The 70,257-nt window shown below is 39.0% G+C and overlaps 6 protein-coding genes across 11 annotated transcripts; 2 read left to right on the forward strand and 4 right to left on the reverse strand.

Moving 5' to 3' along the window:
* Positions 1–331: 331 nt before the first annotated feature.
* enc3 (ectodermal-neural cortex 3) lies at positions 332–13,513 on the reverse strand. Its single transcript, XM_044129404.1, has 4 exons — positions 13,241–13,513; positions 10,710–11,744; positions 9,853–10,625; positions 332–1,550 (listed from the first exon to the last, which is right to left on the reverse strand). Exons 2-3 carry the CDS (start codon positions 11,730–11,732, stop codon positions 9,879–9,881), a joined length of 1,770 nt encoding a protein of 589 aa, XP_043985339.1. The 5' UTR covers positions 11,733–11,744; positions 13,241–13,513; the 3' UTR covers positions 332–1,550; positions 9,853–9,878.
* A 6,067-nt stretch (positions 13,514–19,580) lies between these two features.
* On the forward strand, positions 19,581–21,264 carry timm13 (translocase of inner mitochondrial membrane 13 homolog (yeast)). The gene is made up of 3 exons (XM_044129415.1): positions 19,581–19,827; positions 20,055–20,123; positions 20,903–21,264. The coding sequence occupies exons 1-3, from the start codon at positions 19,708–19,710 to the stop codon at positions 20,999–21,001; spliced, it is 288 nt and encodes a 95-aa protein (XP_043985350.1). The 5' UTR covers positions 19,581–19,707; the 3' UTR covers positions 21,002–21,264.
* Positions 21,265–22,816: 1,552 nt separating this feature from the next.
* tmprss9 (transmembrane serine protease 9) lies at positions 22,817–30,952 on the reverse strand. 4 transcript variants are annotated; one of them, XM_044129405.1, is made up of 17 exons: positions 30,611–30,952; positions 29,947–30,038; positions 29,347–29,548; positions 28,765–28,892; positions 28,617–28,684; positions 28,357–28,532; positions 28,237–28,281; positions 27,290–27,403; positions 27,024–27,189; positions 26,666–26,940; positions 26,251–26,393; positions 25,614–25,899; positions 25,416–25,529; positions 25,171–25,339; positions 24,818–25,083; positions 24,092–24,228; positions 22,817–23,259 (listed from the first exon to the last, which is right to left on the reverse strand). In XM_044129405.1, exons 3-17 carry the CDS (start codon positions 29,477–29,479, stop codon positions 23,098–23,100), a joined length of 2,382 nt encoding a protein of 793 aa, XP_043985340.1. In that variant the 5' UTR covers positions 29,480–29,548; positions 29,947–30,038; positions 30,611–30,952; the 3' UTR covers positions 22,817–23,097. The 4 variants fall into 4 exon arrangements, with proteins under 4 accessions (XP_043985340.1, XP_043985342.1, XP_043985341.1 ...); XM_044129407.1 differs by lacking the exon at positions 30,611–30,952 and adding an exon at positions 30,426–30,440; XM_044129406.1 differs by lacking the exon at positions 30,611–30,952 and having other exon boundaries at positions 29,649–29,959.
* A 1,303-nt stretch (positions 30,953–32,255) lies between these two features.
* Positions 32,256–34,008, reverse strand: lsm7 (LSM7 homolog, U6 small nuclear RNA and mRNA degradation associated). 2 transcript variants are annotated; one of them, XM_044129414.1, is made up of 4 exons: positions 33,922–34,008; positions 33,587–33,677; positions 33,433–33,504; positions 32,256–32,715 (listed from the first exon to the last, which is right to left on the reverse strand). In XM_044129414.1, exons 1-4 carry the CDS (start codon positions 33,925–33,927, stop codon positions 32,573–32,575), a joined length of 312 nt encoding a protein of 103 aa, XP_043985349.1. In that variant the 5' UTR covers positions 33,928–34,008; the 3' UTR covers positions 32,256–32,572. The 2 variants fall into 2 exon arrangements, with proteins under 2 accessions (XP_043985349.1, XP_043985348.1); XM_044129413.1 differs by having other exon boundaries at positions 33,803–33,940.
* Positions 34,009–34,518: 510 nt separating this feature from the next.
* On the forward strand, positions 34,519–38,023 carry LOC122838635 (kelch-like protein 23). Its single transcript, XM_044129410.1, has 3 exons — positions 34,519–35,536; positions 36,241–36,652; positions 36,772–38,023. The coding sequence occupies exons 1-3, from the start codon at positions 34,552–34,554 to the stop codon at positions 37,073–37,075; spliced, it is 1,701 nt and encodes a 566-aa protein (XP_043985345.1). The 5' UTR covers positions 34,519–34,551; the 3' UTR covers positions 37,076–38,023.
* LOC122838636 (ceramide synthase 2-like) lies at positions 37,689–54,921 on the reverse strand. 2 transcript variants are annotated; one of them, XM_044129412.1, is made up of 11 exons: positions 54,830–54,921; positions 53,323–53,499; positions 51,146–51,263; positions 46,070–46,188; positions 45,776–45,833; positions 45,624–45,674; positions 43,500–43,592; positions 43,153–43,281; positions 40,372–40,478; positions 39,377–39,533; positions 37,689–39,299 (listed from the first exon to the last, which is right to left on the reverse strand). In XM_044129412.1, the coding sequence occupies exons 1-11, from the start codon at positions 54,841–54,843 to the stop codon at positions 39,093–39,095; spliced, it is 1,230 nt and encodes a 409-aa protein (XP_043985347.1). In that variant the 5' UTR covers positions 54,844–54,921; the 3' UTR covers positions 37,689–39,092. The 2 variants fall into 2 exon arrangements, with proteins under 2 accessions (XP_043985347.1, XP_043985346.1); XM_044129411.1 differs by lacking the exon at positions 54,830–54,921 and adding an exon at positions 54,124–54,431.
* Positions 54,922–70,257: the final 15,336 nt, after the last annotated feature.

Below are 70,257 nucleotides of genomic sequence, written 5' to 3' on the forward strand. Positions count from 1 at the left end.
TAAACCAGCTTAGATATGAAGAAAAAGCACTTAAGGACAGTTGCTAAGCAATGCATTACATGGATCAAATCCATGGAGGAAAAAAACATAACTTCAGAATCTGAACATTTCATTATACTACCAGCATGGATTTCAATTCCAGGCCTCGAGGTTGGGCGGCCTGTAACTTTCAGATGCGACATCCTCATCTGGACCTTCCCAGATTATTTGAAGGTATAAATAATTATAGTGAATGTAAATTGCTATAAAAAGTATGTTCCAAAAATAGATTTTATACCAACTTGTTTAAATGTATGTATGAGTTTCAGGTGCATAAAGGAAAAACAGCAAATTGTTTTCAGCAAAATCAGGTTTATTGACCGGTTGTATCAGTGTACATATTGGTAGAACAGACAAATAGATACATTGGCGACTTGCACAGCGTGCGAATGTGGAAGAAGAAGAAGGAGACGTGAAAATGTGCTACAAAAAGGCTTCAATTACTCACACTACCCAAGCTGGGTTAAGACCCATATACAAAATTAAGACCACTGGGAGATTTCTTTGTGCAAATAAAAAAAGATATCTACATATTAATAATTACAAAACTAATGTACAAACTATACACACAAAAGACTTCTAAAAAATTTTACATAGAAATATTCTTTTAAAAAGATCTACAGAGCTAACTACAAAGGAGACACTTAGCTTTTATTCAAATGCAAAATATCACTAAAGTTAAAGATTTTGCTAAATTTATTTTCCATTTTTGAAGAGTCAAACACAATGCAACTCATGTAAATATTACATTCACAAAAACTAAAGAAAAGGACAATAGAGGAAGATGTAACCCTTTGAACAAGTAAAAAAACAAAAAAACAAAAAAAAAACCCTGAGACAAAAACAAAAAAGAACTGAAACAGATAAGTATCTCCTTCAACATTCTCTCCCGCGAGCTTGTTACTTTTTTCAGTTGCAGAGCAGAGTACAAAGTTAGCTCACCAAAATTGAGGGAAGCCCAAGTCCAAAGTCTAAAAATACAGAGAGGAAGAATATTTCTGTGCACAAAATAATACACTTTCACAAACGATTTGCTTCCTTCACCGCACGGCCGGCTGAGGGGAGGTCCAGTTCCGCCCCGCGGGCGAGGAAATAACACACACACCTGAGTAAACGTGTCAGGCGAAAGGGAGAAAGAGCTTCACTGTAAAACATCATGTCCATAAAACTGGAAAAGGACCAGAACGGGTCCGGTCCGGTCACAGTAGCTTATTTGTCCCAGGAGGAGGAAAGAGAAGGAGCAGAGATGACTGCGAGGTCCTCTGGAGTAATCATGGCAACCGCTCCCGCTCAGACTGCTTCCATGAGAAAGTTACACAAGAAGTCAGAGTAAACAGATCAGGTGGTGGTGGTGGTGGTGGTGGTGGGGGGGCGCAGACTCTCAGTCTCTGGGCTGTTTCCAGGCCTCTGCAGACGCATCAGAAGCTCCGACGAGAAGACACAAACCCCTTCTTCTCCTCTTTGGAGCCAGCAGAGTGACATATGCCTGCATACCAGACACCGCAGCGCATCTGGGGGAACAGAAAAGAGGGAGATTAATGTTTAGGTCCAGTGAACTCTGCTGTGGTTGAACGCTGGGCAAGGCGGAGTCTTCATCAGCTTATCACTGTGCCATTTTATCGGGTTTACCCACTAAGTGTTATTAATTCCTCACATTTAACCAGAGTTGTCCTGTTACGTGGGATTACGGTGCTCGGCCCGGTAATGTTCTCGAGGAATAAATACTTCAGGGTTTGAACAAAGAGAACCCGACTTTGAAAATAAGCTTCTCTTAATTCAAATAAGAAACTAATTCCAAAAAAACCCATCTGCTTTCTTCAGATAAAGGTTCAAACGGCAAATCGCCTTCTCAAAATCCCATTCTCCAAATTCCTGCACATGGAAGTAGCATTTTTCACGACAAACGCCATAATGAGTTCTTTTGAAACCCTCATCGCAGGCTTTCTGTGCAACCCCAGATAACTGCGTCTAATTTACCACGCCTGCTAACATGAAGGAATGTTTCCCCGGATATCTGGGGGGGGGTGGGATGGATTGCAGAGAAACTTCATCATGGTGTTTGCTTCTGATTTGCATGTTTCTGATGATAGCTCTGCTCTTTGCACTGCAAGTTACAGGCTTAAACATCAGTGCTCTGCAGCAGGCAGAGGGTTATTTTGGGAAGCTCTCATTCCCACAGCTGGCATTACAGAAAGCATCCATGTGCTACGCAGGACTGTTGGAGTTGTGAATAATCAGCCCGAGGCACAACAGTTGGATTCAGGTAAAAGCTGCTGGAACAGCAACAGGGTGCAAACAAGTCTGAGGCATACTTTCAGAGATGGAAGAAAAATAATCTGAACATTAAAATGCCTCAAAGCAGAAACCTGTTTGATTCTTCACGAAGGATGTGAACATTCAGTACAAACAGATGTTGCAATATTTTTGTTTTTACATAATGAAGTGCGCCATTATGCAGAAGACAGAGCAAGAATCTTGAGAGATTCGATTGGAGGAAACTAATCCGTTGGGATATTTTAAGGCAGCAAACACAAAAAAAAGGCGAGTGCTATCAGCATGCATCAGAGCTGATATTGGACAGGGAGAGTAGGTGGTGCAATACAGGGTCTGACTCACTGTGACACAGCTCCTACTCAGCCTGTACTCCTGTACCACTCCAGGCTAAACATGCAATCTCCGTTTGCTGCTTTGGATTTTACCCTAAACCCAAAACACTGAGTAAAAAGGTTGCTGATTTTATGGATTAAAATCAAAACGACTACAAAGCGTTGCAGACGTTACATTTGTGGAGATGGATGTGCATTTTCCCCTTAATCTGTGTGCAAACATAAATTTAAGCAAAGAGTCGTTCACTAGGCTGCAGCTCCATGTTTCCAATTTTAAATTCCCTTCTGACAGACGATACCTCTGTTCAGAGTGTAAATAAGTACGGACCACCCACAGGAGGAAGGCTACAAACCAGCACTCTGAATACTGTTCTTACATAACAGTTCACTGAGAAAAACCGAAAGTCAGCCAAGATTAGTGTCAGCAGAACAAAGCTTTGTAAAAACCGACATCTGAAATCTTTCACGAAATTCTAATTTATGCATCTCCAGTTCCTGGATGATATCCATTGATCAATCTGCCTTCCTGAAATTTCACTGGAGGTGGTGCCGAAGCAATATTCGCCACGAGGCAAACTGAAGCTTCTGGGAGACAAGGAAGTACTGCTGATTCCACAGAGCCGAGCAAAAGTAAAGCAACTGTACAAGAACAAAAACTTTATTTTTGCTCAGTAATGTAAAACAAAAACAGACAAAAAAGCTACTCCTTTTTCATGAGCGGTAGATGAACTTTTTCCTTCCACTCTGTTTTTCAGGCATATATCTAGCACTCTGTAGAGTCAACATCTTTGGCAAAGACCTTTTGTGTGTCGTCCTACTTTTGGATGCAAGCTGTAATCGACAAACTTACCAAATCCTCTCTGTTCCCACGTCAACAACAACAGATCCTGCCCTCACCAGCAAAATGCGTCACTCCGTCTCACACACACTTCCTCTAATGTTACATGTCAAGGTCGATAACATGCAGCCCTGAGCTGGATCGTTTACACACATCCCCTTTCACCCACATCTCAAGCTATTATTAATATTAAAATGATCACCAGCTGCCTGACTTTCTTTAGAGTCTCGTGTCTGCAGCTAAAACACGTTTTAAAGAAATGTTGATTTTGGACTTAAACTAAAATCATGAACTTGCTAAAACTGAATCGAGATTTTTACTTTTGTCCACCCCCCTTTTATTGTGGTTTCATGCCGCAGTCCATACCTGCGCCCACCAAAAGTCCGGTTAGCTGTAAAGTCCCAAAGCAAAGCCCAGTAACTCCTCCTTTAGCGGCCTGTTCTGGGTTTAATAATGACCACCAAGACGTCCATCCTGCAATGACCTACACATGACTAGACTTTGCTCCATCTCCATGAGTCTCATAGGGGTTTCTGCAGCGAACAGGAATGTCAAAGCTGCAACAAAGATGATCTCTGTGGGACTGGACGTGCTCCTCTGATTAATTACCAGACGGCCAGTCGCTCCATCCTGCCTCAGCTGGTTCTCTGAAGAGGCTGCTGGAACTGTATGACAGCTCGTCTCTTTTTAAGGCTGTAATCTAATTAGTCTGGGTGATTATTCAGCCATTTCAAACGTCGCCTTTCCTTTACCTTTTTGTTACCCTCGGCATGGAGAAAAGGCCAATAAAACCTCCATTAGGTTTATGCTAATGCGGCCGGCCGTGCCGAGGGGCTGTAATGTGGCGAACTGATTACTCGAGGGACCGCAGCAGAAGTGTGTATCCGAGCTGAGGTGGTAGAGGGAGTCGTTGTCGTACGCAGATGCCGCAATAAAAGCTCCTTTCAGCTCGTGTTCCTGGTGGCCCTCACAGCGAGGCATTAATAAAACATTAGTATTGAGTGACTGGGGGCCCCTGCGCTCCTCCTCCCCGATCCTGATGCGACCTTTCCATTTTACAGCAGCTGTCCGAGCCCGCCAACGAGTCCCACCGCGGCCCCCCGACCTCTGCAGGTGTACCCTGCCACAGAGAGCTGCCAACTTCAGGAGAGATCCGGCTAAAAGAGGTGTGTGTGTGTGTGTGCGTGTGCGTGTGTGTGTGTGCGTCTTTGGGGTCTGGTAGAAGGGAGTGATAGGGCTGGGAAAAAAAACTTTAAAATAGATAACAAGCATTTTGTGGACGTTTTGATTTAGTGGGAAAAGGAGGAGATTTGGAAGTACGACTCCATGAGTAGATCTCCAGTTACAACCCATCTGCGACCAACAGCTAACTAATAACCCTGAGGTGACAGTAAGAGAGAATACTATCGCTACCCAAACTTTAATTATTGCTGGCAAAGAAACTGGTTTAATTACAGGTAAGCCCTGGAGACTAAACCAGCTTTACTTGCTGGAAGGATAAAAATAAAACAAAAGCCTTTACCAAGCTCTTTTGAGGGAGTTTCTTGCTTCTGCAGTCCATTTCAACTCATCCCAAAGATTTCAGAGGTCAGAGAAAATTATTTTGACTCTCCGCATGCATAGCGTCCATTTGCTTCGACTGCAAAATGATCTAAACATTCTCCTTGATTCTTGTATTCCTTTTCTATAAATTACATGTTTAGTTATCCTGATCATGTTTTGAACCAGGCCTCTGATTGGCTAACCTACTGCCATTTGTAAAGATTATTCTTGTATTGATTGTAATGAATGAATTTGTGGTTAATGTAATACTTCGCTGGTCTGATGAAGAAACTTCATGGGGCACTAATGGTTGCCAGCTGCATTCCCACTACAAATGTGCAAAAAACATTTTCAATATTCTGCATGTCGATGAGACACAATTTTGTGATTGCTGTGTTTCCATTAAGTAAGAAAACACGTAAATAAGTCTGTACATTTAAGTCTTTACAAATCATGGAGGCGATGGATGTAAACACTAACATGAGCTATATTTAGAATTCAGCCACGGCTCTAGCACTCATCATCCATCTGCCATCAGAGGAGATGTTGACGTCTCATTCAGGTGGAGTTACAAGCACCTTATTCTTGGGAGCAGCTAAGTATGCGGCCATTTTGGGAAAAGGTGGCCAGTGATTTTACAGAAGCGCCATTCAAGTTTTGAATGACAAAACTTGAATGACAAACTCGGGTTTGGATAAAACTGTGCGACCTCTTGTGGCTACAAATAAACTTGTTGCTGCTGTAAACAAACTGGCGTTGCTCATGTGATGCAAAAAGAAAAAGTTTCCAAATACAAACATCTCGATATGGCTGAAAAACCACCACACTGTAGCATAAAAGTAACAGAAAAATGGGGAGTTTTTTCATTAAGCAAATTCATTTTTGGAATTCCAATTTGAGCAATTTTATTGTCAATGGGAACAAGGCTCTGTTGTGTTTGTTTTGTTAACCTTAATTTTAAATATACTATTTGGACTTCAAGCACATAAATCTGCATATTACACAACTTTCTATGCATCAAACTAGACATTCAATGGCGAATGAAGGTTAAGGGTGAAGAAGAGGTTGAGTTTTTTGCTGATGGGGATCGGAGCTGTTTACTCCTGTCTTGACCATAAAAACAAACCTCACTGTTTAAATGGTTACAAATACTTTTCCATCAGCAGCAGCTTCTGGCTCACTGCTCCAAGTCTGCGGTCTGCCACATCTAATGGAAAAGCACAAGGCAAAGAAATACAGTAGGAGGCGACCAAAAGGAGCAGGGGACGACAATCCAACCCGCATCACGCGTCCACATTAACAAATGTGGACTAACGGGAACGCAGACCACACCTACATTCCTGCTGAATTAGAACTGGGTCGGCTGGCGCTTTAAGCAACCAGCGATGTCAGCAATGTGCCGGCCCGTGTGAGCGAGTCTGAGGGTAGTAAGAGTGGAAAACAAGTGGTTTTTACTACTGTATAAAAACCAACAATACTACCAGTGAATACTTGAACAGCTGACTGGTGGTTTTCAGCTGCAGCAAACCTAAAAGGGAAGGGACACGCACACACACTCACACAAAATCACACACTTTGTTTTCTCTCTAACCCCAGTTGAACGTTGACAACCTCCAGAGAAATGTATTTTTAGGCAGGCGTTAGACTCAGCTGCCAGTCTCTGCAGAATATGCTTTATGCTCCTGCTGGTCTTATTCACACTTCACTTTTTCTCCTGCTTTGAGATGATTTTATGTTTTCCTTATATTCTAATGAGGTTCCTCCATCCCAGACAACCTTCTCAAGGTTATGACTTCAGGTTGGGTCACACCCACCTCAACTACTTGAGGTGGGTAGGACAATTGTATACAAGGAAGAGTAGCACTACTTCAACATATTCAGATCAAGTAGCTGTCCAAGAAAATATTTGAGTAAAAAAGTATTTGATGAAAAGGCTACTCAAATACTAACTGATCAGAATGTTAATTTAATATTTGAAAATTACATCATACAGACCAAAGTATAAATTTATATGGAACTTTTTGGTATTTTAAAGATCAAAATGAAAATAATTATAAGACCTTCAAACTAACAAAATCACGCAAAAGAATTTTTTTTTCCAAAATCAGTTTCTTTCACTAACAAAAACCAAAGAATATGTTTAGGCTAATTTTTGGTTAAATCAAGTTTCACTTGGTGAAGATCCTCATAGTGGGTAGAGTATCCAGAAATTTTATCATTTTTATTATGATGCTTCATAATAAAAATACTCAAGTAAAAGTAAAAAGTACAGCATAGTAAAAATACTCCTGAAAGTACATTTCTCCAAAAACGTACAAAAGTAAATGTAACTGAACACATGTAAGTAGTTACGACTCAACTCTGAAAACTCCTAACTGAGGTCTGAGAAGGCATTAACCCTCCATAGCAACACGCATATCACCTTTTCTCCTTCAGGCTCCAAAGTGTCAGGTAGAGAAAGACAGGACACGTGAAGAAAGAAGTTTGACTTGATGGGCCAGAAGCTGGAGGTTTTTTGTTTTTTTTTTAACTCCCCTCCTCCCGGCTTTGCTTTAATTAGGCATACATGTCGTCAGCAGCGGTGGGCTGGTTGGTGTAACTGAGAATTCACAAGGATGTGGCGCCTTGATCTTTTACAGTCAGGCTGTCTGTCTCCATCATGGCTCTACAAAAGGGAAAAACAAAAATCCCTCCACTACCATGGCTACAGCAGCCCATATACCAGCAGCTGCATACTGCTAAGCCCCCAGCTCCACCGTCTCCAGCTGTTTACTGTACACACCAGCCACGCCTAAGCTCTTTGCTCATTACTTGCTTCCTCCTAAAAATCCTCCAAAACTAGAGCCTGTTTTATAAGTCCAGATGAAAAAAAGGACTTATAAATCTCAAATGAACTTTTACTGAATTCGCTGTTGACTTTTAAAAATCTTTTTTTTTTGGAATCTGTGAGCTAATTTTCTAGTAATGTTTAGGAAAGATATGCATAAAATATGATATTTTCACAATTCATTGTTCTACAACACTATTTGAACTTTGTTCCATTCTAACTATTCAATGTTTACAACATTCAGCATTTGTGTGCCTTGACTTCCTATATTTAAAACAGTTTTACCCCTTAACTAATTTTCCCACAGAAAATGTCTTGTCTTGAAATTATTCAAACACTTTTTGCTTTTTGAAGGACAATTACGCTCTCCCACTTTGTAACAAACACAAGGAAATGTAATTCTCAAATCAGAAATCTTTGATGCATCATTAAGTTTTAATAAGCTGGAATGTTATATAATCTGGTGCACCTTCATTGGAGAGTGTTTTTGATGAGACTCAATTATGTTTTCTATACATCTGATACAGCAGTTGAATTTTTACTTATATTTAAACTTCTTTAGGAAGTCGCATTTTCATTTTACATTATTTTAATGTTTTAGTGATTTTAAAACACAGCATATCTTTTTTTTAGCTAATTTCCAATCCAGAAACTTATCATTACAGATTATTGAACTCAGAAGTTGTCACTTTTGAGTTTTCTGCCGTGTTTCGATTTGTCCTCTCTCCCTGGTGTTTTGGGAGATTTCTCTAAAAGCTCTTCCCTACTAGGGTATGTAGCAATGGCAACGTATTATATAAAGCTACTTCAAAAAGTTGGACAACAAAGCAATTAAATTAAGTGCAGGAGTCCCTGCGGTTGCATAACTAGCTGGATGAACTGTTTTTGTTTTGATTATTGATTGAATAAATGCTAAATTAAGCTAGCAAACCGGGTCACATGACATATAGCCCAAAACTTAAAACTTAAAATGGCCTAGCTCTAACATCATTCAGCCTTTCCTCTTCTCATTTCAGCAACTAGGCCCCTCCTTAAACTCTCTCTGCAAATACCGAAAGACATGTCAGGGGAAAATCTTTTATCAAGCACAAACGTGTGAAATTTCCCACCTGTCCTTTCCTGAGGCAGATTGAGCTGCTCAATTCCTAAAGCAGTCTGGTATGATATGAGTAAATTATATTTCCATATCCTGGAGACGGGGCACTGCCTCCTCCCTTGCCGTGTCCCTGAAGCTATAAAAAGCCCCCTGAACTGCTGTTTATCCTTCGAAGAGAACAGATTGCCCTGTCAACACATTCTAATCCTATAATTCAATGTATAAATAAGCAGACATCTGCAATATTTTTATGTGGATGAAGTGACAGCGACATACGATCTTACAAAAAAAAAGAAAAAAAAAAAAGAAGCTCTTTCTGAATGCATCCAGAGGGCACTTCAAATGACACATTGCCTCTTCCACCTGCTTTCAGTTACTGTCTAACAACAGCTTGTCCACCAGGCAACCCTGACCCCTGTGGATCAAGCTGCCTCACTTAACTCCCCCATCCACACAAGCACAGACCTCATCGGCCGACTCTACACCTCACTCCACTCTGTGACGGAGGCCTCAGCTTACAGTCCTGGCTTTGTAATTAGCAGTGCTGCTGACATTCTTTCTACCCCATAAACTCCAACATGTTTGTCCAACACCCGGCACTTAGATAATCTTTAACAGCCGTAACCCCTGGCAACCTGCAAAACAGTTTGCGGCTTTAAAGTGACTGCCTCGGGTTCAAAGTGGAACTCACCCAGGCACAGAATCTAACAAGGTGGCAGAAGCTGATTTATGCTCTTTACACTGCAGCTAAAGTTTGAAACCAACACCAATGTTTAATTTGCTTCCAAGGAGCCAAACCTTCTGTAGAAGACTGCAAGATAATATGACTCCTTAGAAGTTAGGTATAAAGAAATTCAGTATGACTAAAGACTTTTACACATTAATGGAAGCTGCAATTACTCACCTAGAAAAGTTGCAGAGCCTGTGTGTCTAAGACGGCAGGTACTTCCATGTGCTGACAAAGGCAGTAGGAATGAGTGAGTATGGCACACTGGTCACGCTGTCCCAGGAGTCTGATGATGGATCGTAGCAGTCTAGCGTCTTACACCTCTGAGCCCCAAAGTACCCTCCAACCACATACAGCCTGTTCCCTGATGCCACCGCGTGACAGCTGATCCGTTTGGCCGTGACATCACCGAACTTCGACCACTGATACGTCTCGCTGTTGAAGCGGTACGCAGAGCTGGCTGAGAACTCTGTGTCGCCTCCGATTACGACAACGTGGTTGCCGACGACGGCCGCTGCCGTGTACCGCCACAGCTGAGGACAGGCGGCGGGTACAGACCACCGGTTCTGGCAGGGGTCAAAGCACTGCACCTTGGGGTATTTGTCTCTGTTCACACTGGTGCCTCCGAAAGCAAAGAGTTTGTTTTTGGCACCGACAACCGCAGCATTGCTCACGCCTTCCCTCAGCGGGGCGACCAGGGTCCACTTGTTGCTCTGAGGGTCATACTGTTCGACTTGTTTTAGAGACACGGACGGAGACGCAGGGAAGGATCCCGCCAGCGACGTGTGTCCTCCCACTACGTACAGCACGTGGTCAAGCTCTGCAGAGCCGTGTCCAAATCTGGCCACCAGCATTGGCGCTGCTTTTGACCACTCATCGTGCAGCGTGTCGTAGACCCAGACATCCTTGGAGGCTCCATTTTCAGAGCCGCGGCCTCCAGTGACATAAACCTGGAGAACAAAGAGATATAACATAAATTCAAGCTGAAGACATGCTACAAAATGGATTTACTGTAGTTTAGATTACACACATACCTTACAACCAATGGCACAAGCACTGCACTCCTTCCTGGGGCTTGGGATATCTGTTTTGGGTGTGATCTCCTTGGTTTTGTTGTCAATCATGTAGACTTTGTCACACATGAATGTCTGTCCCCCAAGAAGCAGCAAGGCCTGGCTCACTTTTCTGGGCCGCGCACAGAACCCCGTCACAATGCCGTCGTTCTGGAGGATCCTCATCTTGCACCGCACTGCGTCTTCTACGATCTCCCGGCCCACCTTGTGGCACATCACCAACTCCTCCGAAGCGACATTCTTCAGCAGATAGGACTCTGGCAACAGGGCCAGGCGCACGCATCGCAGCAGATCAGGCAACTCACTGTGCCGCCGCTCCATGTCCGCCTTTACCCAGTCGATGACAGCCTCGTACACCAGGATCTCGTCCTCCACCTCCAGCTCCTCACTGAGGATCAGCTCCTGGACCTTATCTTTGGGCAGGCTGAGGAAGTCCTCTGTTCTGAAGAGAGTTGCAAAGTTTGCCAGGCACATTCTCCATGACAGCTCATACAGCCTCTGACACTGGTGGGCGTCTGAGAGAAGCATCATCCCGAGACAATTAGACGGATGGAGGTTCTTCTCTAGGAACTCTGCCGCTGCGTCCCGGATGTCGTGGAACTGAAGCATGTCCCCAGCTTCCAGCAACGACTCCGCGTTCTCCTCATTGATGATGACTCGGGCCGAGTAGGCGTAGTCAAGCAACAGCTCCAGTACTTCCGGATGGAGGGAGTCGTGAAAGTTGACGTCAGCATCCCGACTCTCCCTGAGCCCCCCGCTGAACATGGCCTCAAAGTAGCGGCTACAGGAGGCCAGGACCGCCCGGTGGCATGGGAAGGAGCGGTTGCCGGCTTTCAGCACGACGTCGGTGAAGACTCTTCGCTTGCGCAGCAGGTTGAGCTGAGTCAACAGGCTGTCGGCATGCGTCGTCTTGTGAAAAAGCTGGATGTTCATGGAGCCGGAGCTGGAGCGTGACTTCCGGTTTTCGTGGCTGCTTACAGACATCTTGACTTTGACCTGGCAATAAAAGACAGTAGAAAAAATGTCAATAAACTGCATCAAAGCGGCCAACTTACTTGGATTTTTATTGCATTTTTTGTTTGGCTTGTACTGAGGAAAACGTAAGATCCAAAGGAAGAAAATACAGAAAAATTGACAAATTGGTTGATGAACATGGATGGAATGACAAATGGAAAAAAAAAAGATAATTGGACAAATAAATATTTAGATAATAAGTGGATAGTCCTGGATGGATAGGCAAACTTGATATGTAAACAAACAATTATGAATTCAAAATTAGACAAAAAGAACAGATGGATGGAAAAAGAAATTGACAAATGAATGGGCAAACAAACAGAAGGCTGCACAAACAAATGGACCAATGCATACTAAATAGGTAATTAGATAATCTTATTTTTCCCTACACCAGAACACTTTCCAACTCCCTTTGATGTGACCATTACTTCCTTGCTATATGTATGAATAACCCTGGTAGATGATGAATGATCGTTCAAAAATAAAACCCTTGCATCAGCTGAACGGAAATGAACTTCAGACTGTAGAGAGAGATGAAAGGAGATGAGATAAGAAACACTCCCACTGCAAAACCAGTGTGTACACTGCATGCCACAGAGCTTTGCACTGTAAAATCAATAAAACATACATCGCAGTCAGAACTCAAAGACAAAAAAAAATATGAAACTATAAAATGACCTTCATTGATTCGTCTTTCAGTGTAATTACAGTAAGATAAAGAAGAAACACCTGGGCGTGCTATCCTGAGTCACATCTCAATGCCCCTATAAACAATTGAAGACCGAGTCATCAGATGAATTCCTGCATGCTTGTTCAGTTCCTCAGCAGGATCACATGCAAGATGGTGCCAAAGGCGAAGCTTTAAAGCCCACATTTGAAGTGACACCTCAAACCAGCTCCTTCGGCACCAAATTATATAACCGGACTAGAACAAATTAAACCAGAAACCTCTTCCAGATCATCTGAGGAGCCAGAATTACAGCTTCCGCTCAGAAATATTATTTTGAATAATATGCTACAGCTGAATCGTCGCACCTTTATTATGGTAATTACCTCCTAGAGAAAAAAAAAAACAGTCCAGGCTTCATAAAGGCTGCACTCTGCTTGAAAGCGACCGAATAAATATCTTCCGCTTAAAAGCTCCTTTTGTTTCAAAGTAGATAAATTTAAGTCGACTATTCACTCCGGCTGAAAAGGCAGGACTTCCGTGGAGGGACTCTGAGTGAAACCCAACTGGGTTTTTGTGCAGTAAATGGGAAACTCTGGTCAGCAGATCACCATGCGCTCAACTTTCCTCCTAAGTTAGCAGCAGTCCAAAAAACATCCAGGCTGCTGCTGCTTTACAGCCGACATCAAAGCGTCCCGAATTACAGCCTAAAGCCAATCCCCTTCTAAATACACACTCTTTTTAGGATAGAGGAACGCCAAATGAGCATAATTCTGTATTTAAGGTAAAGATTAAGCGTCTTGAAGCTTACCGTTGACACGAGCAGAAGGGCCGATCTAGATTTCTTTATCTCGGCTACAACTTCGTCTTCGATCTCTCTGAAGTTGCGCCGCAATTTAGACAAATCTCCTTTTTAAATTCACAACTGAATCCCACACTAAATGGCTAGAAGACGGTAAAGACGGACGGGCCATTTGTTTGTTCTAAAACTTGGAGTATGTCCGCGTAGGAACAACGTGAAAAGTTATGTAGCTCCTAGGACGACGGTTGAAGCCCGACAGGCAGCGAGTCTGAACCGAGAGAAAGAGCAGTGGTAGCAGTGGAACTCCTCCGACTCCGCCCACCTCGCTTCAGCTGACCAATCAGCTGCCGCCTCCACTGAAAAGCCTTTCTTTGTATTCATTCCTTATTGTCACAAAAGCGCCGCAATAAATCAGCAAAAAACACCTGTCATTGGGTGCTTAAGCTGACTTTAACAGTAACTTTCTGCTACATTTCACAAATGCCCTGCATCAAAACAGACTCACTCATACAGGAGGATGTCTACAGCTTTTGACATCAACTTTCCTGTTTTTCTGACATCTCAATCCTTAAAATCACTTTTCAAAGAACTTGTAACTAAATATGTATATTTTAAGTTTACCTAAAAACAGATAAACATAGCTCAATATCAAAATTATCTGATTAACATCAGATTATTTTTGCCATTATAATAAGTTATGTGTATTTTTATATAGTGTATGTAAATATATAGTTTCATATATGCAATGACTGAATGGTCTCAGAGTTCAAGTTTCTGTATCCTATTACTCTAAGTTCAAGGTATTTCAGCTATCCTTGCATCCTGATTCCTGACTTACATTTCTTATTAGGGTCACTCTTCAAATACATACTTAATATATTTGGGCAACTTTTTATTTCCCCTACACATAAAAACAGTCACAGTGTTTCAATGTTAGAAAGAGAAAGGTTTGACGGCCATACTTGTGTCAGAAACACAAGTTGCAGACACGTTCTTCACAATTTCACAGAAATTAAATAAAATGCTTGAAAAAAAGTCTAAAAGTCTTCTTTTAGGACATTTTGTGTTGTGTGTCAATAGTGAAATGTGTCACAACAAGTTTATGTTGTTTACCAATAATTTTTTGTTTCATGATTTGCTTTTTGTAAATTCCTGCATGCTTCCTTTGCCAAAGCTGCAACATTTTTACCCACTAAGGCTACAAAGCAAATAAAACACAAAGTGCTCAGAAAGAAACCAAGCACAATACTGTCTTTGAAATGCACTGAAATCCTGGCTTGCATTACAAAGTAATGAGTCTCTTGATCATACATGTGACACTTCAAAGACATCTAACTCACAGAAACGCTGACTGAATTATTCAGGTTTTTCCAGTTAGAAGCTAGATTGTTCTTTATTTACATTAAACCAAGTTTCAACACCTGAATGATACATCAAAGCTGCACACTCCCAAGAAAAAAATCCTAGTGATTGCTTAAAAATGGTTTTGAATGCAAAAACTGTTGTGGTCCCAGTGTAAAAGATGCAAAGTATTGTTAGACATAAAAGTTGAACTTGCCCCCTTATAGATTCCTTAATTTTTCTTCTTTTTTGTTATACTTGCATATTTCAAATCATCAAATGCTGAGCAAACAACCACCCTGGTTTCATTTTTTACATGAAAAATTCATTGCACCTCTGAGTCTAGTAACTTGGTGTGTTACCTTTGCTTGCAACAACTGCAAGTATTGGTGATGCCCATGAGCCTTATCCATTGATGTAGAGAAATGTTGACCGACTATTCTTTGAAGAAATGCTTTAATTCCAACACATTGGAGGGGTTTTTTTGACTATAGTGCATATCAATCAGATATGTCTCCTTACCTTTCAGAAAGTTAAACTTTTGTCTCATTCCAAGGAATGTTTCCCAAAAACATTTTGCATTTTATATGTTCACGCAATGTTTTGCTGGTTTCTTTGTCCCCTTTGAAATCCTCCGTAAGGGTGGCAAATACAGTTCCATGTGATTCTGTGTCCTAGATGTCTGTCATCTTGTGATTTTGCAAAAAAATTAATCTCAGATTACTTTTCGCATTTTTACTTAAGCGCTAAAAAGGACATTAGGATTGCGTGCACTCATCGGCTCAACTAACTCCACACAGGCCTAACCAACATTCTCAATGATCATATGATTGCAGGTTAAGCTTTTCTGAGGCGCCTCAAATTGCTTCTTTAGTGAAATTCCCAACATTTTCTGCAGGATATGAGTGCTTGTGAGGTTTTAAAAGAACTTTTTAAAGAATGTCCCTGCATTTCAGGCAGGCTCCCAGAAGAAAACGTTAACGCCTACTTGTAATCCATCAAATTCAGCCTGCACATACAAAGAAATCAAGAATCAACACTGAACAACAGAAGCTTGTGTTTATGTTGCAAAGTGCATTTCAAAATAAAAGGTGTGTCAGATTTCCCTGAATATTTTAGTGACAGATATCTTTAGGTATTTGAAAAATTAAAGCTATCTCTGTTGGACTATGCCTGAACTTGTCCACAAGTGTATTTAATGTCATGAGAGAAAAGCTGTATTTAGGTGCGCCAGTTCCTCTATTGTGCAACCTGCTGCTATGGTTTACTGAAGGAGCACAGTCATTAGCAGTACCTGTTTTTCACGTTTTGACAAGTCATTAATACACTTCAAAGCAAAAAATTATATTATTTGCTTATTTAATGAACATACATTTTGGGAGACCCTTTTTTTTTTTGCTCTAAGCTGAGTGACCCACAGCAGCAGGACCCCAACTTGCAGAGTAGATTCCACACTTCTCAGGTTTCCCCTTCCCGTCTACGAGCTCCTCGCTCCCTCTTACTGTCACTCAGCAGCTGCTTCTGAAACTTCAAAGCTTCTGCTGTTCCTCAGCTGTCACAGTTTGTGTGGATGAGAAGCATGTCTGTTTTTCAGTAATCTCCATTTTCATACTCTGCTTCTCAGTGTTTTCACAATGATAGCTTCCAATTTCAGTGCTAGTCATGTCAAATTATTATGCAGTCCTGCAAAAGTACTCATACCTTTGAGCTGTTCCACATTCTGCTGCATTACAACCACTACCCTCATTATTTTTAGTGTGATTTCATGAGACAAACACAAGGTAGTGCATAACTGAGAAATTAAACATATAGCTTGCATTTCTTTATGAATAAGATTCTTAAAAGTGAGACATCCGTTAGTATTTCGAACCTAATGCAGACTAGAGTAAGTAAAGTCAAATAATAAAATGTTAACTCTGGAGGAGCTAGTGGTCCACAGCTCTACAAATCTGCCATTTATGGAGAAGTGACCATAGAAAAACCATTATTGAAAGAAAGTCATAAGTCTTTTACTTTTTGCCACAAGTCAGTATAGGGGATCCAGCAAAAGAACTCCCATGTCAAATGGGATCAAAATTGAACTTTCAGAGTTTGGCAGAAAACTAACATCACATATCGGCTTGAATACACATCAGCTGTATAGTGTAACATGATGGCAGCCTGATCATGTTTCCACATTCTCTAGTGGAAACAAGAAAGCAGCAATGATGTGAAGAAGGATACAGCTAAATACGGGACAAAGCTGAAAACATTTGTTAGATGCTGAAAAATATTTCAGGCAGAGGTTAGAGATGCACTTTACTGCAAAAGAACATTCCCTAAAATAGAGTTAAATTAGAATAGTTAACTTTAATACATGTACATGGTTGTATTTGAGCAGACGAGTAAAAATTGAGACCTAAATCCAGCTATGAATCTGTGGCAAGACATGTTCAAGGATTCCAAAGCTTAAACTTTGTCTGAGTTTAAGCTATTTTGCAAACAGAAAAATGGGCAAATTTGTGGAAAGCTGATTGAAGCAGATCTCACAAGACTTAGTGCTGTAATTTACTTGTGAAGCTTTAATGCAGATGTAAGAAATGTATTTGTAAAAACCTTTAACAGAACACATCATTTATCTTCATAATTACGCCCTACTTTGTCATATTCAATCAGATAAAATCCTTACAAAATGTATTGCTGTTTCTGATTAAAGCAGGACGAAATAAAAAAAAAAATAAAAACACTGGGTATGAATCATTCTGCAAGCATTGCACTGCTTCACACTTGGAGGTCCCTACCGACAGTCAGGGTGTAACTTCAAAGCTCAGCATCAGTAACCACATACTCTTGTAATTTATATTTTCATAACCGTGGCCGCCTGGCCTCACTGGAGCCTTGTCTGAAAGCTGACTGGACCAAATGCTTTCATACACACAAGTGGGCCTGAAGGAGATTAAGATTTTAAAGAGATTAGAATAATGAACTCATGATTATAATCTTGGGTTAATTCATTTTGGTGCTCTATGACCCTCCCCCTCCACCAGCCAAACCCTTCTGAGGACTCTGTGCTTGTTCCTCTATACAAGCATTGTGTAACTGTTCATTAAATACTCAAAGGGAGGCCCGCCTGCTCATCAGACCCCCCACAATTATCCCCTAATACCCCTACGAGTCTTCACTTCACCACTGTCCGTTTGGAGAACAGTAACCGTTACTTTATTGTTGCCAAAGGGCTCACTGCGCCACATGTTTGTTCACTCAAGCCAGGTGGTCTTCCCACTGAGGTCAACGTCTGAAACATAAGGCGAGGAGACTTTATAGGGCTCGTCTTCCCTCCCAAGCTCTCAGCAATGAACAAATAAAAAGTTCAAATCATTAAAAAATGTTGAATATTTAGAGATTCTTTAATGAATTGTGGAAATATTGGTGTTTAACTGTTTGCCTTTATCCCAAATAAAAGATAAAGGGTTTCCTATGCTAAACCATAGGAATGTTTAAACTCAGTTTATAGATGTTTGCAATGGATTAAAGGTAGCATCCCTAAGCAGGCAATAAAAGATATCAATGTTTTGTGAACAATACAGCAGTATTTGTTGGTGCAACATTTAGAAAAATGCTCAACAGGATTTTATTTTGCTCTGATTTGGCTGTGTGGAGTGTGTCTCCACCTTGTGGTAAATGTCCAGTAACGCGTGTACTTGATGAGGGTTTGAGATTTGGATTAACTCATAACTACACATACAGAGAACTTTGTTAATCTCTGGACCTTCTGACTGTGCAGAACAAACAATAATCATTAAAAAACTGTTAGCACACAAATAAGTCCCACTTTAAGGCTTTACTGACAAAAGTATTGAGTTTTAGAATCATTAAAAGTCATCTTCAGCAATATGTCTCAAGGACTTCTGAACCATTTGCAATCTTTTCTTTGAAATTTAGCTGCTTTTTAATTGATTTTCAATATAGTACTTTACCATCTGTTACACTGAGAGGTGTGGTGTGGAAGGAAAGAAAAAAATCAGCAAACTTGGCTGTACAACAAACAAAGCTGGTTTATTAGGCCTCCAGCAACTGTGCTATGATGCTGGAGTCCGTCCCTGCTACAGCCAGCAGTCCACCTATATACTGGTTATCCCCACCTTCTCAATTTACCCCCAGCCAATCAAACTCCATCCATCATACTCCTTCCATAAAAGAGCTGGGTTTGAGGCGGGCCTCTTCCTTTGCAGGGTTCCAAGATGGCCACTGCAAGAAAAACACCCAAAAAGTAACAAATATTTCACAGACAAAGAATCATATCCACACATTCTAGAATTCAAACATTACAGAAAACCTTATTGTTTCTTAACACAATCTTTAAAGAATATTATAATGTTTTCTGATGTTTTAAGCAATAAAACATTCCTGAATTCAGCAGCATTAGCAGGGCTCAGGGGAACTTAACTGCATCCTGAGGAGGTAATTCAACCATTTGATTCATGTGTGTTAGACCATGGGACATGTCTAGAAGTTGCAGGACTTCAGCCCTCAAGGCCTGGATTTGAAGACCCCTGACCTAAAGCAGGCAGGGCAGTGTGCTTTATGGACCAGGGTATGGAAACACTGTTTTAACCAAGAAATAAATTCAGACTGACAGAATAGCTCATCAGCATAGCTGTTGAACTATTACTCAGTATTTTTGGGATATCCTCCAAGAGCTGTCCTGGACAGCGAGCCAAATGGCCGCTATCAAAAGGTGCAACCATTTGGGGTGACTCTGCTAGCTTCCTTTTCATTGCTTAAATATATATATATATATATATATATATATATATATATATATATATAAATATAAATATATATATATATATATATATATATATAAATTGAATATATATATTCAATTTATTTTTATTTTATTTTATTTTTTTAACAGCTGATGGGTATAAATAAGACAAATGTTGAATTACTAAAAGAGGAACGTTACTTTGAGTCTATTTACAGAACTTCATTTCCCATGATGCAAAGTACTTTTTTTGACGGAAATGACAAATAACGTCTTCCTTCTTTGTCAAGGGCACTGGAAACTGTATGAAACCTAGCAGCCGTAGTCTGCACGTGTAGCCGTAAACCAGCTTAATAAAGTATCTGTTTTGAACCGGACACTGGTGGAGATGGACGGGTTCGGGTCAGACTTTTCAGCAGGAGGGTCCGGCGGTAAAATAGACGCCGGGACCATCATGGAGCAAGTTAAGGTCCAAATCGCGGTGGCTAACGCTCAGGAGCTCCTGCAGGTAAACCAATGGATCTTTGATGCTAAGCTAACGAGATACAGTTAAGCTGTGTGTTACGTGTGATTGCCACTGCAAATATATTTTGATACAGCCGATAATTTGTCAGCTAGTATAGAAAGGAATGTTTTAAAATAATCACTGGTTTTAATATAGAATATAGGTTTGCTTGTGTTACCCACTCTGAATGCCTGTAAAGTGTTACAATGACCACTGTTTTTATGCTTCAGAGAATGACTGATAAATGCTTCAAGAAGTGTATAGGAAAGCCTGGAAGCTCATTGGACAATTCTGAACAGGTATGAGTTTTAGAGATGGCCAAAGTTGTTGTTTTTTAATTACACCACTCACCGACTCAGAAGTTTGTATAAACTTTTTGTATTATTATTTTTGTTTAGTTTAGATGATGTAGTTATGATCGCGATGTAACTGTGTAATATCTCCCCTGTGCGTTTGGTTATTTCTATATCTACTCTGCTTACGGTGCAAGCTAGCTAAGCTAATAGGGGGACCGCAAGAGCATAGAAATGATCTCAAAGCGTCAAATTTGTAGCTGATGTTTAAGGTTCATTCTTTAAACTATGCCTTATGAATATCACATTTTAATAAGTGTTTTTTAAATTAAACATTTAGAAGGATTTTAAAGAAGTTGCAATGTGATTATACATTACATAAAAGTAATCACATTTAATGTTGCTGCTTCCTGTGTCTTATTTTCAATGCACACTATAACAATAAGTTAATCCATTAATTGATTAATCACTGACTCCTGACATTACACTGAAACGTTCAATTTCACACATGACCGTCAGACAAAAGAAATCCGAGAAATATCCTCATCTGAACAATTGATTTGGTTCATAATAATGCAATAATTAAAAGTTTAGCTTTTTTTCTTTGTCATAACAACTAGTGCTGCACAGTATTTCAAATAGCAACCTTCATTGCAATATATATCTGTCAAAGGAATTCAACATTGATAACAATAAATCTTAGGGCTTTCTTTGCCCTTTAAAAACAGAACTTAAACATCTCTCTTACAAGATGCTGCACCTGTTTTGTTTTTTTTCCCTCTCAGAAATGCATCGCCATGTGCATGGACAGATATATGGATGCCTGGAACACTGTGTCCCGAACATACAACTCCCGGCTGCAGAGAGAACGAGCTCGAATGTGAAAAAACTTCAAAACACTCTACCTACTTCTCTTTGTTGGGTCGCTGCTGCTAGAATGAGGACCAGCACAGTGCAGCACTGGAGCAGGTGTACGTCGTCAGCAGCACAACACCCCCTCGTCTGTCACAGTCATAGACAGATGAGGCCTGTGGACTCTGACCCGTAACAGAATCTTTGTGGACATTTTTATTTTTACTTTTGAGGAAAAGTTTGCCAATACAGTTTAATTATTCCTGTCATATGTATTAAATGCAGTAACAGATGGTGCAAAGGCTGTTGTTTATCTGGGAAAATGATTGGACTGGACAGAAACACTTTACATGCTGACAAGGGTACATTGAAGGACAAACAGAAGAAAATGAAGGCACACAGGTGAAGCCCTCTAATCTAAACCCTGTTAAATCCCCTCCTAGAACTTATGTATTTACACTCTATAAATCACACATGCCACTCAATATCTATACATCTTTTTAATTGATTTCCCCTCTAGTTATACATTCGCCTGCAGCTACATCCTCAGACGCTCACAAATCTGGCTTAGGCTAAGTTGATTGACAGTTGATGTGTTAATGTTATTGGATAAAGCTTGCCAACTCCTTCAGTCTGCAGGTGGAGAGGATTTCACCTGAAATCCTGTCTCAGAATGCCATTGGGGCTCTGAGCTAAAACATAAACAAGCAAAACTTTTGACCTAATTATAATAAACATAATGTGGTCCTGTTGGCAACATTAACTGTAACTTTAAAGTCTCACAACTGACATTCACAGCCCTCCAGCCAGCCTATATCAAGCTACAGCTGAAGAACAAAACTGTTTTGTCTGACATGTCTCCTATGTGTTACTCTAGCTGCTGCCCTTCCACAGTGGTGGGCTTGTTTCAGCCGGGCTCTGCTTCACACAGTCAGGATACAGCACTGTTCTCAGCTCTGTGTGTGTAGCTGCTCAGGCATACAGGGAAGTACAACCCACCTGCATAGTTTGAGTGAGAGAAGCCTCTAAGCACCGACTGCAGAGGAATTGTGTGTAAAAAGAAATTATTTTAATTGGAAAAAAAGAAATAAAAAAATAAATCTGGTTAATCAGATATGCGTCTCATCAAGTATGCTTGAAAGAACACTACAAGTTTCATTTATAAAGCTCAAGTTAGTCTAAGTATTTTTTACACACACTTTCCCAAGAAAACCCATCTTGTCTTAAAAGTACGACACTGAATTTCTAAAGAAAAATAAATGAACCTATAAATGAACAATACACAGTTTATCAACAGCATTGAACACCAGCTGAATGTTTGTGCACCCCAGACCTCTGTAACAACCTCAGATAAATTTGCTAGCTTAGCTGGGATAGATGAGTAAAACGCCTGTAGCATCTTAATCTCACGGAAAACTTAAAAAAATCTAACCTTTTTCTTTTTTATATATATATATATATATATATATATGTAAATTACCTCTAAAGATGAGGTACGGATGCAATCATATTTAAGAAATGAGTAAGAACTATAATATTACTGCACATCCCATTGTTGCACAATCAGGTTGCAATCCAAATTTGGAGGCCATATAAAAAATTTTTTTGTGCTATACCTGAGACATTAGTATTGTGTAGAAAGGTGCAACTTTGCAGGAATTCAGAACATCCCAATAAATGTCAAGATGCAGGGATCTCCAGCATCACGCAGCACTGCAATAAGCAGATCCATGCTGATCAGTGGTTTTTAATGCTGAGGCTGGTCAGTGTACTCTCAGAAAGCCACATGGTATAAAAATAAAAGAAACAGCACCCTTGTATTCATACCTATCAGGAAAATAAATAAGTGTAATAAATAATTTTAATCATGCAACTGTTAGTAGTGAGGTACCCACAGCAGATGATTGCTTCATCAGTACATGTTGAATGATCCAGGTTAGGCTATTGCACAGTGTTGCAAACAGCACCCATGACACATAGGTCAGGGTTTTGTTAACTGAGGAAATGTTTATCTGCCTTTTGGTATGACTTTAGTTCTTGTACAGTATGGGAACGTGGAGAAGATGCATCAGTAAAATCCACTGTTTCCGCAGGTTTTTCCTCTACAGACAGTTTTTTTCCTCCCTCATCAGAAAGGTAGGTGTGTTGAAATCCATTTCCTGACAGAGGTCACCCGAGTATAAACCCCTGGAAAACCAGTTCGTCCACATCCGTGTCCCCAGCTGGTCACACCAGCGATAAACCACGGGCCAGAGTGATGGCGGCACGTCAACGGCCCACCAGAATCCCCCTGGAAACATCAAGAGTTTGGTTATTTAAACCAAAATACAAATGGCCTCATTTTTAGGTCTCTGGTAAATAAAAGGAGAACTTTGGGCTGTTTGTGGCACCTGACTGCAGTTTACAGGTAATACAATGAACATTTGGAAAAACTAGAGCTATATACATTTTTTTTTTATTATTTTAATTTTTTTTTTTTTTCAATTGAAAATATAGTGGAGTATATATACAAGAAGTATATATTTTCAGCAATCAGATTTTTAGCTTTTGTTCTAATTTTCAACTAAATATGTAATGTAATAAAACACCAAGTAATGAGACGTTTGGAGAAAAATTATTGAAGCCGTAAAGGAAACAGCATGGTCGGGTTACATACTGCTGAACTTCAAACCTATCAGTCTTTATGATCAACTTTTTGAGGTTTTTTTTTTTTTTTACAGAGCTGTATAATTCACATAACATAATTAAAAATGAAATTATGTGACCAGGTGCTTTGACTAAGGACAATCAAAGGACAATTAAACAAGGTTAGATGTGCCTAAGGAGATTCAAAAAAGCCAACTTTTACCACATTCTTCTTTCTTCTCTAATGTCTTGCGACTCCATTCTGCCATATTTGGGTTTCCAAAGTCCTAGAAACCTTTAAGGTATGAAGGGAGAGCTTCACTTTGCTCTCACTGAACTACTCAACCACTGTTTAAAAAAGGGCCCAACTTTCCAGAACCCCTGAGAGCTTCTTGTTACTGCCCAGAAACTGCCAAGAGTGGACCACCCAGAAGCTTGGCATAAAAACAGGCACCGATATATTTCTTTTTAAAATGATATCACACAGTGTTTCGTACCAGGCAGGTGTCCCGTCCTCCCTCCATGAATCCGGCACACATCATGCTGGGAGTCAGCACGTTGCCATATGACAGCTGACAGTCTTCCTGATCAATGATGTTCACGGCAGCTTTCTGCAGCAGGTTGGTCAGAGAGCCTGGGGGAAATAATTATCCTTACTGGATCAATATTATTAAAAAAATGGCACTAAAACTTCAATGTAGCAAATATAATGGTGTTTTGTAGAATATACCACTAATATTTAATAATAAAAATTAGAAAAAATATTCAAACCCTTCATCCAGTTCATCAAATGGAATATGAGTGAATTTATTTTCAGTTTTAATGATTATTGTGACAAAATTTCATATGCTTAGTAATACCTATTTAAGGTGAAATTACCTCTAACGTCATACATGATAACCACAATATTTATCGTAATATTTATAATTTGGACATACATAACCTTAAATTGTGCTAAAGTGCTTCAAACACTTAATCAGCAATGTTGCTAGACATTACTGATTATTTCAAACTCTTGAGGATAGTTTTTGGTGTCATTTTACCAGGTAAAATTTCAATGTGGGAATTACCTTTTCACATAGGGTCAGTTTGGCTTAGATTGTTTTTCTTTTCAGATAATAGTAAAAATAATAATTTTTATGGATATGCAGGAATTATTTTATTATAAAACTTGTTTGGTTATCAAAAACATGCAACATAAAAACGTTTTGTGTGACTCTCACCTCCTTCCTTCATGGATCCCCAGCCTGTGATGTAGCACTCCGAGTTCTCCAGGAAGAGATGCACCGGCGAGGGAAGACACACCAGCTGGATGGTGTAGGACACCGGGGCCTGGACTGCCAGCTCCACCAGAGCCACATCATGGTCCATGTTGGTGCCATTGAAAGCCGGGTGGATGATCACTCTCTGTATGGGAATAACCAACGCACCTAACCCAGACCGCAGCACAGACCCGAGGCTTACAGCCCACTCAGTGGGGCTAGAATCACTATGGATGAAAACCATAAAATAAAACTGTTAGTTGAGGCCTTTTATTATGATTAAAACATGTTTATTTTATTGGAGATATTTGCACCTGTTAAAACAGTGTGCAGCAGTCAGTAACCACTTCTTGTGAATGAGCGTGGTGCCACAGCGATGTTGTTTCTGGTACTGCAGACTGCCAGTCCACGGCCACTCTCCCCGCCGAGCCGTGACTCCACCTATGATCCGCTGAACGCCCAGGGCAGGACGAACACCACAGTCTGGAGCAAAGACACAGCTCAAGAACCAAGTTGTCAAAACCCAACATTCACTGTGTTTTACGCCCATAAACATTACCACAGTTTTTCTCGTCGGCTTCATTGGGGCAATCAGGGATTCTGTCACACTCCGGGTTGATTTTACTGATGCACAAACTGGAGCCACATTGGAAGTTCTCACTGCAGTTTGTGGCTGGAATACATAAAAGTATTAATGTCATGGGCATGGGATTATTTGTAATAAGAAATAAATTCCCAGTTTTGATGGCCACATTACCAGGTTGAGGGACTCCAGCAGGTTCATCTGTTGCCAGGCTCTGTGGCATTGGGAGGCTCCCAGAGGACTTACTGGTCAATGGGGCTTGTATTGTTGGAACAGGCTTTACTTGATCATTGACCAAAGCTGGATCTGTGTATTTTAGAATAAAGTTTCTGAGCTTGGTGACGCGGGCATAAACTCCAGGCCTGTTGACCTGGGCACAACCCACACCCCAGCTCACCACCCCAGCCAGAAAGAACCTCCCTGGTCCGCCCTCGCACACAAGGGGCCCTCCAGAGTCACCCTGCAGGTCAGACACATGGACATGGGTTTAACTGAAGAAATCCTGTCAGAAGTTTGTCTGGCTAAGCCACGAAATCTTAATTTGAAATTTCTGAATCTTATAATGTTTTCTTTACAGAGGCTAATGGCCATTGTTAGTTTCTGTAGTTATTAGCCACGGTGTTCTTATACAGGACAATTTCCTATAAGAAGTTGTCCTTATTAAGATAGCAGATAATCACAACAATAGTTTTGTGTGACCCATAGGATTTGTTTTAGGAATGAATCACCTTTGATCCCAGAGATCGTCAATAAATGCTGCAGGACAAAATTGGAAAATTAGAAACTCCACCTTATGTGAGTTTCCACTGACCTGACAGGAGTCCACCTTCCCCTGCAGGAATCCAGCACACATCATTTTGTGAGTAATGGCACCTCTGTACACTGACGACTGATTGCACGCCTTGGAGTCTATGATCTTAACCAACGCTTTCTGCAGCGTATTGGGAACATGTGCTGAACAACAGAAGAAGGACACAGTGCAAATCAATACATGACTTGGTAAAGTAATAAAGAATTTGCAAATAAGTTTCTATTTTTAATTAGTGTGCGCATGGGAAAAATAAATGCAGGCCAAAAATACAATACTTATTGAAGGAACACTGATGTCACAAGGCAATATTTAGGACAATATGTTGCTATAAACATAAGTCTAATATTAATGCTAGTTGCGTTCTGTTTTAAATTATAAATTTGATGGAATAAAGTGTTTGCATGCGCAAACTCACTGCTAAACTGCTGCAAAGCGCCCCACCCAGACACAATGCAGCTCTGACCGGGCTCAAAGATGTGGGAGGGAGGGGGAATGCAGACAGGCTGGATGTAGGAGTTGAAGGTGAGGGGCATCTCCAGCTCCAGGACAGTCACATCGTTGTTGCTGGTCATGGGGTCGTATTCAGGGTTGACAATTATCGACTTGATGTTAATCGTTTTCGACTCGGCCTCTATGCCGTTGGCCAGCTTGGCTCCAACCAGTGCTGTCCATTCACTGGGATTGCTGGCACTGAAATGAGAAAAAAATACAAGCCTTGGAATATGTTCGAGATGGATAAATATAAAATAAATAATCACACACAAGTAAAATACCCTTCAAAGCAGTGTGCTGCACTGACGATCCAGCGCTCGTTGATGATGGAGGCTCCACATGTGTGCCTCCAGTGGTACCTCAAGCTGACCTGCCAGGGCAGCTCGCCTTGGCGGGCGTCCTCACCACCAACTATTCGACTCCCCATTGCCGGGCGTAGGCCGCAGTCTGTTCAGGATCAACAGGAGGAGATCTGTATTTGTAATGCATGCTGCGTTTTCTGCAAACTGTGCCTGCTTACAAACACTTGTACTCGGAAGCTGCTTACCACAGCGAGCCTCATCGGATGCATCTGCACAGTCGGGGATGAAGTCACACGCTGGGTTTTTTTTGGTAATACATTCCCCGTTTTCACAGGTGTAAGCGTTTTCTGGACACCTTTCTGAAAATCCCAGATGCAAGAGAAGGAAATTAGATGAGAGTGGAAGAGAGTGACTTCGTAAGAGAGACAGACAATAAAATATTTTAAAAGGAATCCTGAAATCGTAAGAGAAGAAGCAGAAGTTAGATGTTGTCTGTTAAAGTATTAATTTCTCTTGATTTTTTTTACATTTTATTTTGTTACAACCACAAAACCAAATGTTTTTAATCATGGTTTAAAGGAGTAAATATTATGAATGGTTTTCCAAAATGAAAGCATATAAAAATGAGGAGTTCATTTGCATTCAGCCCTCCCAAGTCAATAGTTCATAGTACAGACTCATGCTGCAATTACAGCTGAAGGCTTTATGGGACTGGTGTACAAAAACATTCCACATCTACAGATGTAAATCTGAGCCCATTCTTTTCCCAGACTGTCAATTTAGTGCTACAGTTATGCCAGGCAATGAACATTACTCTGATTTAAACTTCTTCACAACTTTCCCACTAAGTTATCTTCTGTGTGCTCCGGTCTCCATTTTTCTGTCTGTTAACTGATGTAACTTTTCTGAGTTTTTCCTGCATCACTTCACTTTCCACGTCATAACTGTACACTATGTCCTTTATCAGCATAAAATCCTTCCAAAAATTATGAAGGTTTGTGGTTGTGTCCCATGACAAAATGTAAAAAGTTAAATTGGCAGGAGTGAAGGCTTATACAGGCACGGCAGACTTAATGTATTTTAAATCCAAATTTTTGGGTGAAACAAACAATTAAAAAATAAATTAAAATAGAATATTTCAAAAAATTCAGAGATTTTGAAGTCTAGAAAAACAAAAAATGTAATAACTCACCTATCATCTCATCTCCAATTACATAAAACGACTTCCCACTGGCTCCTGTTGGAAATGAAACATTTAGCTCTGATATCCCCTTTTCTCTCACTTGCTCATCATCATCATGATGATAGTTACCCAATAAGACAATAGTGCTGGACTGTCCAAACCCAGGCACCTCTAGTGGTTTCCCATGCAACGCCGAGCTGAGCCCTGCTCTCAGCAGGTCTCGAACAAAGTTATCTGAATACTGCTGTATTTTGGATACCCTGAAGAACAGTCTTAATGTTGCCATCACATCACCATGTATGCTACTGTAAAAGAGAGAAAAATAAGCACACTTCAGTGTGTTATCATATTAGACAGTTTCTCTTGGTTAAACTACCTCTTTTACTTACCCAAAAGCAATAATGCTGCAGTCATAATAATGTTTTGATATCGATGAGGCAGTGAAGATATCTTTAACCTGAAATAGCAAAATAAATTACAATGTTATCCTTCTGCATAAATGTTTCTGTTTTTACCATATGACATTTCAGCCCTCACTTTGGACTTTAAAGCTGAGGAAAGTATTATAGAGAAACCAGAGTTTCCATCCTCCAGATCAGGACTGTACTTGAGTCCCTTCAGCTCCACGGTCTCCAAGAAATCGTGCGGTTCCTCCAGCAGGTATGCTGTCAGCGAAAGAGGGGAAATATTAGCAATGAGTAGTTCACATCAGCTGATGCGCAATTCCACCAGGTGTTTCCAAATTACAGTTTGCCAGTAGTCAGAAGGAGCTGAATGGGGAAGTGGATAGTGAGGGGGGGGGCTCTGTGAGGCAGAAGCTTGGCTTGGAAAAGGTGGCGGGTTGTGAAAACAAGCATTTAGGGACCTCCTGAATGGCTGCCACTGGAGACTTAATGATTTCTCAAACATCCAAGAAAGAACCAAAGCAACTTTCCAGGTATGTTTTTGAAGAGGGAATAACATTATAACATGTAAAAAAAAAAGTCAATTTTACATAGTACCCTTAATGGGGAGTCCAATTTTTCTTATAACTGTATAACTGGTGTCAAAGGAACAAAAAAACAACAACAACAACTATGTTTTGTGATTAACATAACTATAAAAACTCTTGTGACTCACCAATAGCGAGGCCTGCAAAGATGCCAACGATAAGGAAAAGGATGATGCAGACTGCAACAATGCCTTTATGACAGCCGGTGTTGGAGGGTGAAGGTGACCACGACCCTCCACTGCCATCCTTACTGACGCCCATCTTGGACTCCCAGCTCCAGCCTCACTTTCAACTGTCTTCACAGTGAAGGATGCATAAAGTGAACCGAGCCTAAGGATAAAACAGAAACACAGTCAAATAAACCAGACTTGAAGAGATTTCCATAAGCAGCCAAGACACAGATGAGACAAAACGGAACTTTGTAACCTACATGTTTAATGCTGTTTAGCTGATGTTGCATTTCCCCCTGAACACACCATCCTCACAATAACACATGGTGTTAGTAGCATCATGCTAAGGGGATGCTTTAGACCAGTACAAAAGAAGAAGGAGGACAAAGTTGATGGGAATAAAAGAGGGGACTAAATACAAGGTAATCTTGGACAAAAACTTATAGGAGGCAGCAAAAGAGTCATGACTGGAGTGGAGGCCCACCTTCCAGCAGGATAATAACCCTTAACATGCAGCCAAAGCAACAATGAACCAGTTTAGATCAATGTTTCTCAAACCTGTTCTTTGGAGGTTTCCTTCCTGCAACACACCTGACTTAAATAAAGGATTGATTAGCAGGCTTCATCAGCACCGGATGCATGCCGAGGCTCTATAACATGAAAGACCGTGGGTTCAGAAACACTGGTTTAGATCAAAGCATATTCATAAGTTAGAATGGCCTACTCAAAGTCCAGACATTTATTTAAGAATATGTGAGTATTTACATTCTTCATTTAATCAGACCTAGCTTAAAAAAAATTCACAAGAATTTGTAAGGTATTGAAGGGAAAAAAATTTTTTTAAATCCCACCCAGTAGGAAAAGTATTTCAAATCAAAAACTAGAGAGCTTTATTTTGTTTGATAAAAAGGCCGGGTTTTAAATTGCAATGTGCATCTTTCAGATAAACAGAAAATAATCTGAAACATGAAGCTTAATTCTTATACATCTTTTTGAAACAGCTGATTGAAAAAACAGGAAAACTCTTGAGAACAAACCACTAAGAAGTGCAGGCAGAGGTCTGCGTAAAGAATACCACAGAGGCCATGATGTTCACCAATAAATGGACTAGATGTTCCCAAACCGTTTTTTGTTTTTTCTGAATGTCTTTCTACGCTCATTGACTGAATGAGGATCACCTTGAGCAATAACAAAAACAGCCAGGACTTTCTGCCGCACTCACCTCTTTCTTCTGTCATTACTCCGCTAGGCAAAGACAAAGATGACCCACAGTTCTCTCAGAAGCAGAGGCACAGATGGAGGACAAGGGGGAATTGGGCCTATCAGGTCTGCTATTTGTTGCCCCCAAGTTGGGGGTGGGTCAGGTCCTTATGCCTCAGGAAATTCACCGTTCCTGTTTACTCCAACAGGTTCAATTCAGCCTCAGAAATCCCCGCTCAGCTCTCTGTCCATCCGTCCTGATCCTGTTTGGTTCCACCCAGGTGTACACAGGGGTTCCTCCTGTCACCTATCACCTCCCATAGTTTGTTGGAAAATTTAAAACGCCCACTAATCCATCATTACAATCAAAACTGTGGTAAGTAACAAAAAGCAGGTATATAGTGTAGCTCCTTGCCTTCCTCCAACAGAACAGCTTGTGCTCTATTGACACAGCGACTGAGCAGCAGAGGAGGGGCGACGCCTGAAGGAATTTGGCCTTTTTATTCCACCATTTTTATTCATAGGTCCTAAAAACCCATAAGACTTCCAGAGGAATAGATTCTGCAAGTAGTACAAATGACATTCAAACAGAGGCTCCTCTTTAAGAAAAAAAAAACTCATCTTATCCACTAAGACATCAATACCAATGTTATCTTCAAAGGAACAATCCAAAAATAAGCATTGCTACCTAATACCTCGCCCCTCCTTGAAGTGATTCTGTCTTAAAGTGGCTAATACCACAAATGTGTCTTTGTGTGTGGACAAGCTTGAATGGCTTATCTTCAAACACAGAAACTCCCCTCTAAAGATCATCATTAAATTCTTCTGTTACTGCATGAAAAGGTGAACTCAGTGGTCTGTTGACAGGTCACTGAGCTCACTGCGACTGGGAACCACCACAGGTACATTTCAATAAATTAATTTTAGTAACGTAGATATAACAGGCTTGTATATTACACAGATCAATTACACATTTTCAATTTGCAAAAAGGATAACTGTAGCCCTCAAACACATGAAACAAGTTTCAAGTTAGGAGGAGAGACATAAAGAGTGGGTGTTTTAAGAGTGAAACCCACACAAACTTAAGTGTGAGATGGGATTCGGCTGTTGTGTTCCCCATGTCAAACTACTCCTTAATCAGAGACAGAGCAGAATGGTCTTTCCTGGACTAATGATTAAAATGAAATGACTACGGTTCAGTTTTCTAAAGTCCTCTTTCAGATTAAATTAAATTTGAGACAGGAAAACAAGGTTCCAAAGTCTATCAAGTCATCCACTGGGAAAAATTTATTTACTTTATGCTTCAGTGTACTAATGAATCCTAATAAACGTTGTCTATTGGGACTTGGCACCTGTCCCCACTGACTTTAAACCCATAGAGGTTAAGAGATGCAGATGAGCCAAAGGCAGCTATTAAAGAAACCATAGGTTCAATGTTACAGAGCACTGACCCAGTAATTAATGCAAGGGCACCAAAGACCAGGTTTCACATGCATGTACTTTAAGTAGACTAACATCTTATCTGTAACCTTTTATCCTTAAAATCAACAGTTACCACTTGAAATATATCCCTGTGTTTGAGATGCATGTGTACAAACAACTACTCATGCCAGAGCCTTGCTTTTCTGGTAAATATGTACAGAAAAAGTGACTTATAACAGCAAAATTAGATTTTCCACTTTATTTTCTTATCAAAAGCAAAGAATTATAAAAGATACTACAGATAAAATAAAATTGTCACGTTAACACTTCCCAGACTTTTGGGGTCTTTGCAAACAAAACTTTGCAACATTTCCACGCTACATAAAAAGTAGAGGTGAAGTGCATTTGATTCATTTTATGGTAGATTTTTAACTTAAGTCAACAGGTTTGTTTTATGAACTAGAACTGTCCTGTAATGGGTTTAAAAAAAAAAAGAAAAGAATGAAACCATGAACAAACAAAAAAGATCAAGTATGTGCCACTAAGTAGTAATCGAGAGAGTTAGCCATCCTGCTGTTGTATGAAGGGGTTTGGTATGGCCTCCATGCCATCCTGAGGACAGATCAGCACTACGGAGGTTCCTCTGCAGACCACCAGCCCCAGCTGCCGGGTGTCTTCTGTCAGCTTCAGCTGGTCATCTGGATCTACACACAGATTCACACAAAGTTCAAACTACAAGAATCAGATTGCAGTCAGACAAGTAGCTCTGTGTTCAACTTTGTATTAGAGTGTGCATTAAAAGACGTTTATGAGAAAGATCATACTTTAAAAGGTTTTTGGTCTTTTGAGGATATTCCTTTTCCATAGAAGTAAGCAAATGAAGACAAAAACTTTTTTTCTTTTTGCATAAGGAGATTTGATATAATTTACTTGTTTCTCCAGGAACAGTAATGGTCAATCCTGTCCAAAATAAGTTACATAAATCTAACTTGTAGACAAATATTTGCAGACCTGCATTTTTCTGCTTGTTATCTAAAAAATAAATTTTACTTTTAAATACGGACATGTTTCTGGTTAGGAACTTCGTTGCCCTCTTTATTTATAACCACAAATCACGTGCCTTACACCAAGATCTTCTGACAACACTTAACTATTTTCACAGCAAAACAGTCAAAGAAAAACACGCATCACATGGACTCTCATTTAGCAAAACCCAATATATGTGTATGCATAAAACTTTGAAAAAGGGAGCTCGTCCTTTTTACAATGGCTGTATATCAGCGACTTTCTTTTGCCCTGGATGCAGAACTGAATACAAAGTACCGTAATATTGGGCTGAGCAAGAGATGAAGTGCCAGCAGTCCACTGGTTATTTAAACTCCTCTCATCGCGCTTTACAGCCTTAAAACGTGTCCACTTACCTCGCATATACTCGATCGTGCCGTCCAGCACCAGGTTTAGCAGTGGATCAAACCCTTTCAGAACGCCGCTGGCTGAGAAACAAAGAGGTAACACTCAGTGTATTTAAAACATGACTGAATTCCTTTAGCTCATTTGCACATATAAGCTACCTACCCTCTCTTCCTCCTTGGAACTTCACACGAATTGTCTTGTCGATGTATTTAGACAAGTCGAAGATGCTTTCCTTCTTCTTCTTTTCTTTGTCCTGCAGAAACCAAAGTTTGGGTATGTTGTTTTTAAAACACAAAACCCTCACAGACGGAATTTAGCATGAGTTTAGCTTGCTAACAGAGGTAATCATAAATGTAAACAAAACAGCAGTATAATTACACTGGAAAACCCGTTCTTCATCTCAACACGCTTACAGGTTAGCAAAAAATCCAACAATGTTTTATAATTTGACAGAGTAAATAACTATTAGAAAGAAAGCAAACGAGCAACGAACTCACCGCCATGTTAGCTCCGTGACACGGAAGTTAAATCGTGACTCCAGAAAGGTCAGTTGATGACATCATGAGACGTGTGCACAAAGAAATAAATCCGTACTCATGTCTATGCGTGTATATTTTACATGTATTTTTAATGTAAAACGTTTACTTTATTTTTATATTTTTAACAGTAAACAAAATAGAACATGTTTCCTCAGACTTAAAAATTTTATTTTCCTAACAATAATTTTTACAATCAAATGTTAATATTTCGTGTTGTTCTCATTACGTTGGGCTATATTTATCACATTTGAGCAAAAACATACTTCCTCAATAAATAAAGGACACTTTAAACCAAACGTTACATATTTTTGTAGCAGGATATAATTTCGCTTAAACATTAAAAACATGTTTTAATGTTATAATTTATTGTGCAACTTCATTTAGGATATTACTAGGACAAACTTTAATCTTTTAGTGTAAAACACCTATATTGTATTTTTGTTTATTTTTTTATTCTACTGGTGGAGTGGAAGCTCTGCTCTTCCAGATCAGTCACAGGGCAGAGTCTATTTATAATCTTGACCTGAGAACCAGTTGGTGTGTTGGGCTGCGAAGTGGGACACAGACATTAGGCTTGGCTGTTTTGACATGGCCGGAAAAGGTGACAGTGAGCAGGAGTCTGAAAGCTGTAGGCTGAATCCTCTCCCTCAACCAGAAAACAAAACCGAGAAAGATGAATCTGCCCTCTGTGTTGAAGCCTCAGAGCCTGACACAATTCCTGACGCTACCTTGCAGGTGGAAGGAGAGAGCTTTTATGTCAGCCGACACCATCTGGCGCTCCAGAGCCCTTACTTCAGGGCTCTGTTTTTTGGCTATGGCGTGGAAAGCAACAAAAGGCATGTGGAGATCAAAGGGGTAGAGCTGCAGTACTTTAAGGTCTTGATGGAGTACAGCAACACACACAGACTAGATCTGAAGAGAGAAAATGTTCTGGGAATCCTGGAGACGGCAGACTTCTTGCAGCTGGAGCAACCCAGGCTGCTGTGCTGCAAGTTCCTTGAGCGTGAGCTGCATCTCACCAACTGCTTGGGAATGATGGCCTATGCCTGGCAGCTGGGCTGTACTCAGCTGTACATCGCAGCACGACAGGTGGCGCTCACACATTTCTCTGCAGTTTCATCCCAAGAAGACTTTCTGTGCCTTTCAAAGGAGACATTAGCAGACCTTCTTGCCAGCGATGACCTGGCCATCTTCAGAGATGATCAGGCCCTGGAGGCCACCATGCACTGGGTGTCATCTGACCCTAAACGAGAGGAACATTTCCTGGAGCTGATTGAGCTGGTGAGACCCGAGTCTCTCTCTTTACCTTTCCTTTCTAAGCTTTTGACCCAAATGAAAAGTTCTGACCCCAGAGCCAGACTCATCAGCAAGCTCAATGAATATTGTCCACCTTCTTGGTCAGTGGGAAGGTCAACGAGGAGAACCAGAGCCAGCGAGACTTTGTATATCCTGGGTGGACCTCATGATAAGGAAGAACAGGCTCTGTATCAGTTTCACCCTCAGAGTGGAAGATGGCAAAGCTGCTCACCTCTGCAGAGAAAGAACCTAACTCAGTACTCTGTCGCAGCAGTGGGTAATGTTTGTGTGATAAAATTATGACTGTTGTCACTTTGATGAGTATACTAAAATTAAGGCCTAATATTTATAAGATGTACAGTGTCTTCGATACCTATTAATGAATCTGTGCCCTTGTGTTTTTTTATCACACTGCAAACTTCAATAATAGGAATTATTAAGGCAACACAAGGTTGTGCATGATTATGAAGTGAAGGGATGATGATTGATGATTTACTTACACCAATCACGATTTGAAGATTCTACTTTAGCAACCTACCAGCTGCAATTCTTGTGAAGTATTGTAGTGTTTACATACTGAATACAATTATCGCCTATTCTTCTTTGCAAATAACTCCCATAAGTTACACTTAACCTTAAATGACACATGGCTGAACTCTGTTTACTCCTTGGATAATTTCAGAAGAGAATTGATTTGATTTTAGGTATTTGAGTAAAGGGAGTTCCATGCAAAAGCACGCTACAATTTGAAAGCCATTTTACATTTTCCTTTCACGTCATAATCATACACTTCTTGGTGTTGGTTAATTTGATCAAATCCCAATAAAGAAAGTTAAAATTTTTGGTTTTAAAGTGACAATAAATAAAAATATTCGAGGGACACTGTTAAGAAATTGTTTTAATTCCTTTACATGAAATATATAAAAGTAGACTATTCTTTTCTACTGGGATTTTTGTTGATGTATTTTCTAATTTTCTTAGGTGACAATGTGGTCGTCACAGGTGGCTACTTCAGAGACGTGCTGTGGTTCAGTGTGGACTGGGTCAGGATATACGAATGTGGGAACCAGCGCTGGCTGGATGGTCCAGCCATGCAGAAATCTAGACACAGTCACTGCTCCATTGGGCTGGATTCAGCTGTGTATGTGCTGGGCGGCAGCATGGATGAAGGCCTGGTGGCTGATGTAGAGAGGCTGGTCGTGGGGTCAGAGGAAGGCTGGCAGGGGGTGAACCCCATGGTCAGGGCAGTGGAGAGGGCGGCCACAGCTGCTCTGGGAATGTGTATTTATGTTGCATGTGGTCTAGATGAAAATGGGGATGTGTACGCAGGAATTCAGAGATATGTGACGAAGGAGGATCAGTGGGATGTAGTCTCCAATTCACCGTTTCCACGGTGAGTAAACATGACTCCTCAGATTATGTTTCTCACATTCCTAAATTGAAATGATTGAAGTAGAATTATATTTCAAACAGGAAAAAATGTTTTATTTTTATTTTTAAACTCTCTTTCAGGTATGACCTGGTTGCCACTGAGCTCAATGGTGCCCTCTACCTGTTTGGAGGCCAAGCCCTGCGTTTTGACATGGAGACTGATGAATGGACGATACTCAAAGAAGAGTGTTTGGAGAGAAAGTTTTTTTGTGGCTGTACCAACGTCAGTGGCCAGATCTATCTAGTCAGCGAGAGGAAAAGCAACAAAGCATTCCCAAACATGGTGCTGTTAGACCCGTACATAGACACTTGCATTCAGATAGACGATGCCGTACCCTGCCCTTTGCCCCTTAGAGGGTGTGTCACCATGAGGATGGTCATATGATTTAATCTCGTAAAATAAAATGATACATCTGAAGTCTTTATTTTGTAAAACTGACCTAAAAATTATTTATATAAGAACCTTACAAAAATATTCCTTCCTCTTTAACCTCTTTACAGTAGAGCACATTCTGACAACAGACTTCTATGCTTTTTATTGTAATTTTTTTGATAGACCAACATAAAACTGCAAATAGCTTGAAAGAAAATGATATATTGTTGTGAAAAGCTTTAAAATCTGATGTCTTGGGTGTGTATTTGTATTCACCCCCAGCCAATAATTGTTAAAACAAACGTCCACTGCAATTAAAGCTTGGGGTATTTTGGAGTATATACATACCAATATTTTATATTTTTTTGCAAAAATAGCTCAAGCTCACTTCGGTTGGAAGAATAATGTCTGTGAACAGTAATTTTTACGTCTTGCTGCAAGTTTCTACTTGGATTTGACTAGGATAACAGAATACGAATACATGCAACCCTTTTCATGATTTACTTGCAAGAAAAAGTTTGAAAATTCAGTTAAGTGGCAATGCAATGCTCTTTACTTTGGTAAAGCTAATATAACGAATAGCTTTTCTTCAAATTTGGACAAATAAAAGCATTGTCTGACTTATTAAATATGGATCATTTATTAAAGTTTTCAACAAGCCACTCAGTGAATAAAACATCCATGTGCACTCACTACAGAACAGTCAAGAGTAACCGCTTTATAAGTGTATTAAAAACAATAATTTAATAATATTCAATAAGATCTCAACGCATGTACACCATTCAGTGAATCAGCCCTTTTTATTTTAACCTCCCCTCTATAATATTTACACTGTACAACTTTCAGATACAGTAGAAAAGCAGCAGATGAGCCATGTGTGCACAGTGAAAGCCACAAGTCATTTTAGAGTTCCAGTGAACACCCATACAGAGGGTTAGTGAATGACAAAGTATATCAGTGTTTGTCTGCAGCAGTGGAGACACTGGCTTGTGCACTTCACTGCATAAATGCATGCTTGGTTCTATCTGTAAGTTCCTAATACCAAATGGAAACGCTTCTCTTCATTTGAGGCCTTATACTGAGCAGCAAGAGTCTCTGAGTCGACGCGCTTTTTATGATGTATGCAAGACATTTTGACCAGTCACATCACTCACAGATGAATGCTTGTCCAGTAAAATTAAAAGCACCAGTACAAAGACTTCATTCATATTTCTTGTGGCAAATTAGTGTAAAACCAGCAGCTTAAGCAACAAAGTAAAATGCCAGCTCAAACTACAGCAGCAAAGCCTAATGTTGCTTCCTTGACAATAAAAAAACAAGTATAGTTGAAGTAAACATCTTCAGAAGCAGTACAATTTTTGCAGTGTCATATTTTCACAAAAGAATCCCTCTTGACAAGTATATGCATTTTCTGAAACACCAGGGGGCGACATATGTCTAGTAAACAAATAGAAATACATAGAATTTAACCAAATATTACTAAAAATATTAACTTTAGAACTGCTATGAACCTTAGGTGGTTTCCAAAAAGCCCCTGTTCTATGCCCTGTATTTTATATTAAATATGTACAATAACTACAAAGATGTGAAGGAGGATTAAAATAAAAAACAATCCTTACATTTGTCCCATTTAAATATATACCTTAACAAACAACAATTATACTTCATATAAAACCTCCAGTGCTTCAAAAATAAGGAAGAAAAAGGGGTCTTTATCACCTTAAGATATTTACAAACAAGTTATTACAATAAAATGCAGAACATAAATACAAGATATGTACAAACTAAGGTAGATGTGAAATACATTTGACAGTTTCCTTGTTCTGACTGATTTATTAAGTGACTGATTATGTTTCCTATAAGTCTCAGACTGGTTGTAAATCTCTACCATGACTCATGAAAAGATGCTCTATTTTGTCACAAAAAAAAGAGTTGAGTCCTACCCTGATCTGAAACGGTTAATGATTTGTGTTGAAACAAAGCAAAAGATTGAGTTTCGCTCCAGCGAGCAGAATGGGGGGAAGGTCCACTATCTGGCTTTACGCAGCCTGCTGTTTAGATTCCTCTGGTTGGTCAGGTTATTTAGGACACAGTTGTTAGCCAGCAATGTCAGCTTGGAGTTGATGTTCTCCTTCCTTTGCTTGTAGTTGCGCTCACCCTCTTTTCCTTCTGGCTCCTCTTCTTCTTCATGTTCATCCACGTCACTTTCCTCATCGCTGCGTTCGTCTCGCTCCACCTGCATGGAAAATGTAATGGTCATCGACGTTTCTCCGCCCAGTACCTCCGTCACATTGCTGATTTAAAGGTACTCACCTTGCCAGTGAAGACAAACTTGTATAACATGCGCAGAATGAGGTAGGCCCAGAAGATGTGCAGACATTGCAGCACTAACAGCAGAACGTTGAAGAAATAATAACCGAAGAAAGGCTGGAAAAAGTCTCGAGACACCACCATGGTGGTGTGGACAATTCTGAAAAATCAGGCACAATGTGAAGAAACAGTCAGTGAGACCAAGTTTGACGTTTCACCACCTGAAATCTCACAATGTAAACCCAAAAATACAAATCTATTACATTTAGTTTTATTTTTTACTATGTCAATGACTAATAAATAAATATATGTATTTAAAATGTAACTTTTAAGTCTCTCATTTCACTTTCACTCACCATACCTATTTAAGTAATTTGTATTTTTTTCTGATCTGAAACTGAAAATTTGAGTATATTTATTTATACATAAAAATGTTTCATATTAGGTATTGATCATCTACAGTAGCTAAATTAGAAGATCTCTTATCTTTCCAATTTTGTAAAGTTGTTACCAAACATAATGTTTTTACCGTGCAGAAAAAGAATGTTATTACATACAACTTCCTAGACACTCTGATCAATTTTAAGCATACAGCATATTCCAAAAACAATGTTTTTGATACATTTATTTTATACAAAAAATTCTGAGTACTAAGTGCAGCTTTCAAGATTTTATTTGTGACTTCTACTTCTGGATATGGTATTTCTACACCCAGAAAATAGATTTACTTCGATTACAGGTTTGATTTAAATCATGTTCTAATGCATGATTATGCTTTTGGATTGAAAGATATACTCATGACTTTTTGAACAACTATCATCATTAAACTCATGTGATGGCTTGCAGAAGTGTTTGTTAATTAATTGCATTACCTCTGAACATTTTAACTCTACATGTGTTACAACATGTATTTAGTTCATGTTTTTTCCATGTCAGCTCCCATATTTTTGATGCCACAACTGACTTCACAGTAAAGAAAAAGTGACACGCAGTCTTACCTGCAAGGAAAAACCACAAGTCTTGTAACCAGGAAAACAACAGCAAATACAACAAACAGCGAATCACATGTCGTTGTCCACACCGCATAATGAAACATCTTGGCAGACTAGAAAAAAGAGAGCAGACAAATGTTTTTTTTTTTTGCTAATTAATACAAAAGTCCTCAACATAGTTGCAGCAAAGTCCAATTTCTATATTACTTCATTTTAAAAGAATTAATTACAAATAGGCTCAGGGCTTTTTAACAACCATATAGAACGAACCATGGAGCAAATAGAATTTGTTCACGATATTTGCACTGCAAACAAATTAACTAGAAGTTAGACACACACATTTTTTTAATCAGCTTGGTCTGTCTGTGATCTTCAAATTGTTCTTTTGCGCTCCATTGCTTAATATTGGAAAATAAACAAATACATGCTGACAAATTCAGCTTAATCTGCAGACCAAACCCCTGACAATTCAGGGCAGTGATTCAGATGGTTTGTTGAGAATTTTCAAAGATTCACCACATGGATGAAAGCTGAAAAGAAGTTCAGCATTCACCGCTGAGAGTTGTCAAGATACCCACGCTGATACTTTCCAACAATGTGGCCGCACTTCCTCTTGGCTCAGTTGTAGAAAATCTAATTCCTGACGGGAGGCGAGCCAATCGTGAATCTTTCAACAAAAGTGCCTTTTTCTGCTCAGTTCTTTTCAAATGCAGATGCGTGCACCTCCTTCAGTCTGACTACAAAACCAGCCAACTGAAACGAGGAAAGGGTGAACAAAAACAGAGCGGAGGACTGCTCAGGGTAAATCACTGGAGTTTAACAAATCAGTAGATACAAAAGTGCATAATCATAGAACTGAAGTTACTTAAGCAACAGCTAGGCATTTCTTCTCCTTTGACATACAAGCTTCGGATTGCATTCATCTATTCTGCCCACTTGTCTTGACTTAAGTTTTTATAGTTGCACTGGCTTAGAACGGAGAGGATGCAGCTGCAGGAACAAGACTGGTGCTCGCAGTCCTTCCCAGATATCAGGGGTTTTGACCAGTGCTACCATGCCAAAATGTTGCTATTTTCCAGAAGTTCAAATTAAAATTTCAATTACACAAGAAGAAATAGGACGATGTTTGATACTCCACCGGTCATTGACCATCAAAAAGAAATTTGGTTTAAAATGGAAGAAGTAGAGCTCGTGTCATGGTGGCTATGAAAAACTAGATATTTACCAAAACTGTATAAAAGACACATAACCTTTTTTTTTTTTTTTTTTTTTTTTTAATCACTGCCTAACAATGAATCTAAATGCTTTCTGTCAGGTAAGATTAATATGCTTATTTTCATTAGCTGTACTCTGGATTAATAAGAAAAAATACTTTTTCTTATTTTTAAAATTCAGGCGTTTATATACATTGCATAAATATTTGGTAACATTGCCGTTAAACCAAACGACTCAGTTTTACTCTAATCTTGACCCATTTCTCTAAAGCTGGTGTAAATTGGGTGGTAGGACAGCCAGATTTACAGTAAGACTGAGATAAAAAGTTATCATACTTAAGGAACTTTATAACTAATTTGTCAGTGTGCTTCAAGTCATGCTCCATTTGGAAAACTCATTTGTTCCTAACCTGGAATCATGTTTTGAGAAATTGCTTCAATGTTTCCACATAATGCAAACCACTTTGGGAAGTGCACCAGTCTCTCCTACAGCAAAACAGCAACACAACGCGTCACTATCACTCGAGTACTTCACTGTTGGATGACGTTCTCAGGTTTGCAAAATTTCCCCTTTTCATCCCAACTGGAACAAAGATCTTAAAAGTCAAGTTCATCCAACCTCAGAACGTGTATTCAAAAACTAAGATATCGTCCCTTATTACAGCAATTACAAACTATAATCTGACTTTTTATGTTGGTTTTGGAGTGCTGGGTTCTTCATCCCTAAGTGGATTTTCAGTCCATATGGGTATAGTATTTACGTCACTGTGGATATTTATAGCTTTTAACCAATAGCTGAATTGTTTTATGCAACGTAATCTTAGTATATGAATGTTTCTGATTTTTAAAGAAATTTATTTTAAAAAATATCTTGAAGGGTTTTCTCATTATTCTGACATTAGCAAATAGAAATAATTTTGGTAGACCTGTCTGAAGTAAAACAGGAAACGTTTAGTTTGATTTAATGTCAGAAAATAAGAAAAACACAATATATGTCTTTACAGTTACAGTTTATGTAGATGTGGAGTTTGAACTGCAAATCCTTTCAGGATCACTGATCCTATAATAATCCAATAATAATCCAATAATGCCCGAGGTAAAATAACTAGTTTTACACCTTTCGTCAGCTCAGATATTACAATGGCACCTGGATTATTTAGATGTTATCAGCGCAAGTGACTTTAAGGAAACCAGCCATTTGAAACCAAAGACAAAGTTTTGTTGGCAGTGGCAGGTTAAAACTCTTTCATCAAATCCCTACAAAAATACAAAAAAAAATAATGTATTTATTTATTTATTTACTTATTTTTAGGACTTTTTTGTTTGCAAAGTCTTTTCAGAAAGTCTTAAAACAACAAGGAAACTTTGACAAAAAGGACACAAGAAAACTTTCCTGTGATCTCTGTGAAGGTAATGAACTGCCAATCAAGTGGTTGTTTTGCATTTTATTTAAATGTTTTCTTTCCTTCTGCTCCACCTCAGACAAGTATCTGTGTTGAGATGTAGATAAAACTTGACTGTAGGCGCTAGTGAAAGGCTCGGCTACCGCTCTGAGCTGTGCGTGGCGTTTTACCTCCAGCAGGAAGTCGGATGAATCATGCACCAGCATCACTAGCGTGCCAACCCTCACGTAGTTGGCGGCGTAGGAGAAACCGATAAGAAATATGGTGGCGATGTGATGAACAACCTGCTCCTTGAAATCCTGAAACATGTGCACAGAAAATATTATAAATGAAAGTTCTAACAGACTCATCAATGTGAAGTTATTCACCCAGAAAAGTAGTCAATATGACAAACATTTCTACTAAACAAAAATAAAATAAAATTTTCAAGTGTTGAATTAGATGAGGAGGAACTGTGACACTAAAACAAAAAGCTAAATGTATGTGAGGTGGAAGTGCTTTTGGGTCAGGCTCTTACTTTTCGCTTGACGTCCACAGAAACACTGAGCAGCAGGGAGAAATAGAAACTCAGCTCCAAGATGTAATACCAGTAGTGAGCGTCCGCCACAGGCTGAAGAATGAGAGGAAGAGTGTCACAATGAGCAAACATTTACATTCACAGTGCCTTTCAGCTTTATCTGCGCAGGCAGAGGAACTTCATAGTGTGCAAAGGCATTCACACCCCTAAAAAATATGAATGTATTTCATCAGCATTTAATGTGTTAGACCAACAAAAAGTAGAACATATTTGTGAAGTGGAAGGAAAACAAACATTTTTACCCCATTCCCACTGCATGACACTGCCACCAACATATGTGACAATGAGAATAGTGTGATCAATTTGATGTGTAGTGTTGATGTTTCACAATATACTGCAAATTTGCTTTCATCTGAATAGAAGACCTTCTCCCTCAGGTTTGTTGTCTGAATATGTTTGCAAGGCATTGGGCATGCAGCATTAAAACAAATTTATTCTCAACAAAGCTTTGGGAACTCTCTGTAAATGTTTGTAGAGCTGCAAGACAGAATCTAAATAACTGAGGGTAGAGAGTAGGGTTAATAGGACACCTAAGAACAACAGATTTTAAGAGGAGGTAACATTAACTACCCATTTGGGACTTGAATAAATCTGAAAAACATAAAACATACAGGAAAAAAAATAATAAAGGCAAAACATGTTTTGCTCTGAGGTAAGACATTTATCAACATTATTCCCATTTTGCGTAGAACAAGAGGACGTAGGTCATTCAAAGGAAATTGTGGCGCACTATCTCGAGTAAAAAAAAAAAAAAAAGCACAGCATTCAACATGGAGTGTTTGCAGAAACACAATAGTAGGAAGCGAATGGGAACATTCAATCCTCAAAACACATTCTTTATCGCCAAAAAGGGTTCGGACAACTCGATGCAGCGCAGTGTGGCCTGAAGTCTGAACTAAAGATAGAGAAAGCTGTGACTTTTTCTTTTCTACTGTTTTCTATTCAAGGTCATGAACCCATGAAGAAGGGCGGCTTCCAGGAAGGAATGGCGACATGCGTGCATACCGAGCTGTCATCACACCACAGATATTAGCTATAAAACTGTTTAAGGGAGTCTAGACGTAGGAAAGCAGGTTGGCGCTGAAGGAGGGGAAGGAATTTTGATAAATGTCAGTAAGAAGGTGTGTGCTAACCTACGTTATATTTGCAAAACTTTGCATTGTTGGATCTCTCAGACCAATAACTACATGTAAAATTATGGCTATTTCTGCTGAAATCAATAGGTAAAAACAGTTTATTAAATCTTTTGTTTGATGGTAAAACTGCTCCTCAAAAATATTAGATAAACAGAAAAAATAAAATATTTGTTTTACTCATTAATCAAAATAAAAGTTACTATAACCACTCAGTTTGATCTTATTAAACAAAAGTATGTTTGATCAAAAGATTGCTATATCACTATATTTTCTGATTGTCACGTTAATTCTGAGTTGCACAGGCATATTATCCAAGACAATGTTGTATTGTATGTTGTGTTGTATTTCTCTTTTTTATTCAGCTACTCCTGCAGGGATTGCCTCATCAGATCATTTGCCACCATCTCACCATGTCCCACATCAGTCCTCTGCTTGTCCTCTTTCCACATGTTCAGGAACTGTCTCTGTAAACTTCTGCTATTCCTTTTCCTTTGCAGTTTCTATTTAAACCCATCTGTTCATTGATCTTCCTCTGTACATCCCACAACCATTTTAGCCTTTTCTAACGTCGCTGAACCAATCTGTCCATTTTAGTTCCTGTGTCCATCTTCAGCTCCAATTATATGTCATCAGGGTTTTCCTTCCACACTACAAATCTCCTCTAATGCATGTCTCTAATCCCTCCGGCCTGCTTCCTCCGTGTCCTCATTTCTTATCCACAGTGACCAATGCTTTGGATGGTACTTAAACTCATCTACTTTAAATTAGGTTTTAAAAATGTTTCCTAAACTATTTTTAACCGAAATAGTCTGAAGAGTTGCAGTTTTTAACAAATCACAGTATATTTGACACAGTGCTGCAGAAAATACGTTAAATGCAAAACTTCTATTCATAACAGTGTGTTAGGGTCATGCCATGTCCTGCTCACCTGTTTGGGATATCCCCTCCAACACTCTTTGTGATCCCAAAACCAGGGAGTCTGGAAGATGCAGGAAACAATCATTCAATACAACTCTAAAAGTAGTAGTACAAAGTTAAAGAATATATAATTGCCTCTTAAAAGCAGCTTGACAAACTTACACCAATCAGTGAGGCAAGTCCGGTGGCGAAGGAGACAAGGTAGAACAGAAACCGCCAGCTGCACAAATTGATAATCATCTCTTAGAGGTTTAAACATTTCCAGCCATTTGAAAAAGCTAATGGAAAAGTTTATACTTTGACACTGAGTTTGCAATCTTTCAATTTAAAACACAACAACAAAATAATTACAATGGAAATCCTCCAGACAATGAAAAATTCTAAACTTAAGGAGCTCCAGGTGCAAAGCTGGTTATTTTACTTATTGAATCAAGGAAAAGAAAAAGAGTGACTCACGATGCCTCACAGAACTTCTTTGTATTGCTGGGCTTGTCCTGGTTCCTTCTGTGTCTGAACCAGGTTTGAATCTTTCTTTGAGAGAGTCCACATTGCCTGCCCAAGCTCACAACTTGACTCTAAACACACACAAAGAGCCAGTTTAACGCAATGTTTCGTTTTTCAACTTAATCTACCCACATTTAGCCTCTTAATGCTTCAGCTAACAATTGTACCACTTAACAGTTAGAGTAAAATGTCTAGATATTTGTCGCATTTATTATATGTCACACATTTCAGACACACATCTCCACAGTTCCCATTCTTTTGAAAAGTTATTATTACTAAATATTATTCAGAATTTACAACAGATATTTCTACAGTGGCCAGACTGAAATAGGGATCAACTGATTGGATGGATGAATTTTATCTTTTTTTATAGTCATCCAGACTTTTCAAGCCTGTATTAGTTAGATCAGGGGTCTCAAACTCAATTTCCCTGGGGGCCGATGGAGGTAGAGTCTGGGTGAGGCTGGGCCGCATCGGGTTTTCCACAAGAAAAGCTCTTACAAAAACATTCCAATGTTATCAAATGTCTTTATTTTTATTTTTTAAACACAAAATAAGATGAAAAAATAAATAAATTAACAATTCATAAGAAAAAAAAATTAATCAGTAATAAATAAATAAAATATAATAATAACACAGCAGCTATAGAAGACTAGATAAATGTAATTATTATAATTCAGATTCAAATGGCTGTATTAACAGTTCTTTAACCTTTAACTTTCTGAACATGAATGGAACATTGAACATAAACTGTTATGAATATAACAGTTTATAAACTGTTTCTTCTGCCTACTTCTTACTGCTAGAGGTCTGGCAGCGCTTCCTCTCGCATAGCCGAGCCACATTTGGCTTAAGGGAGGAGGCAGTTGAGACCCTAAGTAGAGCTTGAAGATGCTCGTCAGTAAGTCTGGACCTGTACTTGGACTTATTGAAGTTCAAGGTAGAGAAGAGCTTTTCGCACAAGTATGTGCTCCCAAAAAGACACATGGTCCGCTTGAACATTCGGGAAAGCTCAGGGAAGCTGGGTGGCAATTCTCTCAAAAATTGCCCAAGCTTGTCTGCTTTTCCACTCACCTCCCTGAACTTGGCTTTGAGTTCAGAGTTTCACTGCGGGTCAATGAGCTCCATTTGAAGCACTGTGATTGGTAAGTTAGTTCAGCTCCGCACACAACACTGAAAAGTGCCATTCATATCAAACTCATGGGCAGTGTTGGTATAGTTACTTTGAAAAAGTAACTTTAATCGGACTACTGATTACTCCTTGAAAAAGTAACTTAGTTAGATTACTGACTACTTGATTTGGAAAGTAACTAAGTTACACTAAAAGTAACTTTTTAGTTACTTTCAGCAGCTGCTAACAACAACGCTCCGCCTCCTGTGAAAATCACATTGAGCTTTGCCAATACTTTTTTGTAAGCTATTTTATAATGGTAACATCAACAATGTGTCTCCACTGATAAGGTTGAACTGAAGAGGAAATAAAAAACGTGAGTAGTTTGTGTGGTCCACTGTTGTCTGGAAAACTCTAAGAAGGATTTTAAAGCCCCTCCCTTCCCTCCCCCCCAGCCTCCAGGTTCTGCGTTACGGCCCTGCATTTGGTGTCACAGCGCCCAGATCTCCACCAGCAGCTCACAGCTCAAATGGCTGCACAGATTTGCGACACTTATCTTAGTATTAATAATTAGAATTAAGTTGCCATTATAATTATTGGAAACTACGGACACGTTCATTCGTGGCTGTTTTCACGTTTATTGCGCTGTTTAAATTAGTCTCGATATTTGTAGTTTTCTGGAGCGCAACGCGAAGCTCGACGTCATTCAGAGGTAATACATTAACTTGACATTAACAAAGACACAGCGGGACGGATCATCTGAGAAATGATGGACAGGAGAGACTGACTAAAACTACCGTAATGACGGACAAATTCTGGGATTTATTATGAGTCTCTGCTTATTCCCAACCCCAAATGAGCAACTTCACGTTCAAAAACGAGCCCAAAAAGCGCAACCCGCCATTCATTAAATCGGCAAGCGACTTTAAAAAATGAAGCCCAAAGCCGCTTATAATAATCGGACTTGGCGGCAGAATCTCAAAATAGTTCCAGTTTTTCCACCAACAAAATGCGCATCTCCCTCCATTGTTTACATTTCTGTCGCATAGAGACGCCGGTCACCGACAAGACGCGTGAGAAATACGATTAAATAAAAAGAAGATAGTAACGCAAAATGATTTTGATAAGTAGCCTAACTGTAGTCTGACTACTGGATTTGAAATAGCAACCCGTTAGATTACTGTTACGGAAAAGTGGTCGGCGTCAGTAACGCATTACAAATTAACGCGTTACTGACATCACTGCTCGCGGGCCACACTAACATTAAACTTTCATATTAAGGTGGGGGCCACAAACTATCGTCCCGAGGGCCGCAGTTGCCCGCGGGCCGCGAGTCTGAGACCCCTGAGTTAGATCCCTTTAATCATTTCAAAGTGGAGCACCCCTAAAGAGGTAGAAGTGCTGAATGTAAACATTTGTACTCTGCTTAGTCAGAAATGAGAGTGGTTCAAAGCATTGTCAGTGGGATGACGCCTCCCTCTCCTTTTCTGCACCCTGATACTTTACACCAGTTTCTGTTACAGCTAAAAGGTCTGAGCAGAGTGAAACCTAATTACAAGGTTAAGATATGTTATTCTCAGTTAAAGCAGAAAGGGCACCACCTTTGTCTCGTTTAAACTGGCTATTTTTGTACATCTGCTGTCACAAATAGTAATCTAAAACAATTACAATACTTTGGAAGTTGTGTGTTTCTTAAAAGCATGCCTTTTGAAGAAATATGTTTATTGTAGCGCAAGCAGAAATGAACATGACAGAATAACAAAAATCAGTTGCTTGCTCATCAGCACACAGGAAAACAAAAGGATTGCAAATACGTTAGAAAGAAGAGTTTGATTGCTTGGACAAAATGCAGACATGTTTTCATGTACCCAAATACATGACAGGGCTGGGAAAAATCCCAATTTATAGGTCAAGTCATGTCTTGTTCTGGCAAATGCGCAAGTTCATAGTTTGTTAAAACAGTGGTGCTGTTATTACACCTGTTTCTGAAACATGCAGAAAATTTCCATGTGAGAAACACACACCTCTTTAAAAAAATTAAATGACACTGTCAATGTATTGCATTAATAACATTTTCAATACTTAAAAAAAATCTGTTGGCAAAATACACAGCCAATCTGGCACTATACCTAAATGTTTAAAGACAAAGCCAGTTTCAGCTCTGAAAAGCATTCCTTTCTTCCAAGTAGAGGAAGAAAGGAACTACAACATTAGTAGTTCTCAATAGACCCTCATGCCGTGTTTGAGTCATATTGAAAATACTGACTTTCCCTGAGAAACTTCCGCTTGTTAGCTGCTCCCTTTTCAGAAACAAGGAAACACAAAGCTTACAAGTGATGCAACCATGCATCAACGTTCACATCACATGTGCATCTCTATGTGCTAATCCCCGCTACCGCCATCAAATTTCTGTTTAAATGTCACCATGTGCACTCAGTCAGTCTTGTGAAAGAAAGTGATCCATTATGTCGGATTAATTTGCTTAAAAAATTTCCAAACAGGTTTAACAGGTAGAGGAGGCATGACAAGAACTGCCTTTAACATTTGCAGCTTGTCGACAGCAATTACTGTTAAACAGAGATTTTTTTTCTGACCGTCTTACGTCTGTTCTTAATCTTAAAAGTGCAACCTTTTGGTTAATTATTTGGTATAATTTGCAATTAAAAGGCTGGAACTATTTAAAATAGGGCTTTCTGGTGTTGCATTGCTGCACGGTGGCACAGTTGGTATACTTTGGAGCGAGAAGGTTCTAGATTCAAATCCCCGCCTGGGGTCTTTTTGCATGGCGTTTGCATGTTCACGTTCATGCGCTGGCTCGCTCCAGGTACTTTGACTTTCTCCCACAGTCAAAACCATCACTGTTCGATTATATTGTTTTCTGAAAATTGCCCTCAGGTGTGAATATGTGCTTGCATGGTTGTTTGTCCTGTGTGCGTCTGTGTTCATAAACTGCAGGGTTTCCCCCAGAAAACTTGCTACGCACAGTGCTCATGGCAGTCATCCAGCCACCTACTGCGCTTTTGTGTTAAAAAATGTTTAAAGGAAATTTGAAAATATCATTTGATAGCAATGCATTTTTGGAAGACTGGGAGATTAATACCTAAACACCAACTATAAAGTCTTTTAAAAAAGGCAATCATTAAAAAAAAACTAATAAATGAACAATGCTAAGCCTGGTGGGGGCACGGGTAAAGCCTGGTGGCCCACCAGGCTTATAATAGGCTGGGGGAATCCCTGGACTGACAACTTGTTAAGGGTGCACACTGCCTCTTGCCCACTGACCCCAGGAAATAGGCAATTTTTCATCCTCGAGTGGCGCTTCAATTGCAAATGTGTCCATAACTTTGTCAATATTCTGCTAAATCTTAAGTAAGAAACACAATTAAATTCACATGTGAATAATTTCGTTCATACATTGTCATTAAAAAACATGCAGCGCCATTGTCCTCCAACCACATCCTGCTATTCTCTTCGTCTTTCCTGGCAGCGGTAACATCCAGTTGTTAACCAAACGACTCGTCTGATAAGAAAAGTGTTTCAATTGCACACAAATTTTGTTACAGCCAAAAAACCACCCCATCCTAGAACAAAAACATTTTAGCAAAAAATGCAATCTTTTTTTTAATTGCCGTGTTTCAATTAAGCAACTATGTGGTGAATGGAAACACAACTACTGTGACTCAGGTAACAGAAGAAAAAAACTCTATTAAAAAGAAAATCAGTGGTTCAAAATCAGACGAGAGCATTGTGAGAGGAACCTGACATTTGTAAAATCCCAGACACCCAGAACAGTGGACATGCTTTCTGATGTGAGATGAAGGTTTAGGATTTCTCCCACCTGGATGCTCCAGCAGAATTACTGGTTTTTGTGCTTTGTAAAGTGGAGAGAATGAATTAGGAGGAAAAGGAGTACAAACTTGTGATGGTTGCCGACTGACGTGTTCGTAGAAGGCCTCCAGCTTTGGGATAGGCTGAGCTCGAATCCGAACCTGATCCTTCACACCTAAACACTTGCTAAAAGGAATGGCGATGATTCTGAGGACAGAAAACAAAAAATCCTGTTTTAAATATGTTGTAACAGTTAATACACAACAAAGAAGGCAATTTTTGGATAAGCTGTAACTCAGACATGACCAATGAGAGCCATCAGCAACACCAGCTGCCCAGTGTACATATGCGGTACAGTACAGAGCAGGGAAACATGATAGCTTATTATGCAACTCCTGACAGCTTGTAGAGCTGTGCCCATCAGTGTATTGCGACATTTGGCAAGATAGCCTTGCTAATTAGCATCTTTTGATGCCATATCAGCATCTCAACACGTTCACTTGATCTGAACGTGTTTGTGAGTGTCAGTCAGAGAGAATCAGAGGGATAAGACAAGCAGAAGTACAATGAGAGTTTCTGAGAAGGAGCGAGACGTTTTGACAAATGGCCGTCTCTGTGCACAGTTCGGCAGTATAATCACATGTGTAACTCTATCTCAGAGATAATCATCACAAAGCGAGGATGAAGGGACAGATCAGGGAGAATGAAAAGGTCAGCTTGGCTTTGTGCAGAGCCACACGGTCTCAGATTACAGGAGCACATAACAAACACATAGACAAGTGGTAAACTCAAGACAGAAAACAGCTGCAGCCTGAGTAGATCGAATGAAGAACCACCTCGTCCATCATGCTACATAAGGACTAAAACAGCACAGATGCCCATCACAACCAAAACAGACACACACCTACACACGCACGAGCTGGTAGTAATATACCTCTACTATCCTGTTACCCATGTAAAGCTAATGTTAGTATTCTCTGATATTAAATACCCTGTGAAGGTTATTTATAAAGGTTGCAGAGTGCACTGCATGCCACGTTTCAATTCAGGCAGTTCAGATCAGGAGGCAGCTGATTAGAAAAAGTATTCAAAAAACTTTACTCCTATCTGATTGACTATCATGTGCGTCGGCAGTCGCTTTCAGACTTGACTCCAGTTCACTAGGAGGTTTCAGTATGACCTACCGCAACAAACTTATTTATCTTTCTGTCCAGTCAGTATTTTTTTCACAATAAACTTAATTGGGTAAATTGTTACTTTTGAAGTGAGGTATTGCTAACACATTGCAAGAAGTGAATATCTAATCTGCAGCATAACTTTAGGTGTCAGCATTTTGTAATGTAGCGGTACCCAAAGTCTAAGGTTAATGGCTAACCAGGGAGGCCAAGATCCAAGGAGATTTCAATCATCTTAAAACAACAGAAATAAAAAAAAAATCTTTTAGGTTTATGCAAACACTATTTTATGATGTTCTAAACCACAGGTGTCAAACTCCAGTTCTCAAGGGCCGCTGTCCTGTAACTTTTAGATGTGCCTTTGCTGCACCACACCTGATTAGAATAATCAGGTCGTTAGCAAGGCTCTGGAGAACTGATCTACACCAGGAGGAGGTAATTAAGCCATTTCATTCCAGTGTTTTGTACCTGTGGCACATCTAAAAACTGCAGGGCAGCGGCCCTTGAGGACTGGAGTTTGACACCCCGGTTCTAAACAATCATTAAGTTTGCATTGAGTGGTTATTTTACCAGAGGGCAGCAGGTATTTGCATGCAAAATGCATGATGGAAAACACATACAGAGCATAGAACATGTTGAAGCATTTCCAGACAGACTAGCTATCTGACATTAGTAATATAATAAAAAGTGAAAAACTACAGTTTGTAATGTATTAATCTAAACCTGAAGATGCAGCTGACCGCCTGATGACTGGAAAAGTTTTTAGACTTTTACCTGGAAGTTTCCATATGCATCATTGAGAAGCTCTAAAGGTACTTAGACCTACATTAAACCACAATCACTTCAGGCATTTTCAGTTGACATAATCAGCTATCTTTAGCTTTAGTAAAAACTTCTCTTACCAAAGCATCAAATCAAATGCATTCATAGAATGCATCCACACCCTGTTTTATATATTGTGAATGAGAAGACATGGCTAACTACTGTAAACCTAACCCCTCCATCTACAGCCTGCATGACTTATACTTAACATCAATTTAAATTCACATGCACAAGTGCTGCATAAAGGCACAGTAATAGTGATATCTCACCTTTCAAATACATATCTTAAGGCTATAAAGGCAAAGGCCAGTGGCAACGTGATGAGGAGATCCCTGGGCATAGGAAAACGACCGTCCTCATCCTTCATCTCGATGTCCTGCCAGCGGATGCCAGGAGGAAGCCAGTACTGCTCCTGCCACAGCCACTCGTTCAACATGGCCACCATCCTGAGAAGAGGAAAAGAAGGAGACGCTTTTGAACAAGACAGCTTCTGGACTTCCAAAAAATATTCCTCATTAGGGCAATAAATCAATAACATTTATTGCGATAGAGATGTAATTAATATCAATAGATGGTATATCTAATAGAATATTCAATATTCAATATATAGAATATTCACTTTAACTCTAAACCAGAACTGCAAGCCATTCTGGTAGATGTAGGCAGAGGAAAGATTTTAGCTGCTCAACGTTTTACAGCCAGAAAAGCAAAGTTGGTGGCAGTAGCTAACTCACTCTGGTTACCTAGCAATTACCTGTTTCTAGGTACCAGGAGTAAGTCGCACAGCACCAGTTTCAGGTTTGCCTCATAACTGCATAAAAACTGCACCAGTTTGGCAGTATTTCAGATATTTAAAACAAAAAAACTAATCAATAATTATTGATATTGACAATTATTGACATCAACAGAAATGCTTATATCATGATAAGTTTTTCAACCACCTGGTCCATATATATCAACTAATATCAATTAATAATTCAAAAACTATACCCTATTTGTATACAATAAAACAAATTCACAGTTTTAACGAATTAACATTAGAAATATCCTTATTTATAAAATAAACATACCTTGTGCCTATATCAAGGGGGCTGCTAATGACAAGATACATTTTAAAACCACTGTTGCAATTTATTCCGTTCCTATTTGTCAAGCTACTAGATAAGCAGCGGAAATTGTCTTATCAAAATCAAAGCATCAAATCAAAAACCGGAAGTCAACCATGTATTGTACAAATAAAATGAAGTAAAGGCAACACGCGCTACAAAGGTGATACAACAAACAAGGAGCTTAATTTGGGATTATTTACGCAACTATTTTTTTTTTTTTTAATTTACTCACAAATATTTTGTAGTAACTCCCTCTAAGGGGGCGAGATTTAACGACTGTGACAACTGCGTTCTCTACAAATGTCTGCATCTCATCACATCCTTCACTCCTCCGGCCTGCAATGTGCTGCAGCCTGTGGTTTGGTTTCAAAAGCTGATCCCTAATAGGATTCATATTCATAGGGTTGCTGGCGCGCATTCTGCTGGCAACACAAAGCACGAGGCAAAGGCAGTAGATCAACGTCAGCAAAACTGGAGCGTCTAATGCCGAAACAAGTGCATCAGTTAAAGGATTGAAGCAGCAAAGCTCCTCAGCGCACAGAGAGACGCCCATCCCTCTCATCACCGTTGTATCCACCGCCACTAATGGCATTCCTCCAACCACGTTTTTTAATCTAAATGTTCTAATAGATTGCAGCATTATGCAGCAGGAAAATATTGCGCTCACCTGTTCAGGCTCATGATGTGCTGAGGATGAGAAACGAACAGAGGCAAGTGGGTGAGGATGAGGAGGAGCTTGTTTTACGCCCCCTGCGTCTGAGGAGGGCGGGGAGAGACACTCTCCGTCATCATCAACACTTTATCATCAGCTCTAAGGCTTTGACGTTTCGCGACCGTGCGTAAAACTAACAAGCCGCTGTCATTATACCAGCCAAAACATGCCCTGATGTGTAATGTTTGTCATGTTTTTTGTTTTCGAAAATTAAAGTATGTGCTCTCCAAGTCAATACTTTCTAGAATTGCTTTTCACTGCAATTCAGTTCAAATTCAAAGTTAAAATTCACAAAAACTTTATTGATGTAAAAGAGCAAAACGTCGCCATACTTCATAATTAAAGATTTATTATGGAGCTATTTGAAAATGTCTCCATCAGCCTTGAACCTTCAGATACGGAATTTTCCTTCATTCCCTTTTGCAGGTGTTTAGCCAGATTGGATCAAAATTTTCTGAAAACCTACGATTTTCTAGTCTTGCTCCAGATTTTATGTTTCGGTCTTGACTTGGCCATTCTAATCTCTTTTTTTTTTAACACGGCAGATTTGAAAATTTGTACTTCTTTGATTTTTCTTTGTTATTACTATCTTTACATATGTACTATGCCTGTTTTGTGTAGATATATAGCCTACATGTGGATGGTTGATTGATGCTTAGTTGTTTATTGTATAGTGAATTGACCATGCAATTCACAATACAATAATAAAATAAGAGAGGATAGAATACAAGAGAAAATAAAAGGACTATATAATTTTTTTTTCTTCAAAATACTCCTTTTCATTCAAACCTTTTGCATATGTTAACATGTGACATGTTCATTTTGATACTGGAAATGAATGACATAAAGAAATGAGTAAATCAGCATCACTGAACAAATCTGCTGATGCCTTTGACCGGCTCTTGTTCTTCTTAAGTAAAAATAACTTCTGCTCTACCCACATTTGGTTTCGGCACAGTTATGTTGTTACTGTGCCGAACAATAACATTTCCCCTTCTCCCTATGACAAGAGAAGGGGAAATCCTTCAATCTCCCAAATCTAATGCTTTCATGCATGATGGTGCACGCACAATATTTTCATAGTCATATCGAAAGAAACATCACAAGGAAGAATGCCTCTAATGACTTTCACGCATGAACTCTGCAGTCAAACTTCTGCTTCACTGCAAATGTTAACTGCTTTCTATCAAAAGAATGTAAAACCAGAGTTGACCACATCACACACTAATATAAATGGAGTAGAAATAGATAATAGTTTTTTTTAACGCTTTTAGCAGGAATAACAATTCTGATATCTGCTCTTGTGATTGACCATTTCATACCACCCATACTTCAGCAACACTCACAAGAGAAATGACTCAGGAAGAAAACTCCTCAGGGAAGCTATTTACATAAACACTAAGTTAAAACTTCCTCTGCTGAGCACAATGAAATAAAAGTTCCTGTAGTAAATACTAGGGTGTGCGCGGACAGTCTAAGGTATTAGCAGCCTGTCTAACATAATCATTAATCCCTTTAAGGCATAACAGACAATGTGATTTGCTCGATATGATGAAGTCTTGATGACCTTTTCTCAGGCAGCAACAAACATCTTTGAGTATTCTGTTGTACAGGAGGTCCAGAAATAAAGCATTAAGAAAGTTAAGAAAAGTGAAACCTTAGACCTGTGAGTGTATCAGGTTTGTGTTGCTAAACCCAATTGTCTGGATTCAACACTTAATACAAATTACCACCTAAAGAACACAAGTTCACCTGGACTGCTTGGGTTTCACTGTATATTCAGTCGAGTCTGGGAATGCCTGGCACTCTGTACAATTGTTTTTCCTTTCATGCTGTTCACAAAATATGATTCTGGCATGTGACTATTGAGATAGCAACGGTGTGGAGATAAGAAGACTTTTTCTGCCTGTGATTTGTGAAATTTTAGAGCTGCATATGACTAATCCTAGAGGTCTAAGCAACATTTTCAGCATTATGATGCACAGAGAACTCATTATTGCTGAGCAGCGGCGTGATCATGTTGTCACTGCTGTCTCCAACAGGGAAGGGTCACACATTACCACTCACTCACCTGGGCGTGTTTTGTTATCCCTGCTTGATCGTCGAGATAGCTGGCAAGCATCTCTTTCCACATGTCACCACAAATACGTTTCTTGTTCTCATACCAGGAGTGGGTGTGAGAATCTCCAAGCTATTGTCACACACCTCACACACACACATGAATAATTAATTGGTAAATCTATGAGACACAAGTAAGTTGGTAATGTCATGTTACCACTTTACTTGTTCAAGAACAAAATCTTATATAGGACAAGGTTTATTCCAGCATATGATATGATAATAAACAACCTTAATGGCAAAGGATGGACGTGCTGAAAAACACCTCATTACAACTGTAGGTGAAGGATCTGTAATGCTTTGAATCTGTTTCTTTTTCATTGTTAGAGTGCATTTTTATCAGGGTATCTTTTATCAATAGCAATCCCAGCTTTTAGTGCAATGGTGATATGAAACAAATGACCAATCAGCACAAAAATGGGAAACAAGCCAAAATCAAACCTTCCTCCGTCATTGTGCCCAGATTTAGTGCACATAATTTGGTGGCAAAAGGTGGTTTTACAACAAATTAACAGCAGGAGTGCTGATAATTTTACAACTACAATAGTACTTTTCATAATCTTGTTTATGTGGGTTTACTTCTCCCCACATAGAATAAGTTTACTCAAATTAATTATTTATTCTAAAAAACATTAGTGTGAGATAATGTCACCTAAAAAAAAGACTGGCAGTGTGCGCAATCAGAACCCATCCAAATAAAATTGATGGCCTTCAAATTCATGCTTTGTTTAAAGTCAACATACCCTTTAAAGTTGTAAATAGCTGTCAGCTGCCACTGCGTATTTCACCACCTTTATGTGTGCTGCTTGTGCTAAAATAACCAACACAACAGCAGCGGAGTGAACAGATGCTGGTTGAGGATGAGTTTTCATCCTGCAGCGGTTTTTGACCAAGGTATTGACCAGCATGAGGTGGTGGTGCTGGGCAGCTGAGTTTGTGCATTGTTCTCCATGAGACCTGTGTTTGTTACAAGTTTGAAGAAAATAGACATCTAACATCCTGTCAAATGAACAACTTCAAACAGACCACAACAGCTGAATACGCCATTTAGCATGAGAAGAGACAATTTGGCAGGTTTTCTAAGCTCTGACTCTTAGCCCACAAATGAATGTTTCTTAAAAAATGTGGCACCACTTGAGTGAAAATAAACAGGCTTAAGCGGCGCAAGGGAAACAATTGACCAAAGACATGTTGCAATTTGTATCAATTATAATTTACATTCTTTCACAGTTTCATCTATAGCATGAAGGGAACCCATTGATCCTGTTTTTAGAAAAACATCCATAGCACTTCAATGCAAATGCAAACAGTGCAGAGTCAAGGCCAGTTAGTTAAACATGATTTTACTCAACCAGATCAGTTGAATAAGATATTCATTTTTAATAAATTCATCTTGGTTTTAAAATGCAGAGACAATGTAATTAATGTTTTCATGAATTATTATATGCTATAGCTAATTAGAGTTGTTTTTTTACCCCTCTTGTCTTAAAACAACAACAAAAAAGATAATTTCTCTACTTCCAACTGAAACAAAATTATATAGTGAATAGCCATGTTTGCATGTTTATTAACAAGGTGAATATGGTGAGGAAAAAAGAAAAGGAGTTTTGTATTCTTATTTAGGGCAGCAGAAATTTTAGTATGAGCTGAAGAAGTTGTATGACTTCTACTCAGAGAGTTTTTCTTTTCTTTTGCAAATCAAAACCAGTTCATGAATTACTTTCCAAGAGTTTTCTTTGTTGGTTACAAATTCAGAGATCCAAACATATATTTTGCAAGATAAAAAAAACATAAACCTTAATGGCATGTGCCTTTCAACCAAATGTCACAATTGCCAGATTTGCAGCAACCTAAGAGGAGATGCAGAATGCTTCTAAAGAGATGAGAATAATGCTAAGAATGCAAGAATATTAAACCCAGCTTGAAACCCAGTTGGTTTATAGTTTTGTTCTAGACAGAGATTGGCGTTCATAGAGCTGCATATCCTTCCAAGAACAACTGCAGCACAACAAAAAAGTTGTGGACTAAAGAATTGGGTCTAAAATTTTCATTCTTTTGTCTGGGACAACAGTAACACTGCTGGGTTGTGAGGAATATGCGCAGGGATCCAGGGAGAAGCAGCGGCAGCAGCAGTGGCGGCAGTGGTCCTGGCTCTAAGCCTCGCTGAGCCGGGCTGAGCTGCTTGGGAGCCGGGCTTCCACACGGTCACGTTTCAGCCAGTGCAAAGGAGAGGCCTCCTCAATAAACACAAATCTACTCTGGAATCCAAAACCAACTTATACTCACATCACACTAGTTTCTTCTTCACAAGGGAGAACAATTCCACCATTTTTTTTTGCACCATAAGTAGACCCATACTTTGGTATACAATTAGTTTGCCTTTTACTGTTCTCAACATTCCCAGTCCTCTCTTTGCCTTGCAGAAACACTGAAGCTGTCAACACTCCAGTGCCTATGTTTCCTGTTCTATCAAGAACGACTGGACTCTGAGATCATTTTTTTCTGCTTTTAATTTTATTCCATCATTCTCAAATAATTTCCCTAAGGAGAATTTATGGCCCTTATAATACCATATTTTTTTTTGGCTGGAATAGGATGTCTCCAGACACCCAGAGTCAGTCTTCTCAACACTGCAGTTAAAAGCTCCAAAATATCATGGCATCCTGGTTCTAACACTGTAACTGAGGCAAAGCAAACACGAGGTGCTTTGCAGCATTTAGTAACAAATTTATCAGTGACAATGTTGCTTTCTGGGTCTCTTCTTGAGCAAATAGTTGATCGTTTGCTAGTATGAACTACGGTAATTGTATATCTGTCCACCAGAGGGCACCATATATCTCAGTAATCCCAGAAGTGGGTCAGCGGGATAGTCAAGAAGTTAATAGAGTATGTAATTACGCAATGTAACAGTGCTCATCTCATAAAAAAGGTTTTTGGTTTGACACTTATCTTCACTGCTGTCAGTTACAATACATGCAATTTAATGAGCTTGTATAATGCATTTAATTGTGTGAACCATTTGTTTCTTTTTAGTTTTCACAGTCACTTCGGGAACGGCTTTAATTAATCTTGGAAAAAGCATCATAGCCTATGATTCATAGGCAAGCTAATCATCATCTTTGATGTTTATGTTTGAGTTCATTTGAACAAAAAGGATAAGCAGAAGTGAAACCAGAGAGGCTGTATGCTGAAAAGTAATGTGTGTTTGTTATTTCAGGTTAGGAAAAAAAAAATCATAAACTGCACAGGGTCTAGTGACAATATAATGCCTTACTTTTAACGTTCTGTGTATTGAGCAACAAGACTGATTTATGAAGTATTGCACACAAAAAGGAACTCAATCCTTTATGACTTGGAAGTCAAAGGAGTTCCTGCAAGTGGTATCAACATGTTCTGCTTCGGCTGCACAGAGAACAAAACTGGTTAAGACTGTTGCTTCAAAGAAAGAAGGTCCAAGCTGTGGCGCTTATACGTTCTCTCTGATAATTATAAGACAGGAGGTCTTTGTCCTCATGATTCAGTTAGTATGCCCGGCAGTGTGTCACTGGATGCACTGGGAACCTGCCCATGTGATACCACACCTCTTGTCTGTTGATGTCAGCCCCCTGCACTAAGTGGTAGTGAAATCTCACACCTAAAGAGGGCGAAAGTTCTGAATTTTATCTTTCTCAGTCAGTAAGACTTTGCTTTGAAGGTGTCATTTTTAAACATGAAGAAAACACTCCAACAAGGCATATAAAACAAGGCAAGGCAAATTCATTCATGTAGTATCATTCAAGGTAATTCAGAGAGCTTGTAAGGAAAGAGAAATGAACAAAAATATTCTGGACTATCTTAACAGGAGAGCTTAATATGTCAAGAAAGAAAGAAACATTAAAATCCAAAATGGTGCAAAATTATCCCTGATATGTCATTTTGTCATTAAAACCACAAACTGTGATGTATTTATTTTTTTAATCAAAGTTTCATGTCATATAGACACTATTTTCATAGCAACTCACATAAAAAGTAAGTTGCTTTGGATTTTGTTTAAAGTTAGAGTGAATGCACATGCACACCACACTTTTCGTATTTAAAATATGAAAATATGAAATACTACTCTGTTTATATGAAGCACATGAGTTTGCCAGTCAGAGTGCAGAAGTGTGTATCTGGAGAAAAACAATCCCTCCTTTCTCCAAGGGGGTAAATATCTCTTGACCTCCAAGAGTCAGCAAGTTTGAATGTGAAGTATGAAGTCAGCCACAAAGCCTCCATCACCCATCTGTTTACAGTTTTAATTAACAGGCAAACTTTAAGTCAGATGAAGGCTATGTCATCAAGGTGTGTCAGCCTGAATGTTTTCTACCAGACTTTCAGGTCAAAGGAGGTAATCTCCAACAGAACCAGGCGGGACTCAAGCCAAGACACTGGTCCCCTGAGAATGTTTAAAGAGTTTATTTGTCAGTAAAGAAAAGACAATTTCCTAACAAAAAACCCCCATTTCCTTAAGGGTTTTAATTTGGCTCTGCAGGTGTATTAATCACATCAAAGAATGGAAACAATATTATCTGTTTGAACAATAAAGACACACACACACGCATACGCGCACGCACGCAAAACATTTGGAATAAAGACAACAAGAAATAGAAAAAGGAAGTCCAATATAATTTGAAACATGTTTTCAACAGGACATTAAAAAAAAAAAAAACAAAGAAAAAAATCAAAGAAGATCTAATGAAAACCTGCCTTTATCAAATGTAAAGGGCTGTAGATGTGACATTGCCTAAATGTATAGATGTATATTTCTTAAGAAAATCCACATATGATTTACACATCATCCTCTACAAAAGATCATAATGTGTTTATCAAAGAGTCTAAAAATAAATAAATAAAAACCTTTCTTATATTCCTGAAATGATGCTGCAGTCCGTTAATCAGTTCACTCTGACGAATCACATCACAGCATCGTGCCATTCTTTCATATTCATCCCTAATTCACCTTCTTTACTTTCAGATACTCTGACTCTGAATTCAATAAGGGAATGTTTATGGTTATAGATAAATCCATCAAGCAGCAGATCACGCCAGCAGTTTTACTTTCAGATGAATTAGCATCCTGATTAATGAATGTTCATCAATACTGACAGAGTGTGTGCATAATGTCTCATAAGATTTAGCAAGAGTTTTATTAAGTCATGGCTGCTGTATTAGAATAGAATGTGCAAATGCTTTATCAGCATCAGAGCTTTGCAGTATAAATAGTGTCTGAGAGTTGAAACATTAATACCATGGAGTTTTTCCACATGTCCAAAATCATCTGGCCAGCTGGTGAGCTAATTATTTACTATGCTGGATTAAATGCGTACATGCATTATAATTATTTTTAACAGAATCCTACTCTGTTGAAATAAAGGGAGTCAAGCAACTATCATACAAGTTTGGTTGGTGGGTAGAAGAGAGTAGCTGGAGAAAACTAACCCATGGGGACAACATGCAAACTCTTCGCTGCTATCCACCTCATCATGTCTTAAAACACTTTAACCAAGTGGTAATCCAACTTTACCTTGGGTGAACAAACTTGTGTGAACTAACTCTATGCCACAAACCACTAGGATTATTGTACAGCAAAATTTTACCATCTTACAATTTTCTTATTTCACGTTGTGGATCAGTGAAGATTGATTAGATTGTTATACAGTTTACAGTGATGGTTTGTGAAGAGCAATGAAACTCATCTAATCCTCAGAGGAGGATTTAAACGCTGTCAAAAAAAACTTTTAAGTTTTCATTGGTTGTTAGTGGAAAATTGTCATAATTAATAGCAATAAAGTCTGGAGACATCAGAGTCTGTGTAAAAGTAATCAATACAATCCATTCCACTTAGTGAATGTAAAGAATGAAATAGCTGACTTGAATTAAAATTTAAAATGAAGTCAAAGTTAGTTTATGGTTCATGTATTATTTCCTGCTTCTGTTCTGTAAACAGAAATTGAAGTTTCAGACACCTGGAAACCTTTATCACCTAGAGTTCTGTAGAAATCAAGAACAGCATTGGCTTTGGCCTCTCCGTTTTGTCACCTCCATAACGTGCAACAATGTTCAAACTTTCTGCCACGAAAATGTTGAATGTCAGAGAGATACGCTCCTTTCTGAAGAGGCTGCAGCTCAACCCACCAACTCTCTGGCCCAGAAGCAACCGTCTGAGACTCGTCTGCCAACACATTAATCATTCTCACTGTTTTTCATTTCATTTCATTCCACTTGGCACAAGCAGCCTGGAATAGGACATAAATAACTTAAACATAAATTACAATGGAAAATTTTCATCAAAATAATTTGTTGGATACTGAAACTTCTGTTTGTTTTACAGCGTTGTTCATAATTAACAGACCTCAGATCACAAAGATCTGATGTGTTCAGATCTTTGTAACCATCCAAAGATCTGAACACATCGTTACCGCTTGGTAATGAATCTTCAGGGTTTTATGGCAAAAATGTTGAAAAATATGTTCTTTGATTTTCACTTCACTATACACTTTGTCTGTCATATAAAACCCTCAATGGCCATAAATTTTTGCGGATGTAAGTTTAAAAAATATTTTTTTCAGGATAAAGTAAAATGTTGTACTTTTTTTTTAGTACGTTCGGCTTGTGTAATCATCACATGAGAGTTAGTAACATATTCCCCATGAAATATGTGACTTCAAAATGTGAAAATGTGGCTTGCTGAATTGTTTTCAGTGGTTCTGGCAGCATTGAGTTAACTACTATATGGATTTGAGCCCACCGGGCACCACAAGTGGCTTGTTGTTATTTAGCTCTTTTCATCGGATTTCATGACAATAAAGCAAATATAGGCTATTGCCCACCGGAAAAACAGACTGAAAATGTAAAACTCCTCTCCAGTTAAGCAGGAGTTTTGTAATTTTGCACACTTTCCAATATACATTAAACTCGCTATTTTAAAAATAGACAAAAACACACACATTTAACTTGTGTAACTGTCCAAAGATCTTCCATCTGTCCTTTTTTTGTCTGTCAACAACTGATTTGGCTCCAGCCTGTTTGCATAAATGTCTGAAGAAACATTTAAAAGATAACTCCCTTTGATAACCTCCTCTCCGGCCTTTCGAGTCCTTGATCTGACCGTCCCTGTCCCCTTGGTTTTGCAGGTCAGGGCGTGCACATCTGTCTCTACTCTCCTCGGCTTCTCATTGTCTTCCCCTGACATCATCCCCTGACACACAGCTTCACGTCTTTCATCGTCATTTTGCTAATGATTATCATTATCATACCAGCAGTCTGTACAGATGCATCATATTTGGCTGACGTCCTTTCCAGCTCCTCAGCAGGAAAAGCCTGCTTTCAGTAGAGGAGCATGGAACAGAAGATGGGATGGTATTTGGAGGCTGGTGGAAAATCGTTGTAATTTTTTGCAGCTAAATGCCCTGAGGAGCAACACTGGCCACCTGGGGACTATGGTCACTTATCGCACTTGGCCTTCCTTGGTTACCATCATGAAAATAAGCCTTATCTGATTACGATTATCAGACGTCTCTATTGCCACAGCACCTATGTCTCATCATCAGATGCTGCATTTATGTCTTTTCCCGCCACCTAACAAAGAATTTTACGTTATCTTGTGTCATTAGTACTGCCTCTTGCTCGGGATGGTAATTACTAACCTCTCTGTGTGAGAGGAAAGATCCCTCCAGAGCAAAACTCTTATCAAGCATCAGCAGCAACAGCCAGGAATGTGTGGAAGATTGTAGAAAGTGTTTTCACAGCCCAGGGTGGGGTTGCTGTGGCAAACCATGCACTACAGGTTGAATGATTTCTAACTCGAGATGCTCAAATCATTATAACATGAATTAGGCTCAATATAGTTTGAATTTTAGGAGATAAAAACAAGAATGGTGTTTTTATTTGGATTATCCACATATGCTTTGGATGAATTTGTAGATTTTTGAGCAAATCAGGTTTTTGTATGACTGAGCGGAATGATCAGAAACTTTTGAAATTCAACTAAACATCTAAGATTATGACCTGGCTAGCTGAGGAACAAGTTCAGGTTTTTTTTTTTTTTATTAAATATTTATATTTGAACTATTTTCAAAAACTATTCATGAAGTCACAAGTCGTTTTTTCTACGTCTCCTCCCATTAAACACACACCTGACAGCTTTTAAAGAAAATACTCCAGTATAGATGATTCATTGTTTGCAGGCTTTTCCCACTTTTTTCCAAACCATAACCAATGGCACATGTGTTTTATTTTTTTTAAGATTAGGACCTTTTCATTTGTCATGCTTTATATAAATTACAAGTGTAATTATTTGACTCTTAAAATGCAGCTGTGTTGACACTGCTTGTATTTAAGAAAAGAAATAAATCTATTACTGGATAGTCAGAGTGTGAAATGGTGCGATACAAATAAAACTCACTCGCCTTCCCCTCAGTCTCAAAACAATTGCAGGCTTGATAAAATTTTTCTTAATTGGCAGAATCTTCCTGGTAACTTTGACCAGTTTCCCATCCCTGTTGGACAGAAGCATTGCTACAGCATGATACTGCCACTACCATGGGGGTACTATTGCAGGCCAAACTTTATTTTATTTATAAAGCTTCTTTTTTAACATGAATATTTTTCCTCATATTTACAATTATATAGTACTTTGTATTGGTCGAAGGCACAACATCCTATTAGAAGTTACACATTTTTCTAGCTGCAGCTCCTAAAATGTGGAAACAATCAAAGCAGCTGTATGTCTACAACCCCACAATCATTTTCTGCACAGCTGGTTGTTCTCTTCAATCTCTGCTCAGGTCTGATAGTCTAATAAAACTATAATTCGTCTTAAAACCAGAGATTTGGAGTGGAGTCTGGGTCTGTAACATTTTCTAGTTCAGCAGTAGATCAATAGTAGTAAAAGTTAGTCAGTTAATGGTTAAGAAAAGAAATGCAAAAATGCATGAGCAGCAACTCACAGCGAAAGTGAAATTGTACCTTCTAAAAAAAGTGACTCTTAAGGGTTTTTATGCGTTTATATATACATGAACTGCTTCTGTAGTTGGGATCAGAACCTTCTAATTTTATCAGGACAGTTTGGCTTCAAAAAGACAATTAAAAAGTTGGAAATGATTCAAAGCGAATGATGTAGGATTGTTTTTTTTTTTAATGTTTAATGAGACTTACACAAAACAGATGACCTAGACAGCAAAAACTCAACACTGTTGTTTTAGAGAAACAAAAGCAACCAAGTACAAGAACCATTCAGTTTAGAGATCGCAACCTTTTCACAAGCTGCCGCATAAGCAGGTTGTTTACTCATATGGCAAACATGTCAGCTAACAAGTTTATTTACACATCATTTGCTCTCAGTTCATTTCAATATTTACTCTTAACATTTTAAGGTCCTGACTACAGAGATATCTGGCTTACTCAATGCTTATTTGCACAAGTGTCTTGCATTTCCTTAGTTTCTCAATATCTCTTAACAGTAAACCTTTTAATATGCAAATGGTGATTACATCTTTAAGAGGTTTGTAAAATTCTTCTATATTTTCATTAATCCTGTAATATCGTTGTGTCTTTCATGTTTTCCTTTTTCGTTTTCAAAGCTACGTGCTTCCAGTCTTCAATGCTCCCGACCCCTGCTGTGTCCAAAGGTTCACTGATCTCTTTCAGGAATTTGCCCTGCATTCTCAGAGTTGGGACTCCTGGCTATAAATCACATGTTTAGCATTAAGGTATGGCCATAGTGAACACTAACAGACTGGAGGAACCATACACAGTCTTAGTTGCATTCCTCCAGATGTAATTTGTTCCACAAACCCGTTGTTTTTCATTGCTGTACCATCCTCTTCACTCTAGTATCGATGTTGCTCTTTCCAAGTAAAATAAGCTGCAATAAGCCTGTGGATTTACCCTCAAAGAGTTTATAAAGTGTCCAGATGCTTAAGAAGATTTTATAGGAAGCCTTAAACACACTTCCTCATTGAAACCACCCACGTCCACTGTCATCTTAGCACCTCTTTTGCATCCAGTTAACATTAGTTAAACCCTTATGCATAAGTCTTCTTGCTTTTAAGTATCTGTTTCAAAGGTGTGTCCAACAGCTTTGAAGGAGTAAAATATCATCCAACCACAAAAACAAAAAACTAACAGCCCCGCAGCCTTGGAGGCTCTTTTAAGTGTTCACTATGGCTGACTGAATGACACTCACAAAGCACCAAATATTGACTCTTCAGTGGTTTAGTGTTGGGCTGAAAGACCAAACAGCTGGACTGCCACAGCTCCATCTTTCATCGTGACAGCCCCTCCCCTCCTGGCCTCCAGGCTCCGTCTGCTTGTGTGCCTACAGAACTGCTTTCTCCATGTGGGGGGCCCTTGACACATCAAAGGAGCCCAGCGTTGGAGAGTTGGTGGGGTGACACGCAGCTACGGCCCAGCTGAGCAGGACCGCACTTGTCTGCACAAGGGAAACACATGGCAAGGACCGTCGGTGAGGAACAAATCCCAAGGTAGAAAGTCAGTGATTGATGCAAATGAAAATAAACTTGTTATGGGTAAATGTTAGAGTTCTTTTAATATTAATTTAATATTAATTTATATATATATATATATATATATATATATATATCAAAAAATCATTTAAACAAAAATGTGTCAACTCATCTTGGAAGAAAAATGCAGAAGCAGAGCAGTGGAGGAATGCTGACATGTGGTTTTTTTTACAGTTACAGGATTTTAGCACAGTGAAAACTGATGCAGTCATTCTTACAGCTGAAACTTGGACAAAATTAGGTCAGAAAACAATGATACAAACCATTACCTCATCAGCAGTTCTGAATCAGAAAATGACAGAATAACAGAGATTGCAGACTAAATGGAGCAATAGGATATTTGGACAACTGTGCAAAGAGTCTTTGTTTATAATATATTCTACATCAATGACATTTGCTTTTATAAACAAGTTTATCTATGTTAAAATAGAAGGATTTAAACAGAAGTAGTTTATACTTTTGTGAGAGGAAAGAAGAAGTAGAGCTTTTTTGTGAGCAAATAGGATCTTTTTGCATGAGATCAGAATCTGAAGTGAAAGAACAATATCAAATATAATATTTAAGGATGAAAACAATGAGTTTTATTTCAAAATAAGAAAAATTGACTTTTTTTGTATTCCAGAAGTAAATGCCTATCATTCGAAGTTCCAATAACTTATCCAGAAGAGTCTGTGCGTGTCTCCAGTTCTTGTTCAGAGCCAAGAAAACTAGTTCCAGAACATCTCAATTACAATCATTGCATGTGACAAATTCTGAATATTTGGATAGCTCAAAGAAGAAAAAAATGGAAGAAAACTGAAAACCGTGGAAAACTAGAAGTGACAAAACTTGGCTCTATATTGGCACAGGATAAATGTCTAAAGAAAAAGAAACAAGAAGCAAAGAACATTGCGGATCACTTGATAGTTTCAAGCCAAGCTGTCTTCAGGAAGAAAGAAGATTCTGTGGCCTCAGCTTTGTATTGAGTTTGTGTATGTGCACCCAAACATGTGTGATGGAGTCGGCTGTTAACTTGTGTATATAAGCAGTCCAGAGTGAGAAAACTGACTCATCAACTCCTCAGATCTTCCCACTTGTTGCTACACATGTTCAACTCTGTGTTTCTGCTCCAAACCTCTGTCTTATATTGGTCTGCGTAAAACTCCTGGGTGGTCCATTGATATGCAGCTTTAATAAGGCTCACAGCGCACATGCAAGTCTTATTGCAAGGAGAGTTTGACTCTAAACAAAAGTAACAGACTGGTAAAGCTTGAGTTTCTCATAATTTGGGTCTTAGCTGAATTATTTTGTTTTAAACTCAGTTTATGTTGTGTTTATACTTTTAGAAGCATACATTCTGAAAAGATTTAATTACTTAAAATAAGCATTTCGTAGGAGCCTCCTCTTGTTCTTGTAAGTTTTGGTGAACATAGGCAAACATGCCTTCACACATTTTTACTCAGCGTCTTCTAACAGGGAAAGAGGGCAGTCTATAGTTAGACTGCTGGTTGGACATCCTGTTCTTTCATTTGCCAATTACAACTGAGATCATGGTTCACACTGCCTGAAGGAAGTACAGCTAGGTTCAGTCTGTTGGCTTGGATAAAGCCGGTTTGATGCAGTCATCACTGCATGTTGTGCAGACAGTGAGCAAACACTAAAACTGAAACAGAGAATCTGTCTGCAGTGATCCTATCATAAGCACATTAGTTTGTTTGAACCCCTTACTGAATAAATATATGTCACCTTCCTAAAATATTGGCCAGTGATTTTCTGGCAAAAGTGAGTTTAGCAAAAAAACAAAACAAAAACAAATCCCCTCCTTTTCTTTTTTTCAAAAATATGTTTTAGGCCTAAAGAAAAGAGACTTAAGTCATTATTTTAGGAATGCAACGATATTTATAAATGTATGTTTTGTAGGTTTTAAATTTTAATTCAGCACATTTAGGTTTTGTTAGCTGTTTTTCAAATTAACAAAATTGGTTATAGTTTGGCATAAATCAAACAGCGGCAAAGAACTTCCAAGATCATCTTGATTATGAGTGGTCTATTTTTAAAAGTATTCATAACTCCTGAGTTTTTTTTTTTTTTTTTTTTTTTACAATTTTCGATGGTGGTAATAGCATCATGCTGTGTGTATGCTTCTCTTTTGCAGGGAGGAGTGTTTCACACCTTGTGTCATTACTGTGCATTATTTTAGGTTTGTCCTCTTGTAAAACACCAACATCTGGAAAAGTGCAAAGGCTATAAAAACTTATTAAAACAAATGTGCAATTCAAAAAGCATTACTTAATTTCCATCTTGGTAAGATAAAAAAAAAAAAAGTTGCTTAAGATGACCTCAAAATAATAAAGTCTGATTGTTTGAAAGAAAAACATAACAAAATCAGGCTTCATCTAAAGTTTTGAAAAGAACCAAAGATCAGCTCAGTTCACCAGAGCTTCTATTAGTGCCTTCAAATAACACACTCCAGTGCAAAAAGGCCTCATGACAAAAATCATTTTGACAGCAAGACCATGACTCACTTTTTCTCATATAAAACCCCCTTTCTTGCTAATGTTATCCCCACTCCAGACTGTTACACAGAGAAAATATTGCCACTAACTGCAAAAGCTCACACTGTGTTCTGTCATCAGCTTTTTCAGGAAGACGTTGAAAAGGATTATTTGAGGAAGTAAATGAGGCAAAAGTTTGAAAACTTATGGTTCAAATGAGGTAAATTAAGAGAAGCGTTGCACT

This window comes from Gambusia affinis, linkage group LG10 (genome assembly GCF_019740435.1).
Source record: "Gambusia affinis linkage group LG10, SWU_Gaff_1.0, whole genome shotgun sequence".
NCBI classification, from domain to species: Eukaryota; Metazoa; Chordata; class Actinopteri; order Cyprinodontiformes; family Poeciliidae; genus Gambusia; species Gambusia affinis.

Excerpts from the sequence above, each read along its gene's own strand:
- enc3 (XM_044129404.1), bottom strand. The coding sequence starts at position 11,732 with ATGTCTGTAAGCAGCCACGAAAACCGGAAGTCACGCTCCAGCTCCGGC. Across the intron at positions 10,626-10,709 it reads CTTGTGCCATTGGTTGTAAG|GTTTATGTCACTGGAGGCCG; the intron begins GTATGTGTGTAA and ends TTTGTTCTCCAG.
- timm13 (XM_044129415.1), top strand. The coding sequence starts at position 19,708 with ATGGACGGGTTCGGGTCAGACTTTTCAGCAGGAGGGTCCGGCGGTAAA. Across the intron at positions 19,828-20,054 it reads ACGCTCAGGAGCTCCTGCAG|AGAATGACTGATAAATGCTT; the intron begins GTAAACCAATGG and ends TTTATGCTTCAG. Across the intron at positions 20,124-20,902 it reads CATTGGACAATTCTGAACAG|AAATGCATCGCCATGTGCAT; the intron begins GTATGAGTTTTA and ends TTTCCCTCTCAG.
- tmprss9 (XM_044129405.1), bottom strand. The coding sequence starts at position 29,479 with ATGGGCGTCAGTAAGGATGGCAGTGGAGGGTCGTGGTCACCTTCACCC. Across the intron at positions 27,404-28,236 it reads AATTGGAGATGAGATGATAG|AAAGGTGTCCAGAAAACGCT; the intron begins GTGAGTTATTAC and ends TGGGATTTTCAG. Across the intron at positions 25,530-25,613 it reads TGCTGGAGTCCCTCAACCTG|CCACAAACTGCAGTGAGAAC; the intron begins GTAATGTGGCCA and ends TATGTATTCCAG.
- lsm7 (XM_044129413.1), bottom strand. The coding sequence starts at position 33,823 with ATGAAGAACGGGTTTTCCAGT. Across the intron at positions 33,505-33,586 it reads GTTCCAAGGAGGAAGAGAGG|CCAGCGGCGTTCTGAAAGGG; the intron begins GTAGGTAGCTTA and ends TTTGTTTCTCAG. Across the intron at positions 32,716-33,432 it reads CACGATCGAGTATATGCGAG|ATCCAGATGACCAGCTGAAG; the intron begins GTAAGTGGACAC and ends ATCTGTGTGTAG.
- LOC122838635 (XM_044129410.1), top strand. The coding sequence starts at position 34,552 with ATGGCCGGAAAAGGTGACAGTGAGCAGGAGTCTGAAAGCTGTAGGCTG. Across the intron at positions 35,537-36,240 it reads GTACTCTGTCGCAGCAGTGG|GTGACAATGTGGTCGTCACA; the intron begins GTAATGTTTGTG and ends TAATTTTCTTAG. Across the intron at positions 36,653-36,771 it reads TCCAATTCACCGTTTCCACG|GTATGACCTGGTTGCCACTG; the intron begins GTGAGTAAACAT and ends ACTCTCTTTCAG.
- LOC122838636 (XM_044129411.1), bottom strand. The coding sequence starts at position 54,164 with ATGTATCTTGTCATTAGCAGCCCCCTTGATATAGGCACAAG. Across the intron at positions 46,189-51,145 it reads TCAGTCGGCAACCATCACAA|AGTCAAGTTGTGAGCTTGGG; the intron begins GTTTGTACTCCT and ends GTGTGTGTTTAG. Across the intron at positions 43,282-43,499 it reads CTGTGGACGTCAAGCGAAAA|GATTTCAAGGAGCAGGTTGT; the intron begins GTAAGAGCCTGA and ends CACATGTTTCAG.